At 36.9% G+C, this 72089-nt stretch overlaps 2 protein-coding genes across 3 annotated transcripts; both read left to right on the top strand.

The window, feature by feature from the left end:
- The first annotated feature begins 22168 nt into the window (after positions 1–22168).
- Positions 22169–45671, top strand: LOC115715990 (uncharacterized). 2 transcript variants are annotated; one of them, XM_030644676.2, is made up of 8 exons: positions 22169–22460; positions 22548–22659; positions 22774–22964; positions 23067–23161; positions 23272–23679; positions 25376–25484; positions 44430–45075; positions 45257–45671. In XM_030644676.2, the coding sequence occupies exons 1-8, from the start codon at positions 22326–22328 to the stop codon at positions 45376–45378; spliced, it is 1818 nt and encodes a 605-aa protein (XP_030500536.2). In that variant the 5' UTR covers positions 22169–22325; the 3' UTR covers positions 45379–45671. The 2 variants fall into 2 exon arrangements, with proteins under 2 accessions (XP_030500536.2, XP_030500537.2); XM_030644677.2 differs by lacking the exon at positions 22169–22460 and having other exon boundaries at positions 22791–22964.
- LOC133037865 (uncharacterized) lies at positions 26327–30674 on the top strand. The gene is made up of 2 exons (XM_061115590.1): positions 26327–29947; positions 30258–30674. The coding sequence occupies exons 1-2, from the start codon at positions 28972–28974 to the stop codon at positions 30284–30286; spliced, it is 1005 nt and encodes a 334-aa protein (XP_060971573.1). The 5' UTR covers positions 26327–28971; the 3' UTR covers positions 30287–30674.
- Positions 45672–72089: the final 26418 nt, after the last annotated feature.

Genomic DNA, 72089 nt, shown 5'->3' with positions numbered 1-72089 from the left:
AGGGTCCCGGGCAGGTAGCTAGTATGATTCAGATTTCACCTCAGTTAGCAGAGGACATGGTCAGATATAGCATCGAGTTTGTTGTAGGCAAGCTTCATAAATTGACGCTACAGTGTCCCACAGTGGGATGCTATTGTTCAAAACTAGGGTTTGTGTTCCTAATAGTGTGGAACTCAGGAATGAAATTCTCGAAGAGGCTCATACCACTCCATACTCTCTGCATCCTGGCACCACCAAGATGTATCAAGATCTTAAACTTTACTTCTGGTGGAGCGGAATGAAGAAGAATGTGGTAGAATTCGTATCGAGATGCCTATCCTGTCAGCAAATTAAGGCTGAACATCAGAGACTGGCAGGGTTGTTATAGCCTTTAACCGTACCTGAGTGGAAATGAGAGGATATCACGATGGACTTTGTGGTTGGATTACCTAGAACCATGGGTTTATTTGATTCTATTTGGGTTGTGGTAGAAGTCTGCACATTTTCTACCAGTTAAAACAACCTTTTCAGTGGATCAGTACGCAGATTTATACGTCAAGGAAATAGTAAGACTGCATGGTGTACCAAAATCCATAGTTTCGGATAGAGATTCGAAGTTTACCTCTAAGTTTTGGCAAAGTTTCCAACGGGCTATGGGTACCAAACTGAAGTTCAGTACAGCTTTCCATCCTCAGATAGATGGACAGTCCGAAAGGAAGATTTAGATATTGGAAGATATGTTACGAGCCTGTGTTATAGATTTTGAGGGTTCCTAGAGTAAGTACCTACCGCTAATAGAATTCTCGTACAATAACAGTTATCAGAGTACGATAGAGATGCCTCCCTATGAACTGTTATATGGAAGGAAGTGTAGATCTCCCATCTACTGGGATGAGACAGGGGAGAAGAAATACCTGGGTCCAGAATTAGTACAACGGACCAATGAGGCAATTGAGAAAATTAAAGCTAGAATGCTTGCCTCTCAGAGCAGGCAAAAGAGTTATGCAGATCCGAAACGCAGAGATGTTGAGTTCCAAGTAGGGGATCACGTGTTTTTACGAGTATCTCCAATCAAGGGGATCAAGCGTTTTGGGAAAAGAGGCAAGTTATGACCTAGATTTACAGGACCTTTGGAGATTCTCGAGAAGGTTGGACAAGTGGCATATCGGTTAGCTTTGCCTCCAACTCTTTCAGCAGTTCACAACGTATTTCATGTCTCTATGTTGAGAAAATACGTTTCAGACCCTGCTCATATACTTGGCTATGAAAATCTTGAGCTGCAGCCAGACATGTCATATGAAGAACAACAAGTGTAGATCCTTGACGGAAAGGATAAAGTCCTTCGGAATAAGACCATAGATTTGGTCAAAGTACTCTAGAGGAATAGCAAGGTGGAGGAAGCCACCTGGGAGTTAGAATCTGACATGAGAACCCAATATCCAGAGTTATTAAGGTTAGATTTCGAGGACGAAATCCTTTTAATGGGGGGATGGTTGTAATGACCGCTTAGCTTAAATTTGGAAAATAGCAGATAATCAGGGTTTAATTATGGAAATTATTTATTAATTTTAAATTATTAATTTATGGTGATTTATTTGAATTCAGAATGCACTTAATATGTCATATATAGAAATTTCATAATTTTGCATATTCGGTGCCCGGTAACATTGGAACGTGGTGTTTGGCTATTAGAATCACATCTTAGTATTTTAGTGTAGCGGGGCAGTTTATTTGGTCATTGGGATTGGTCGGGATTTTAGAATTTCCCAAAATACGTTTAAGTGGCCTTTTATGTTTTATAATGTTAAAGGGGCAAAATGGTCATTTTGCCAAGTGTGTTTTGTCTTTTTGTGGGATGTATTAAATCAGATTTTTAATTGATGTTTAAGCTGAAATTAGTTGGTTAAAACCAATATTATCTCTATATTTGACAAAAAATAGAAAATTATCAAAAAATATCACATTTTCTCTCAACTCTCTCTCTCTCTCTCTCTCTCTCTCTCTCTCTCTCTCTCTCTCTCTCTCTCTCTCTCTCTCTCTCTCTCTCTCTCTCTCTCTCTCTCTCTCTCTCTCTCTCTCTCTCTCTCTCTCTCTCTCTCTCTCTCTCTCTCTCTCTCTCTCTCTCGAATCCACCTAGAGGCAGCTAGGGTTTGTCAATTTCTTCTTCATTCCAAGATTAATTCAGCAAGGAGTTGGTAGTTTCAAGCTTTAGGTAGGCTTCTAGTAACTCCTTCATAGTTTTCTTGAGTTTGAAGTTAGGAATTTTGCCTGATTTTTATGAATTGAGGTAGGTAGCTGTTGTTTGTGTTTGGGTTTGTTTTCAGAAGCTTATTTATGTTTGGATATGTTGATTTGAGCATGTTTTAGTAGTTGTTGATTAGTTTAACCAAGTTTTGAGTTTAGAACTCAAACTTGGAGCTTTAATGGTGGTTTGTGTTTCTGAGCATGTTAGTTGGTTTTGTTGCTTGGAATATGTTCTTTATGGTCTTTATAGCAGGTCTGGAAGTTATTGTGGTGTTTGGAGTTGATTTGGTTGAAATATGGAATTTTTGGTCATTCCTGCACTGAACCGGAATTACGGTTCAGAGGGGCCTGTAGGAACCGGAATTCCGGTTGGTCCCCAAGAAACCCCACAAAACCGAAATTCTAGTTGGGGAACCGGTCTACTGGTTGGGGCAGATTTGGGAACCCTAGTTTTTCCCATTTTTGAGATATTTAGGGTATTGCCATGATATTTATCGATAGGAAAACTTTTAGTTTAAAGTTTAAGTCCTCGGAAAGTGATTTAGCGTGTCACTTACCAGTGTTGTGATTGATGTGATTTAGGAGCCTGTAATTCGCCGAGCAGTTGTTCCACTCAGGTTGGTCGACACACCTGAATTCGGAATCAAGGTAAGATTAGTATAATATTTTGCATATGTTTATACATGTTTAGCGTGCATGTTAGTTGTCTTCAGAATAGGCAAATCTATAGCCCTCAGATTAGCATATCAGGGTATCGGTGAGGTGTACATAGAGATGCACCGAGATGCCAACAGATATATGCTAGGCTATCAGATAGTATGAATTAATTGCTACCACATCACTATGATTAGAGTACTGAGTATAGGTTGGATTCGCGGTTAGTCATACTTTATCAAGATCGATCCTGATTCAGTTAGGGTTATGGTTAGGTGTATGGACGCCTGATTATAACCCGGGATATTAGTATGTTTATTATGTTATGCTTTTCTTACTGAGTCTGTCGACTCACAGTGCTATAGCTATGTGTAGGTAAGGGCAAAGCTAAAGTTGAGAAGTCGTGAGAGCGAGCAGATGAAGATTGTACATGTCGGGGCGGTTAGGCCTGGAGCGTACGATTCTCGGGACATCAGGGCTTTTGTTGTTTTGTCGCTAGGCGACCAGTATTTTGTAAATGTGTAGTAAACTTTTATAACTGCATTTTGTAAACGAGATCCCGAAAGTTTATAAAAGTTATATGTTATGTTTTAATTAAATAAGCAAAATTTTAAATTATTCACGTTTTCCTATAACCTCGTTGATTAGCAATGAGCTGCACAGTACGTTAAAAATCACGCTAACACGCCTATGCTACTTAGGGTGTTACAGTCACGGTACCTTGTAGTAGTGGGAGGGTTTCAAGGAATTCACCCTGTTATGACTTGGAAGACACTTGTGATGAAAATCCATTGCTACTTTAAACAAGTAATGGATTTTCAGAATAAGAAACTAAGAAGCAAAGCCAAGAGAACTATGGTTAAAACCATTCATATGGAACAACCAAAGTTTTCTATTACAAGGACAAAAAAGGAAATTTCGTTAGTAAGTCTATTCAATGGACTTAACAAAACTTCTTGTTCCTAGTATTAAAGGTTTTAGTTTATCTAAACCTATGGCTTGTGGTATGCCAGGTAATTTACTTACTCTAGTGCAAGCAACTTACTTTAGTAAGATGCTGAAGCATTTTTTTTTTCTAGTGGCTAAATCTATAGAAGCTTCTCGACTACTAGATATAGATTTTATTTATCTAATGAAAAGTTTCAACTATTCTAGAAAAGATAAAGGCCAATGAAAGAATTCCTTAGGATCAACAGTGAGAGGTCTCAGATATGCTTTAGTATGCATTAGACCAGACACCTGTTGTTGAGTGGGAGTAATGAGTAGGTATCAGATTAATCCAGGAAAGAAACATTGGAAGACAATCAAGTGAATCTTAAGATCAAGAAGAAGAACTATATGTTAGTCGATAAGGGTGTATTTATTGGAATATTTATTTTACCCGAGATCTACTCACAAGTATGTTGTTTAAACACCCTAAATATGAACTTTCTAAAACGATAAATTAAACACATATAAAGTTAAGAAAACCTTACATTGATGCAGCGGAATTAATGTCTCCTTCCACTCAGATCTCTAACCCTTGTATCCTTTCTGTAGCAGAGTATAATCAAGATCTGAGCCCGAATGTCCTTCTTCTTCAAGTTTGATCCTTCACAGTCTTCCAATCTATGATTGAGTTACTGCTTGCTGTGTGTGGGCACTTACTCTTTCACTAGGGTCGAAATAGATGAAGGAGAAAAGAGGAGAGAGGGTTTCGGCCAGGTATAGAAAGTGGGGAAGGCTCAGTTTTTCTAAAGAGAGAAATTTCTGTCAGATTACTAATGAAAGCATGTTATGTGACTGGGCCATCACTTTCTATTTATAGGCAACTACTAGGTTTAGGTTAGGAATTATTTGGCATTAAAATAATGAAAATATTAAATTGAAATCCCACATTAAGTGGCCGGCCATGGTGTTATAATGGGCCTCACTTGATTTTGCAGTTTTATCAAATTTTATCTCTATTTTCTCAAAAACGCCAATTTTCCAATTCTAACCTTTTAAATGCCAAAACTAATTATTTAATAACTAAAATAGATTATTAAATAATATTGTCATTTAATTTAATTATTAATTAGACATATAAAGTCATTTGATAAATAAATAAACCTAGAAACTCTTTTCTTTACAATTTCACCCCTGCTTAGTGAAAATTCATAAAATTAGACATAGTCTAACTTTAGAATTATAATTGATCAATCACGAATCAATTAATGAGTCTTACAAGCAGAATGTTCTCAACTAGAATGGGGACCATGGATCTATATGCTGAGCTTCCAATGAGTGAACCAAATTTACCAAGTAAATTCCTACTTATTAATTTTTCGTTGAATCCACTCTTAGAACTTAGAATTGCACTCTCAGACTTATATAGAGCGTATTGAATGTTCCACGATATCAATATGCTATCTCATTTAACCATTGTTATAATCTTATTGTGATTTAAAGATCCTCTATATAGATGATCTACATCGAGATGGGATTTCTTTACCGTTCTCACCCCTCAATGTATTTTGCCCCTTAAAACACTTAGCTACCTGTAAATGGTGTTTAGTGATCTAATAATTAGTCAGTTAAACAAGAGCTCATCCATTTACTTCTATTTGCTAAGCTCGAAGGGAATCATCACTTGACTTCTATACACCAGTAGAAGCTATAGATTCCATATTTATGTTCAGCACTCCCACTCAATCATACTATCATGTTCCCAAAATATACGTATCACCCTGACCCAAAAGTAGGCTTAACTAATAAATCAAAGAACATGAATAGCACTCCTGAGTTGAGCCCAAGCATATCAGGATTTAGATTCTTTTAATCTTAAGATCAACTACTGATATTGACTTGGAAAGATATGTATAACGGTAAGTTTGTAATATCTTAACTTAGTTGCAATATCGGTCCAGTCCAATGTATACTCCATACATTCGAAACTAGTATACTTTACTAATGTCCTGGAAAGAACATAACACTTACTCCAAGTGTAAGTACACATCATCGCTGATTATCACATTAGTGTAAATCCAATAACACTGATGAAACAGGGACCAAGTCTTTTGATTCATATGATCACAATCACATTCCACTGTGTTGACGATACTGTAATTGTGAATAAACATATGATCTGGATTTAACTGATTCTGTGTGTAAATGTAATAAACATATTTAAACCATTAGCATGTAAATTTCATGCAAACATCAATCACTTCAAATTTCTTATATTGATAACTAATCAGATTGTAAAGAGTTTTATTTAGGGCATAAAACCCAACAAACTCCCACTTGCACTAATATAAAACAAACTGTGCAAATAGGTCAATCTGATGTCTTGATCTTCAGATCAAGTGTAGTATATTTGAATCCACCCAAACTTCTGGAAACTAGTTCATAAATACACTTATGAAACATCCTTTACTATATGCTTTACTCATTAAGGGACATTGAAATCTTTACTGTTTTAAAAGTACATCTGAATAAACAGAAGACATATCTCTCATATTTTAAAATATGTAATTGAGATAATACAGTGTAGACTTTTCTTTAGTGATATAACTTTCTGGTATTTTCGAATAGACCAAGTTACAATTCTTCTCTGGTAGAGCTTGAATTATTATTCAATAATTCCTCCACCCCCAAAGTAAGCACCATCTCATAGAAATTTCGAAATTAGATGGTGAGATACAAGGACAACTGATACACAGTTCCTTAATATCTAACATATAGATCACTTTCATAAATCCTTCTTGAATATCTTCTAATGTTCCTTATTTGATTACATCTCAGATAGCTCCCACTAAATAGCAGATGTCTGGTTAAATAATACTTTTAACCTCTGATTGTTTAGAGAGTTACCTAGTTGTGACTTTTGTATTAGTCTGAAACTTTAAGTTAAGACTAAGTCATCAACATAGCAGACTAGTATTTGAAGTGAAAAATACATGCCAGAGATAAAGTAATCAAAATTAAGATACCATAAAATTTAATGAGAATTAAGAATTCTAGATCCAAGTCATTCGAATGGACTGAACTAGAGTTCTTTATCTTATTCTCATAATTCTGATAAGCTATTCCTATCCATGTGAATGGTTAGATTTGCTTTTCAGTAGTGTTCTTAAGTACCTATCACAATTATCAACCTAATGAAGATGGGTATAGAATTTTAAAATTCTCCCACTCAATTAAGGTAGTGTGAAACTTTAACAAAGAACTTTCAAAGGTATCCAACTTTTACTTACAACAGTAAAAATGAAATGGAACATACAATCAAGATCAAGAATTTATATTGACAATAGCTGACTCATTATATTACTTCCATGTTTAAAGAAGATATGTGTTACATAGGGAATTGTGGAATGGACTCCACCCCTAAGAATATACATATAGGGTACTATGGATAACCTCCACCCCTAAGTATATAGAGATTATGATCCACCCCTAAAGGTTGTAAAGATCATGGTTCTCTTAGTGTGATAGAGTTTATGTGGAGTTGAATACTATCCAGAGTTCATTAGATATAAAAGATCGTTGAACTGCATAGTTTTCTTAACTTTTCTCCACCCCTATCAGATCAAAAGATCCTTTTATTAAACAAATTCTTAATAATTGTATGAGAATTACAATTATTAATAAACATAGAAATAATTTCTAGTGTTTATTTAATATAACTATATAAAGAGTTGTAAATATTATAGAATTTGTATCAATAATAAAAACACTTACACATACAAACATATAAATATAATGTGGTAATAGTTGATGAAGATAAAATAAATGAAGCTCAATCTCATAAATTGCAATGGTGTTTTCGAAAATAAAGAAACTTTATTAATAATAATAAAAAAAGTATTGCAACAATATGAGAAAAACATGGATAAATATCCCTAACTAAAATTTGAAATCCAAATTTTCTTTAAACTAAAACAATTAATTCAAAAAATAAATTGAAGAGCTTCATCTTCATCTGGACGATTTTACCCTTGGTCCAGCTTGCTGATCCAACTCATCTGAGTTCAAGTAGCTTGGCCTATAAGAAGAAGAAAACAAATAAACAAAGTTAGTCTAGAATCATAAATCCAATTGGATAACAATTCACTAAACTCTTAAAGTTTATAAATGGAAATACCTTGTTTCTTTGCAAGAATTTTAGGGCATTGGGATTTCCAATGACCTTTCTCATTGCAGTAGAAACACTTTCCTTTTAGTGTAGCATCACCAGAAGGAACAGCCTTTTATTCTTTATAGCTTTTGTTCGCTTCTTGGTGTTCTTCCACTTCTTCTTCGATTTGGGCTTTGAAGCAGAGGCAACATTTGCTTCAGGTTTTATCGTCCCATTACTATTCCCAGGATTATGAGGTTTACTCCCTTTCTTCTTGGGTCCTCAAATCAAATTTTCATAAGTTTGAAGGTCATTGACTAATTCATGGAAGTCAATTTCCTTCTTATTCATGACATAATTTGATGTGTATGGTAGAAATGCTGGAGTCAGGCTATTCAAGATAAGACTTACTTGAGTAGCACTATCCATTTCAGCACCATGATCCTGGGCTTCTTGGAAATAACTTGACATGAGGAGAACATGGTCACGCACGTTTTGATGAGGTTCCATCCGTGCATTAATGTACTTCTTAGTCGCGTCAAAGCGTGACTGAAGTGATGCCTTACCGAATAGCTCATTTAACTTCGTCATAACTTCAAGACCTTCTCGGTTTTAGAAAACCGAGTTTTGAGGGTGTCAACCATGCTAGAAAGCATAAAGTATAGAGCTTTGTCATTTGCTTTCTGCCAACGCTCATACTTTTCTTTCACAGCTTTGGAAGCATTGTCCCCACGCACTTCAGGTGACGGCTCAGTTAAAACAAACAAGGCACTTTCTCCTATGAGAGCAATATTAATGTTCTCATTCCACTTATTAAAGTTAGATCCATTCAGCTTGTTTTCAGTCAACAGTGATAACATGGGATTCATTTTGATAATACAAGATACTACAAAATAATAGAAATCAACAAATAGAAATTAATAATGGTTTAACACAAAATCAATTCAGAAATTATAAGCACATAGCAAGTAGGAATGATATGAGAAAATACTTAAAAATTCAATCCTAAATAATTTCCAAGGTTTTTCAACAAACTGATATCAGTGTCCCGTTTAGGCGAGAGTCAAAGCTACCATCCATTGAATAGAGTTGTCAGCTCATCTAAAATGTTAAACATTCTAGCAACCTTTTATTCGATCAAGATTGGAATCCAGCGTTGTCCCGTTTAGGCGAGAGTCAAGGCTATTCTATCTCATGAGCTTCTACCATTGTTTCACAATTTGCAAGTCAAATATGGTCGCCACCATTAGGGTGATCTATACCATATAAAACACTTACAAACCACTTATCATGCGAGATTAAACGGTGCGAAATTGCTAATGAACGTTCCTCCATTAGGGAGGATTACTCACTAAAACAAACGCGGTGTAAAACCCACAATGGAGATCGAATATCTTAATAATAATAAAGCTCATTCTTTAAAATGTATTTTCTTTATTATTCTAATAAATAAATTCTCATTAAATTCAAAATTAAGAATTAAAATTCAAAAATAAGAATTTAATATAATATTTATAAAATTATACTTAGATGGTGATTGAAATAAAATAAATTATTTTCATCTTAGTAATAATCTTAAATATAAATATTAAGGAAATTAATTTAAGTTGAATTAAATTAAATAATTAGCAACTTAAAAATTTCATTTGAGAATATATTTATTGAGTTCGAAAATTTAAAGTATATAAAAATATACAATTTTCGAAAATAATAAAAATAGAAAAGAAATACTTCAAGCAAAAATATCACCTATCTAGATTTTCTTTTGACTAATTAATTCAATTTCTAATATTATATATATATATTTTAAATTAATCAATTAAATGAAAAAATCATTGATTGTAGTTGGTCCAAGAATTAATTAAAATAAGTTATTAATTTACAACTCAATCTATTTTTCAAAATAAAAAATTCGAAAATATTGCATAAATAAAATGCAATTTTTGAAATTGATTAAGAAAATAAAGAAAAATATATATATTGAAAATTATTTAAATTTAAGTTGAAAAATTAAATTTCAACTTAAAAATAATTTTCTATTTAATTAAGTGTCATGAAAAATCAATAAATATTTAAGTATCATGATGAAAATCAACTTAGATATTTAGATTTTTCAAGTTAATTAAATGTATTAAATTCAAGAAATAATAATTAAGTGTAGAGAAGGCTTAATTATTTATTTCTAATTTAATACTAGGAAAAATATACTTAATAAAATTGTACCAAAATTAATTATTTAAATAATTAATTTCACAAAGTATAATATTTTCCTATTTAAATATTAGAAATAATAAGTAGTCTAGAAATTACTATCTAGAAAATATCTTATTTGACTAAGTATCTTTTCAAAAATTTGAAAAATATCTAATTTAAGTTATATAGAAAAAATCTAAAACTTAAATAATTTCAAATTTAGATTTAATTAAATATCAAATATTAAGTTGTAACCACTTAATTTGAAGATATCTTTTTAAGTTAATATTCGAAAAGATATTAACCTAAAAAATATCTAAAATATTTCATTTTAAGTTAATATTCGAAAATATATTAACTTAAAAAATATCTTAAGAATCTTTAATAACTAATGCCTAGGATTCCTCAACTTGATTTAAAATTTAAATAAAATATTCAAATTTAAGTTAGATAAGAAAAATCAGTTGATACAACTAATTTATAACTTAAATAGGAATATTTAATTAAATAAGCTCCAGAAAGAATCTTAGTTAGTTAAAATTCTATATTTAATTAAATACAAGAAAAATACAAATAGTTTGTCTAGAAATAATATCTAAACTAAAAGTATTTTTCTTAAAATTAACTTTAAAATATTAAAATGAAAATGAATTTTCATATATTTTAAAAGTTAATTATGTTGCTAATTCAATTCTATTAGGTCAAACTAATATAATTAACCTAGTACAATTATTCAAATCAGGCAAATGGGCCTTCACAATTGGGGTAGTTCATGTGAGGGGGTGCTGGGTTCAGTATGTCGTACCCACTTCTATGGCTCCCAACTCTCACACAAGGCCCAAAAGAGAGGAATTTAACCTTAAAATAAATAACTGTTATTAATTGAATAGGTCTAATAACTAGATGGACCTAAATAAAATCTATCATGGTGTGACATTTTATTTAGCAACAACCTATATGCATCTATATAGTAAAATAAACACATAGGCTCACACAGGTACACACTTGGATGGATCCTATCATGTTGCTAGGTCATACACAGATGAAAGAAGATTGTAAAATTTACCTGTTACAAATTATTAACTTGACCAAGGGAGCCATCAGATCATTAGATCTGGCAAAAAGTAACCATGGCTATTTGCAATCAAGTAATAATAGGTTTTGAAAACTTACACACAAGCTAAAACCACATACTCCTGCAACAAGGTTAGCTGGATAGTTGGAAGTAGGATTTATTTAATTTTAAATAAATAGATTTCGAAATTAATAATTAAATAAAAAAAAATAATTAAAAAAATTAATTTTCGAAAATAAAAAAAAATAAATATTTATTTTCGAAATAAAAAAAAATATTAATTTAAATTTCGAAATTATTTAAAAAAATATTTAAAATTAAACCTACTATTTTGAAAAATTAGGTTTCAACTAACCTAAATATCATTTCAAAATTTTCTAACTACTTTAAAATTAAATGTTATTTTATAAATAAAAATTAAATAAAAATTAGAAAAGACAAAATAAAATATCTTTTTCAAATTTTAAATTTAATTTAAATAGATAAAATAACAAAATTTAAAAGTTAGCAAAATATCTTACATCTATTTAAAATTACATGATTATAATTATCTTATTTTAAATTTAAATAAGGTCAAAATATTTAAAAAAATATATTAATTTTAAAATAGTTAAAATCTGACCTTAAATTTAAAAATAAGATAAGATATAATCAAATTTAAAAATAAGATAGATTATTAAGCAAAAAGATAGATATTTACTAATTTCAAATTCAAATTACACTAATATCTTCAATTAAATTTAAAAAATATTAAATTAATTCACAATGATAATTATAATTGAATTAGGAATAGTAAATCTATTAATACAAAACTACACAAAAAATCAGAAGTTAATTCCATGAAAAAGCATGAAAAAACGAAGAAAAACGAAAAAATTGTGAGTTGTACGGACAGTTTTCGCGATCGCAGGAAAATTTCAGCACAACTCCGATTTTGTCGAATCTTCAAAAAATCATAACTAATTCAAATTAAATCGAAATTGAGTTCTGTAAAAAAGTAACTTGCTTAATTTTTTCCATACTATCCAATAAAAATAATTCCAGAAACAGAATCGCAATTATATTTCACAAAAATTTACAAACATCAATCAATCATCAAATAACACTCAATACAACATGATACCATCCAAAAACAAACAAACAATCGTTTTAAAGTCCAAATTTCTTGTAAGTAAATCAATTACCATGGCTCTGAGGCCAGTTATTGGAATATTTATTTTACCCGGATCTTAGATCTACTCACAAGTATGTTGTTTAAACACCCTAAATATGAACTTTCTAAAACGATAAATTAAACACATATAAAGTTAAGAAAACCTTACATTGATGCAGCGGAATTAATGTCTCCTTCCACTCAGATCTCTAACCCTTGTATCCTTTCTGTAGCAGAGTATAATTAAGATCTGAGCCCGAATGTCCTTCTTCTTCAAGTTTGATCCTTCACAGTCTTCCAATCTATGATTGAGTTACTACTTGCTGTGTGTGGGCACTTACTCTTTCACTAGGGTCGAAATAGATGAAGGAGAAAAGAGGAGAGAGGGTTTCGGCCAGGTATAGAAAGTGGGGACGGCTCAGTTTTTCTGAAGAGAGAAATTTCTGTCAGATTACTAATGAAAGCATGTTATGTGACTGAGCCATCACTTTCTATTTATAGGCAACTACTAGGTTTAGGTTAGGAATTATTTGGCATTAAAATAATGAAAATATTAATTTGAAATCCCACATTAAGTGGTCGGCCATGGTGTTATAATGGGCCTCACTTGATTTTGCAGTTTTATCAAATTTTATCTCTATTTTCTCAAAAACGCCAATTTTCCAATTCTAACCTTTTAAATGCCAAAACTAATTATTTAATAACTAAAATAGATTATTAAATAATATTGTCATTTAATTTAATTATTAATTAGACATATAAAGTCCATTAATAAATAAATAAACCTAGAAACTCTTTTCTTTACAATTTCACCCCTGCTTAGTGAAAATTCATAAAATTAGACATAGTCTAACTTTAGAATTATAATTGATCAATCACGAATCAATTAATGAGTCTTACAAGCAGAATGTTCTCAAGTAGAATGGGGACCATGGATCTATATGCTGAGCTTCCAATAAGTGAACCAAATTTACCAAGTAAATTCCTACTTATTAATTCTTCGTTGAATCCACTCTTAGAACTTAGAATTGCACTCTCAGACTTATATAGAGCATATTGTATGTTCCACGATATCAATATGCTATCTCATTTAACCATTGTTATAATATTATTGTGATTTAAAGATCCTCTATATAGATGATCTACATCGAGATGGGATTTCTTTACCGTTCTCACCCCTCAATGTATTTTGCCCCTTAAAACACTTAGCTACCTGTAAATGGTGTTTAGTGATCTAATAATTAGTCAGTTAAACAAGAGCTCATCCATTTACTTCTATTTGCTAAGCTCGAAGGGAATCATCACTTGACTTCTATACACCAGTAGAAGCTATAGATTCCATATTTATGTTCAGCACTCCCACTCAATCATACTATCATGTTCCCAAAATATACGTATCACCCTGACCCAAAAGTAGGCTTAACTAATAAATCAAAGAACATGAATAGCACTCCTGAGTTGAGCCCAAGCATATCAGGATTTAGATTCTTTTAATCTTAAGATCAACTATTGATATTGACTTGGAAAGATATGTATAACGGTAAGTTTGTAATATCTTAACTTAGTTGCAATATCGGTCCAGTCCAATGTATACTCCATACATTCGAAACTAGTATACTTTACTAATGTCCTGGAAAGAACATAACACTTACTCCAAGTGTAAGTACACATCATCGCTGATTATCACATTAGTGTAAATCCAATAACACTGATGAAATAGGGACCAAGTCTTTTGATTCATATGATCACAATCACATTCCACTGTGTTGACGATACTATAATTGTGAATAAACATATGATCTGGATTTAACTGATTCTGTGTGTAAATGTAATAAACATATTTAAACCATTAGCATGTAATTTTCATGCAAACATCAATCACTTCAAATTTCTTATATTGATAACTAATCAGATTGTAAAGAGTTTTATTTAGGGCATAAAACCCAACAGTATTTAATACTCTTAGACTACACCAAATCAGATTTCTAGGCTTGCCTTAGTGCTAGAAAGTCTGATGATGAGATGGTGATTACTTTGGGGGTGGAGTAGTGATTTTTGAGAAGTGTAAAAACCTATCTGAAGTCTCTAAGTCTACCAGAAGACTGAATGTTAAAGTTGCAGGAAAGATACTTATTCAGTCTAAGGAAAGTTCTATACATTTTTTGGCATTGTTCCAACATTTATTAACTACTAGTGTTACATCCTGACTAACGCACAAGTAGTTGCCAAAAAGTAAAGAATCCAGTATCCCTAGAGGAGTAGACATACAGAGAGGAATTTCACAATATCAAGGATTTTGTGATTAAGGAAATGTAATGGTGGAGGAAAGGTTTTATTGAATACAACCTGTTAGATCCTATTACGGAGAGAATACTACATACTACACTTGATTTGGATATCAAGGTGTTGAGATTATTTGAAATGCACTTTTTGTTTTATATTAGTGCAAGTGGGAGTTTGTTGGGTTTTGTGCCCTAAATAAAACCCATTTCAATATAATCAGATTTACTAATTAATAAAAATCAGAAATCGCATTCTATGTTGCATGGTACACATGATTTATTTCATGATTCTATTTAATGTATAAATTCTATTTAGTCCAGAACATATGTATTTGTTCGTGATTATAGTGTTGTCAGCACAGTGGAATATAATCATGATTATATGTTCAAAATTTTAATTCCCTGATTTGTCAATTCACTGGATTTAGACTGGCATGATAATCAGCGATAGGTATACTTACACCTTGGATAAGTGTTATGTCCTTTCCAGGGCATTGGCAAAGTTTACTAGTATCAGATGTATGGAGTATACATTGGAAGGAACCGATATTGAACTTGGATTAGATATGATAAATTTACCGTAATATCTATTCAATTCAATATCACCTAGTTGATACTAGATTAGATGATCTTAATCCTAACATGGCTAGGTTCGATCTCAAGAGTGTTATTTGTGTTCTTTGATTTTTTAGTTAAGCCTACTTTTTGGTCTAAGTGATATGTACATTTTGGGAACATGGTAGTATAATGGAGTGGGAGCGCTAATCATAGATATGAAATCTATAGCTTCTATCCGGACATAGAAGTGAAACGATGATTTCCTTCGAGCTAGGCTAAATAAAGATAAATGATAGAGCACTCATTTTAGTGATTATATTAGTTCACTAAAATATCATTTATAGGTGGCCAAGTGTTTTAAGGATAAAATACATCGAAAGGGTGTAACGGTAATTTTGTCCCTATGCATGTAGATCATCTATAGAGGATCATTGATTATTGGGATTATAACAATGGATAATTAATAGCGTATCTATATCGTGGAACATATAGAGCGTTCTATGTAATTGAGAGTGCAATTCCAAGTTCTATGGTGGATGCAATGAGGAATTAATAAGTTAGTGAATTTACTTGGCAAATTCTATATATGCTTATTGGAACCTCGGTTATATAGGCCCATCGTCCCTATACTAGTTGAGACAAACTGCTTGTAAGACTTAGTTAATTAAATTTTAGTTAATCAATTATAATTCTGAAATTAGACTATGCCTAGTTTATGAATTTTTCACTAAGATATGGTTTGATTGTGAAGAAATAGTGTTTTGGGGTTTATTTGTTGATTAAGAGATTTTATGGAGTCTGATTAATAAATGTTATACTTGACAATTTTATTTGATAGTTATTTTAATTATTAAATGAATAGTTTTGGCATTTATAGGGTTGAAGTTGCAAAAAGTGGTATTTATGAAAAATAGGTAAAATAGTAGGGAAAAATGACAAAACCCAAACTTGTGTGAGGCCCATTAAGTGGCCGGCCATCAAGTGGTATTTTACCCTATTTTATCATTTTTTTTATTCCTAATAATTCAACCCTAACCCTATTGAAGATAGTATAAAAGGAAGGTTATGGTCTCATTATCCAACTAATGCCTCCAAAGCTGAAAAACCTAGTTTTCTCTCTAGGTTGATGCGACGTCTTCCTTTTTGTCTTCTTCAATTCGAAACACCATAGCCTCTTCTTCACAAACCAAAATTCGGCCATTAGTGATTGAGTACATGCCCACACATAACAAGTTGGTCCTCAATCGTAGTGTGTAAGACTGTGAAGAATCCAAACACAAGGAAGGAGTTTCGGGCTCAGATCTTGGTGATACTCTACTACAGAATGGATACAAGGGTTAGAGATCTGAACGAAAGGAGTCATTTAATTCTATAGCAACCACTGTAAGGTTTCTCATACCTTTTATGTGTTTAAATTACATAGTTTTAGAAATTAATATTTAGGATGTTAAATAACATACATGGTAGTGAATCTAGATCTTGGTAAAATATAATCCAACAATATTCTTTAAGAAGAGTTAACCTCATAGAGTTAGAGCACAATGTAAAGGAGTTAACTGCCGATGGATGTGTTATGCTTCCAAAATTGATGATAGCCCCACTTTTGTCATCAAAAGTTATGAAAAAGTACACAAGTGTTGTAGATCTAATAGTAACAGATTTGCAACTACTCAATGGTTGAGTGAAAAATACAGGGAAGAGTTCAAGGTCAATGAAAATTTGGGTGTCTCGTCATTTCAAAAGAAGGTTAACAAGGATCATGTGCTTGAAATATCTAGGAATAAGGCATATAGAGCTCGACTTCTTGCAACAAAAGTCATTGAAGGGAGCTATGAGGAACAATATGCTGCTCTTTGGGACTATGCGGAAGAAATCAAATACACTAATAAGGGATCAACAATGGAATTCTTGACAGAAAATGTTGAGAATGGGGTTCCACGGTTCAAGAGGATATATTTGTGCTACTCTGGGTTAAGAGAGGGTTTTAATGAGGGTTGCAGGCCTGTTATTGGTTTGGATGATTGTCATATAAAAGGTGTACATCCAGGTCAGCTTTTGACAGTAATTGGAGTAGATGGGAACAACCAAATGTTTCCAGTTGCATTTGCCGTGGTGGAAATAGAGAACAAAGATTCATGGAGTTGGTTTCTAAATCTATTGAGGGTAGATTTGAAAATTGAGAACTCCAACCATTGGACTTTTATCACGAACAAGTAAAAAGGATTGGAGCAATCTTTGAAGGGTATGTGGGATGAAGGGGTACCCGAAGCCGAACATCGTCATTGTGCTAGGCATTTGGAGAAAATTTTTATCAAGGTATTCAAGGATAAAACTCTAAAAGACCTCTTGTGGAAGGCTGCTAGAGAACCAACTATTCGAAGGTTTGAGGTTGCAATGGAGGAGATTAAAAAGATCAGTAACGAGGCTTATGAGTGGTTGATTGTTGCAGGTCCAAGTCATTGGTCTAAATCACACTTTAGGACTCACCCTAAATGTGATATACTCCTGAATAATATGTGTGAGGGTTTTAATGGGACACGATCAATACTTGCAGCTAGAGAAAGACCAATATTGTCTATGCTAGAGCGAATAAGGATGTACTTGATGCAAAGGATGACCAAACATAGACAATCTGTGCTCATGTGGGATTCTAACATTTCACCAAAAGCAGTACAAATTATTGAAAAGAACAAAGAGGAAGCTGGATCCCATTTGCCCACCAAATCAGGAGAATTGATTTACTAAATCCATAACATGTATGGAAATATTTACTCTGTTGATTTAAGGTCATGGGTTTGTTCATGTAGGCGATGGGAGCTTACCGGGATCCCATGTAGCCATACTGTGGCTGCAATTTGGCACAATAAACAGGATCCAGAGCTGTATGTGAGTAAGTGGTACAAAAAAGAATATTATATGAAAGCTTACTCTTACCAGATTTTCCCAATTCGGAATCAAGATGAGTGTCAAGATTTGAATGAAAAATCCAGTTCATAAGAAGCAGCCAGGAAGGCCAAAGAAAAGTAGAAAACTTGAACTTCAAGAACTTGTTTTGGGCAAGAAATTGAAGAGAAAATATGTGATAATTAAGTGTTCGGGTTGTGGTGGCAAGGGGCACAATTTAAGGACATGTGGCAGCAATAAGACAACTTCTGTGAGTAATTCTATACTATTCTCTAACTACTGCAACTATTATTTGGTTATAATCTTTATCTTGTCTTTAATTAGCTACTATCTATTGTGTATTGCTACTGCTACTGTTGTGTATTTTTGTGTGTATTGCTACTGCAACAAGACAGCTTTTGTGTGTATTGCTACTGCTACTATTGTGTATTTTTGTATATGATGTGAATGCATTTTGAAGGTGGGTTTGTCACTGTCTTTTTACTATTATTTACCTAATATTTTTGTAATTTTTTTTTCTCTTTTAATTTCCCATGGTTTGTTTTGCTTGGCGACAGAGAGTGCTTTTATTGTGTGTAATTTACTGCTACTATCTACTGCTACTACTACTATGCTACTATCTAATGTAATTTATTGTGTGTATTGTGTAATTTATTCTCTAACTACTGCTACTATCTACTTAAACAAACCAACTGGATATTAGATATTAAGCAGTTGAATTGTGCAATTTATTGTGTGTATTGCTATTGCTACTATCTACTGCTACTTTTTTTTTTGGTGTCAAATTCTCCTACAGATTTTATTCTATCAATAGTTAGTTTAGTTTAGTTGTTGAATTTGATAATTGCAGAAGTGTTACATGTTTTAAAGGACTTTTGTTTTTATGATTATGTGTAGGCAAAGAAAACTCAACCAAAGGATCTTGGTACTTATGGGAGAAACAACAATCCTCTGTCTCAAGCTTCAGTTAGCTCTTCAGCCCAAAGAGAACTGTACAAGATAGAAATGAACAATTATAGGTACCATACATTAAAAATTAATCCAATTATAAATATGTACAAAATTTGAGATGCTTTTAATTATATTTTATGTATTTGTAGAGTAGAGTAGCTATGAATGGGTGCTTAAGAATGAATAGATAGGGCAAAGTGGGTGCTCAAGAAGTATGCATCATTTTGTATACAGAGATTATGCATTATTTTGAATCTCTTTTGATGAATTTGTACAAATTCATATAACTAGCAAAGATTGAACACTAAGATAAAGTAGTTAAAGCCAAGTGGATGCTCAAGATTTTAGGCATCATTTTGAATATGAGCAGGGCTTATGCATATTTTGATATATTTTGATGAATTTGTATAAATTCACATATGTTGGAACAGTAATAGTTAATATATAAATCTCTTTTGATAAATTTGGATCTTTTTTTGGTGAATTTGTATAAATTCACATATGTAGCAACGAAAACAGTTTATATATGGATCTATATATGGATTGTCAATTCATGCAACACACTATTTTGTTTGAGCTATAACCAGTAAGCATAAGAGATCTCTTATTGAACTTTGAATTTTCATTATCATAATTCTACTATTACACCATCTACTGCTCAACATTAAAAGAGTTAGAACAATAATAATCCAAACTGCTTATATTTATAGGGTTCGAGTATTGGCATGACAACTTGGCCGAGCTGTTATGTTAGTTGGTTCAGCTGATGTGACTTTAGTTAAAATAGTTAGAGAATTGGCTTATATATATGTATACAAACAAGAAAAATGAACCATAACTTTGCACAATGGAAATCACATTAATTAGTGGTAGAATCAAATGGTCCTTCTTCTTTCAATAACTTTGCTTCATTATCAGCTCAAGACCTTAAAAGTAGAGATTAACCGCGAGTGATGAGGATCAGAAATTTAAGGAAAGAAAAGTAGTTGCGAAGCATGCAAATATGCAACCAAAAATGCTATCATTATCTGCAGAAAAATGAACCATACAAGCTATCATGTTAGTATAATTCAGATCAACTTCTTGTTCTCAGTTTTGTTTCTTTAATATTTGAATTTTGTAGAGACAACCTCAAGAATACTTTCAAGGGGCTTCTTCAACTAATATGATTTTTGAAAGAACATCATTAATAATTGAATTCATGCACATTTTATTATACTTTTCTCCATAAGTACTAAGTTAATATTTCTTAATTCAGTTTCATATCAAAAATGAAGATTAAGAAAGCATATGTAAACATGAACATGTATATAGTGCAAATTAATGGCATTATAATCAAAAGATTAATTCATTATCTTCTATAAATTATGGAAGTTAAATACATGAGTTTAATGTGAGGTCAATATGAAAAAAATCAAAGTCAATCTCACTTTGGTGAAACCTAGGAGTGTTGTACACACAACACAACATGACACAACCTTAAGCAGAAAAGGAATGATAGAGAAGAGAAAAGAGTGATACCTATATTTTACACAACTATTCAAACTGAACTCCATTTGTTAAACACTTGTGCAGCTACATTGCCAATTTACACTATTTCTTATACTGTTAAATTGTGCATCTACATTTGTTAAACACTAAATAACATATACAATAGAAAAGATAATATTCTAACACAAACACATACAGCAAATTTTGACATTTTTCAATAGCTTAATTATTCTAGCAACTTCTTCATCTCTTCCTTGAATCTTAAGCTCTAACTGTTCAACATTGGCCTCAATTTCCCCCAACCTTCTAAACAAGCCGCTCAAATCATTTCTACTTCTTCGTCCACTTGCCTCTATCCACATAATGAAATTACATCCTCGATCCAATTTATTCTGCCAAAAAAAAAAAACAATAACAATTAATAAAGTATAACAAGCATCTTTAGTTTGATTATTGTTATTCAAAGAAATTGTTGCTGATATTTTCAGCTGGTTAGGTTTCAAGGCATGTTATAGTTTCACATTCAAGCACATTGCTCTCACCCTAATCAAGCAAGCACAAAATATGAGCTAATCTAGTCTCCCTTTCTCCTAAATGAGCAACCATCAGTGAGTCTAACGAGCACCTATAAGCTGGCACAACACAACCTGCCCATTCCCACACATCACCACAGTTTGTGAGTGGCTAAAAACAGTCTGCCAATTCCCACACCACCACAGCAATGTTCTTCAGTAGTGTTCTGCAGGTGCTGGTGTTGATGTATTATTAAAGTGATTAATGAAAATTAATTTTAAAAAAAACTCACAAATTTATTTATCTATTTTGTTGAAAACCAAGTAATCTTTTTTAATTCATGGATTTGAAGGATAAATTTTAGAAATAGTTGAAACCTTGAATATCAATATTGGAAAATAAATAAAAAAAAAAAACTCTAACCTTGTAATTTGGGCAGCCATAGAACTTTCTGTTTAGATTATCAACAGTTCTTGACGTGCGGATTACAGATTCAAACCCACAACCACAGATGGGTCTACTCCATTGAATCTCTTCCTTATACCTTCTACCACTATTGACTGAGTTGCTAGAGTGCGAAATTCTTTGGTTTCATAAGAAAAATGATGGAGAATGGAGGAAAGGGCACACCGATTGGTATAGAATCAGAGAGAAGAAGAAATAGAATGACAGAGAAGAAGAAAGAGAATGAGGGAGAAGAAGACCCAAAAATATGGCGGTGGAAGTGGGGGAATTTTGTCGTCTTCTCGTGGTGGTGGGGATGTTTTGCTCGTGGGTGGTGGAGAAAATTGGTTTGAAAACCCTAAACTGAACCTAAAAAAAAAAAAATTACACGTGTCAAATTGCGTGGACTGCATAATAGGAGCCATGTCAACACTCCGTCATTAAAATGAACGGAAGATCGAATACCACAAATTTAACATTATCAAAAGTTTAGGGGGAATTTTTAACGTCAAAAATAGTTCAGGAGACACGATCTGGTAATTGTCAAAGTTCGGGTAAAAAATTACAAATTAACATAAAAACTTTGTTAAAAAAAAATAAATTAAAAAAAAAAACGAAAAGGACATGGATGTAATTTGGGCTTATAATTTCCAGAAGCTTGCATTGCCGTCTCCATCTAGAAAATCCCTAGAGGCTAAGACAGGGAGCAAATGAAAGCAGTGTGACGTAGGTATAACAAAGGCATTTCTTTAGGTATTTACTCATTGTTTCATTCTCAATAGAATCTAAGTTTAGTTGAAAGTAAATATGTTTAAGAAGTCCATGGAGCTGAAGTCACACCAGAGGTTATCTGGTGCTGACAGGAAAAAGCTTAAGAGGACCATCAAGGACAGGTTTCCTGCTGCTTCCGATCCCGATATGGATTCGTTACTGCCTCCTAAGGTAAGGGATTAAAAAAAAAAGAAAACACCTTTTGTTGTTGTTGTTCTTGTTGCTTTTTATCGAAAATAGTATTTTACCAAATTGTAGGTAGAGATTACAGTCGACAAATTCCAAAATCGAGTTATTGTTTATGGGGTAGAAGGTGGGCTTCCTATGTTTTTCGATGTTGATGGTAGAGGTACCGAAGTTTTCCCAACTGGTAAGCCACTATTCGCCATATTTATTTTGTTAATTTCGGTGGATAAGTATATGTATATATAGATATAGATATATTTTTTTTGACATTCATATCTTATATTAAAAATAATGGCAGTTTATGCCCTGTGGAAGGTTCCAAATCTGTTGCCTAGTTTCTTGCTGAAGGGGGGTGAGGTGTCTCGTTATGTGATTGGTGGGGCGGATCTCATGTTTCCCGGTATTAGCATTCCTCCTGAAGGATTGCCGACCTTTTCAGCTGGTGAAATATGGGCAGTAAAAGTTCCTGGCAACCCTGCTCCAATCGCAGTAAGCCTAATTATGTTTGTGCGAATATATATTGCTTTAAGTTCAAACTGGTTTCTGAGCTTCGATTAAGATTTTCTTTTCTTCTTGGGACTTTATTTCAAGGTTGGGAGTACCACAATGAGCAGCACCGAAGCATTAAAAGCCGGTTTGCGAGGAAAGGCATTGAAAATTACTCACTATTATCGTGATTTACTCTGGCAAGTATTTTGGGTGTCTTTCTTTCCTATTATATCTATTGAAAATGAGTATTGGAAAAACTGGCTTACTTCATTGCTTTCATTGACTTTCTGATGGTACCTTTTGGTAGGGAATCAGTAGAAGGCCACTATGTGCCCAATGCAGGATTTCTTGAGGATGTTGTGTTTGAGGATCCTGCCTCATCTTCATTGTGTCAGACATCAAATTCATATGATGATGACACGGCCAATTCTTTTCATAATCAATGGGATGGAATAAATGATGAAGAAGTGAGAGACTCTGTTGATGCTGCTGATGATCAATCTGTACCTGATGCTGTAAAGAAAACAGCTGAACAAGAGATAATGTTAAGTTTGGCCAATGTGAAGGTAACAGATAATGTTTCTGGTGATGAGTCAATTGCAGAGGACCAACATCCTTTGTCCGTGGAGGATATGGACATGCTTTTGGACAAGTGTCTTTTGCAAGCGTTGCATACAACCGTAAAAGACTTGCCCATGCCGGGAAGCACCCTATGGTAAGATTAACATCATCCTAGGCTTCTATTCTATGTCTTTATCTTTAAGAGTCTTAAATTAGATATTTATGTAACATTTTTGTTATGTATTTTCTTATAAATAAATAGGTATTTTGCCTCATGAACTGTCACTAATAAGATTATACCCCTTGAATTATTAAAGTTGTTAAAAATGCCACTCAACTTTAACCAATAGTATTAGGACTTTTGTTACAATTTTTTTTTTTTTAATTTTACATTAAGCACCTGATGTGGCATGACACGGTGGACACATTTTACTGTACAAACTGATGTGTACAGTACATCTATGTCATTGATTATGTGTCAAAAAAAATAAAAATATTAATTGAAATCAAAGAATCTTTTTTAAAATAATAAAATAAAAGGAATTAAATGAATAAGAAACTAAAACATTTAAAAAGTTAAAATGAAATTAAAAAAAAAAAGAAAAGAAGAATATTTGAACGGTCTCGTTTGTATACCGCATAAATGATAAGGGAAAAATGTAGAGCAATGAGGACGAAAAGAAAGACTTTTCAAAGCAAACATGGGCTAAAGATAAGATTCTTTCGTACGTCTAGGGAGCAAAACTCTATAAGGGTCAGTTTTTTTTGGCCAATTTGAATAGACCTTATAATATTTGCAACAATTTGAATAGTTTAGAGAATTTTTGGCCAAAAAAAAGAACGTCTAGGGAGCAAAACTCTATAAGGGTCAGTTTTTTTTTTTTGCTAAACAAAAAAATTTATTCCAAGAACAAAAACTCAAAGCTTGTTAACAACAAAGAGTGTTAACTCCCAAAGATGAGGACAACTAGAAAATTAGACAGTCTAACTGAATTCTTTACTCTAGAAATCCAAGAAATAATTCAACCAAACAGTCTAAACCAGCAAATAAGGACAAAGACAAAGCAGCCAGCTCCCACAGTGGCTACCTCTGCGCAGCAAAAGCCTCTCAAGGCTGCCTACAATCCGAAAAGAAAGCAAGATTCACCCACTCAGATTGAATGGCCAAATAAATCGCTAAGATACCTGCCTGAAATTTAACTTCTAGTGTAGACAAAACATGAAAACACCAGTCTTAAGTTGAATCAATCAACTCGATTCATAGTTCAGGGGAAACATTCTTATTTATTTTATTTAGCTTTGCTTAGGTGAAAAATTTATTTTTGGAAAAACATGCCACACTAGCAACTTAAAAACTGAATTTGATAAAAGTTAACATAATACTACTTTAAAAGTAACATTTAAAGTTGGAAAGCATTTTTAACGCCGATAATAATTCAATGGCACGATGGCAGGGGGCAAAGAATCTATTGTTCTTTTCTAACTTTGTCACTTAGGTGGCGTTTGGTTGAAGGTAATAAAATAGAATGGAAAGGAAACAATTTTTATTCCATTCCTTTCTTTGGTTATATATTAAAGTATTGGAATTTCATTCCATTGGAATGACTTTTCCACTATTTTGTTGGAATGACTATTCCATTTTGAAATGGAAAGAAAGAGCATTCTAATGCATGATGAGAAAAAATTTAATAATTTTTTTTTTATCAATTTTGATATGCATTTTAAATTTTATTCCATTCCATTCATATTCCTATTCTCATTCACATTCCTATTCCTATGTTTTTATTCTTGCCAATCGAAAGCTACCTTAGTTCTCCAACAATTGATTATGATTTTTGTTTGGTTGTTAGGTCAAACCATGTATTACCATGTCGACCCTCGGGCATCACCCTAGACATCAAGAAATCATCACATAAGAAACTTTCAAAATGGTTACTAGCTAAATCTTCTGGAGGATTGGTATGTACTAATTTTCTTATTTCAAGACTCGAATAGAAATTGTTTGAGATTTTAACTCTTTTTGTATATATATGTTTTTCAAATATCGATCTTGCAATTTGATGAAATAAATACATGAAAGGATGGATGAAAACATCACTATAAGTAATAAGGCCTTACATAAATTGGAGTTCCTTCCTTCGTTAAGTATGATTCAATTTAATGACCCGAAGAAGGAGGTAATTTGGTTGGTGTTTAAAGTGTCTTTGAAATCCTTAAAGGCCTCGAGGAACTTGGGTATTTGGGTCGAGCTTGTTTATGAAGTTGTCGCTTGATTCAATTCTTATAGGAACTTAGATATGAAAATGGCTATTCAGCCGTGCATATTGGTACTCAAATTTTATTAAATACAAAGAAATAGAGATAGAAGGGGAAATTTGGGGATACCTTAAGCCTCCCTAAGAATTCTAATGAATTCCCACCCACTGGTGTAATGATAGGCCACCAATTCGATTCATTTATGCTAGAAGGAATCGTAAGTAATGAGAGGATTTGGGTTTGAGTTTCTGGTAATGAAATAATATTATGATATTATTCATTTGTTTTGTTTTTGTTTCGAGTGATTTTCTATTTTTATTTAAAATTTATTTCGGGATAGTTATGAGGGATTAAAGGAGACGAAAATTATGTCTTGAATTATTGTGATTAAGCTTATGCTTGGGGGAGGTACTAAGTCTCTTGAATAACCTGGGAGTTTTTGTTACTTTTTTGCTATGTTAATAAAACTTCCCTCATAATTCCTATTAATTTCCTTGGTTGGGACAGATACACTACTGGTGTGTATCAAAGCAATGACTTGGATGGAAATTCGAATGGATACAATGGAAGAAAAGGTGATTGCTAGTATTCGAGCAATATGTCAGGAATTATAGAAACTACCTGTGATTGAAAAAGGGTTGCCTGCCTTGGTGAGTCGTCCCGAACAGTTCATGCGTCTTCAGGAATGTCGACTAACACTTGTTGTTGGATGGTCGGGAGCAACTATTGGCGACTGGAAAGACGCTGATTATGGGGGAAGAACCACGATTGATGCCTGGGTACAAGGGGATTGAGATGGAAGACAACAACAATTGTTTTGGCGGTTATCAACCAGAGGGGACATCAGACGTAGGCAAATTGAACTCTACTTTCGATGGTGACAACCCGAATGGGTGGATTCTCAAGACTAAGATATTTTTCTATCCATCCTATGACTGATGCTAAAAGTTTAGAAATTGCTGTAATGAGTCTTGTGGAAGAAGCGCTGATCTGGTTTCTGTAGGAAAATCGTTGGGGACCTTTTTGGATGTGGACTGTATTGAAGGGTAGATGATACATCGATTCCGTCTTCCTCCATCGGGATCTATGTATAGTTAGTGACTTCTAGGCATCAACTCAAGAAGGATCTGTGGGAGATTATCGCTAAAATTTGGAGCTTTTGGCTTCATTGCTGGAGGGAATCATCGAACCAGTTATGGAGTGGAGTCTACTTTCATAAATGGGCTCCAAACTGAAACAAGACATGACATTATTGTCCTTGGGCCATTACTTGAGCAAGACATGGAATTAGCCCAAAGGATCAAAACAGAAATTGGGCCCAACGTGTAGAGACAAATTGTAACTTAGGTTAGCTAAGTGCAACTTCTGCAAATCCAGCCTAGAAAATTTATTTCCCTCGAACAATTTCATCCAAAGAAGACTCAAGGTACCGTCAATTTTTTAGAGACAAAGCTCCAATAGAAATGTGCCAAATGTCTGTGTTATGAGTGTGATGAGAAATATTCACCGAGACACTGATGTAAAAAGAAAGAATTACAAGTGTTATTGTTACAAGATGCATTTGAAAGTGAGGAAGAATTCCATGGAGAGTGTAGAAGATGCGAAGCTACAGGAACCAAAGCACCAAGACCCATCATCCAATGAAGTTTACTGTGGGTAACATAGCAGTGCGCTTGCAAGGAGACCCAACATTGCACAAGACCTGAGTATCACTTAAGGCCATGACGCGACTGATTAAACACGAGGGTCAAGCAATGATTATTGAGTTGGGGGAGATTGCAAAACCAGAAGAAGACCAGGAAGCTCTTGCTGCAATTTCTAGAGTACTCCAAGAAGGCAATCGCGTGTTTGAGATGCCTATGGAGTTACCACCCATACGGGGCAGTGAGCTATTGTCTTACGTGAAGGTTCATCCCTAATAAGCGTTTGATTTTATAGGTATTCACAAAGTGCAGAAAGATGCACTTCAGCAGTTAGTTAAAGGGATGTTGGTGGCAAGGATCATCAAACCCCTTGTGAGTCCTTTCTATAGTCCTGTTTTGTTGGTTTGCAAGAAGGATTGAAGTTGGCGGTTTTGTGTGGACTATCAGGCCTTGAACTGGAAGACAATTCCAGATAAGTTTCTAATTCCGGTTATTGACGAACTTTAGGATGAGCTCCATGGGGCAATTATTTCTTCAAAGCTCGATCTCAAATCCAGCTATCATCAAATTCAGGTTCAACCAGAAGATGTGCCCAAAACAGTGTTTAGGACCCATGGACTTTATGAATTTCTTATAATGCCTTTTGGTTTAGCCAGTGCTCCAGCCACATTCTAGCCACATTCTAGGCAACGATGAATGAGGTATTTTGCCTATATTTGTGTTGGCTTGTTATGGTATTTTTTGATGATTGTATACAACTGTAGCTTGGACGACCATGTTTGTCATCTTTCCATTGTTTTGGGTTTATCGTCTGATAAGAACCGAGTACTAAATCACTCAAACCAGTAGCAAATAGCACAAACAACAACAATAGTAGCAGTATTACAGTAGCAAAATAATAGCCAATCAGTAGTGTTAGAGAATTAGCTGTATATTAGGTGTAAAAGAATTAGGGTAACTTGTATTTAGTAGTTTTCTTTTTTGTTGGTAGTTTCCTATTTCCTAGTCTCCTAGCTTTGTATATAAATATGTACTATTCTATGAAATAAACAGATAATTCGATTCACTATTTTCTACATGGTATCAGAGCATTGTGATTCAAAATTCGAAATTCGAAATTAGGGTTCTGAAAAAAAAAAAAAATAAAATAAAATAAAAATTAGGGTTTGAGTTTAGGGTTGTTTTTTCGAAAACCCTATTTGGAGTGACCATTTTTTCTCACCGCCCACATAGGAAGACTGCCCAGCCGCCGGACTGCAAAACCCAAAAGTCCGGCGTCCAGATTCACCGCGCGTGGGGCCCACGCGCCGTCGTCCGCCGCTGCCAACCGTCCCACGCGCCGGCGCGTGAGGGCGCGTCCGGCGTCTTCTCCGGTGTCGGTCGACGCCCGTCCCACTCCTGCTCCTTTCTCGTCCTCCTTGCTTCGGTTTTCGGCGGTTCTTCGCATTTTGTGGTTTGATACTTTTGTCTTCTTTGTGTTTGGGTATCTATTCCTTTGAGTTTGTTCTCTTCCTTTTTTCTGTCAATTTTTTTTTGGTTTCGAGATTATGGCAGAGATAAAATCAGATTCGAAGTCAATCGTTGTTTCTGATGTGGTTCCCGTGATGTCTAAAATCACGGACCATAAGTTGATTGGTTCGAATTATTTGGAATGGAGTAAGACGATTCGACTGTATTTGAGGAGTATTGACAAAGATGATCACTTGACTGACGATCCTCCTGAAGAAACAAACGATTCAAGGAAAATATGGCTCCGTGAGGATGCTCGCTTGTTCCTTCAAATTCGAAATTCTATCGATAATGAGGTAATTAGTTTGATTAATCATTGTGAATTGGTTAAAGAACTAATGGGTTACTTGGAGTTTTTGTATTCTGGCAAAGACAACATCTCTCGCATATATGATGTTTGCAAAGCTTTTTATCGCGCGGAAAAACAAGATAAGTCTCTTATGAATTATTTTATGGCTTTCAAGAAAACATATGAAGAACTTAATGTGCTATTACCCTTTAGTCCTGATGTAAAAGTTCAACAGCGCCAACGAGAACAGATGGCTATTATGAGTTTTCTTGCAGGACTCTCATCTGAATTTGACTCTGCAAAGTCACAAGTTCTCTCTGGTTCTGATGTCTCCTCTTTACAAGATGTGTTTACTCGTGTTCTTCGCACAGAGACTACCTCTTCAACTCCTCTTAATAGCGCCTTGGTGAGTCGTAATAATTCTGCACCAGAAAGAAACTCTACTCCAAGTGGATTTAAAGGAGGTAATTCACAAGGACCTGATAACCGCACACCAAATTCTGGGAGCATCATGTGCAATTATTGTAAGAAACCAGGCCACACCAAGTTTGAGTGTAGGAAGTTACAATTTAAGAATCGACAACAACACTCTGCCAATATTGCAAGCACTAGTGATGCATCTGACAAATCGGTCCTTATTTCTGCTGATGAATTTGCCAAGTTCTCAAGGTATCAGGAAACACTTAAGTCTTCATCTTCTTCTGTCACTGCGATTGCTGATTCAGGTAACTCTAATGCATGCCTTCTTTCCAAATCCTCGAAATGGGTCATTGATTCCGTGCCACAGATCATATGACAGGTAATTCCCGTCTCTTTTCCACTTTTCAGTCTCACAGTCCCACTTCTGTTGTCACCTTAGCTGATGGGTCAACAGCGTCTGTTCTTGGATCTGGCACTATTATTCCTACACCTATGCTATCTTTATCATCAGTCTTACATTTACCTGATTTGTCCTTTAATTTGCTTTCTGTTAGTCAACTCACTCGTAATCTAAATTGTTGCATCTCATTCTTTCCTGATCATTGTTTGTTTCAGGATCTTATGACGAAGAAGATTATTGGTAAAGGACATGAATCTGGTGGCTTGTATGTTCTTGACCCACTTCCGCCAACCTCTATTGCTTGTTCGAGTGTTGCTTCCGCTTTTGAGGCTCATTGTCGTTTAGGTCATCCATCCCTTCCTTTGCTCAAGAAACTGTGTCCCCAATATAGTAGTTTATCTTCGTTAGAATGTGAGTCATGTCAGTTTGCCAAACATCATCGTGTTAGTTTGAGTCCACGTGTCAATAAACGTGCGAGTGTTCCTTTTGAGTTAGTTCATTCTGATGTTTGGGGTCCTTCTCCTATTTTGTCTCAACCTGGATTCAGGTATTTTGTTACTTTTGTGGATGATTATTCTCGTTTAACTTGGTTATATTTAATGAAAAATCGTTCTGAGTTGTTTTCTATATTCTGTGCTTTTTGTGCTGAGATTCAAACTCAATTTAATGTATCTATTCGTACTTTGAGAAGTGATAATGCCAAAGAGTACATGTCTGCTCAATTTCAATCTTATATGACCTCTAATGGCATGCTTCATTAAACTTCTTGTGTTGATACGGCACCTCAGAATGGTGTTGCAGAACGTAAAAACAGACATCTTCTTGAAACTGCACGTGCTCTCTTGTTTCAAATGAAAGTCCCTAAACCTTTTTGGGCCGATGCAGTTTCCACGGCATGCTTTCTTATTAATCGCATGCCCTCTTCTGTTCTTAATGGTGAAATTCCATTTAAAATTCTTTTTCCTAATAAGTCATTATTTCCAGTTGCTCCGCGAGTATTTGGTAGTGTTTGTTTTGCTCGCGATGTCCGTCCATCTGTCACCAAATTAGACCTTAAGGCACTAAAGTGTGTCTTTCTTGGTTATTCTCGTCTTCAGAAAGGGTATAGGTATTACTGTCCTGATCTCAACAAATATCTTGTTTCTATTGATGTTACTTTTATAGAAAATACACCTTATTTTTCATCTTCCACTACTTCTACTAGTCAGGGGGAGGATGATGATTTGTTGGTTTATTCTGTCACATCCTATGCGCCTGCTCCATGTTCTGACGGGTCTCTTGTTCCTTCACCTGCCTCGGTCGTCACCCCCACAATGTCTACACCTCCACCACCTCTACCACCTCCACCACTCCCTCGGCCTCCTATAGTGTACACCAGGCGCCCCCCTCCTCCACCTCCTGTTTCATGTCCTGCACCTGCATCTTCGTCATCAGATCTGGACATCTCAGATGATCTTCCCATTGCACTACGTAAAGGTAAACGTCAGTGTACTTTTCCTATTACTTCTTTTGTGTCTTATAATCATCTCTCCTCTTCTTCTTGTTCTTTTATTGCTTCTCTTGATTCTATCACTATTCCTAAAACTGTTCGAGAAGCGATGTCTCATCCTGGTTGGCTTGCTGCAATGATAGAAGAGATGAATGCTTTGGTTGCGAATGGTACTTGGGTCTTGGTTGATTTACCTTCCGGAAAACAGGCCATCGGGTGTAAATGGGTGTTCACGGTTAAATTCAATCCAGACGGCACAGTTGCTCGCTTAAAGGCCCGTCTTGTTGCCAAGGGTTATGCTCAAACCTATGGAGTGGACTATTGTGATACTTTTTCTCCTGTTGCTAAACTCACATCTGTTCGACTGTTCATTTCCATGGCAGCTACTCATCATTGGCCTTTGCATCAGCTTGATATTAAAAATGCTTTTCTTCATGGAGATCTTGAGAAAGAAGTATATATGGAGCAACCTCCTGGGTTTGTTGCTCAGGGGGAGTTAGGGCGAGTTTGTCATTTTCGCAAATCTTTATATGGATTGAAACAAAGCCCTCGTGCTTGGTTTGGTAAATTTAGTCAGGCTGTTGAGAAGTTTGGTTTGTTGAAAAGTAAGTCAGATCATTCTGTGTTTTATAAAAGATCAACTGTTGGTATCATTTTGTTAGTGGTGTATGTTGATGACATCGTTATTACTGGAAATGATACTGAAGGCATCTCATCCCTTAAGTCTTTCATTCACACCCAGTTTAACACGAAAGATTTAGGGGAACTCAAGTATTTCTTGGGGATTGAAGTTATTCGGAGTAAACAAGGTATTTTTCTGTCTCAAAGAAAGTATGTACTTGATTTGCTAACTGAGACAGGGAAATTGGGATCAAAACCTTGCAATGCTCCAATGAATCCAGCTGTGCATCTTACACGTGATGGGAAACCATTTGAAGATCCTGAGAAATATCGCAGGTTAGTTGGAAAGTTGAATTATTTAACTGTGACTCGTCCAGATATTGCATTTCCAGTTAGTGTTATCAGTCAGTTCATGTCTTCCCCAACAATTCATCATTGGGCAGCATTAGAACAAATTTTATGTTACTTAAAAGGAGCACCAGGACGAGGTATAGTTTACAAGGATCATGGACATACCCAGATTGAGTGTTTTTCTGATGCAGTTGGGCGAAGTGCTCCAAGGTAGATAGACGATCCACTTCAGGATATTGTGTATTTGTTGGGGGCAATCTGGTCTCTTGGAAGAGTAAGAAACAAAATGTTGTATCTAGATCCAGTGCTGAATCAGAATATAGAGCTATGGCCCAGTCCGTGTGTGAGGTAATATGGATTTATCAGCTTTTGACTGAATTCGGGTTTAAGACTTCTATTCCAGCAAAATTATGGTGTGATAATCAAGCTGCTCTTCATATTGCCTCGAATCCCGTATTCCACGAGCGAACTAAGCACATTGAGATCGATTGTCATTTTGTTCGTGAGAAAATTCAACAAGGTCTGATCTCCACAGGATATGTGAAAACCGGAGAACAACTAGGAGATATTTTTACAAAAGCTTTGAATGGGGTGCGGATTGACTATCTTTGTAACAAGCTGGGCATGATTAACATCTATGCTCCAGCTTGAGGGGGAGTGTTAGAGAATTAGCTGTATATTAGGTGTAAAAGAATTAGGGTAACTTGTATTTAGTAGTTTTCTTTTTTGTTGGTAGTTTCCTATTTCCTAGTCTCCTAGCTTTGTATATAAATATGTACTATTCTATGAAATAAACAGATAATTCGATTCACTATTTTCTACAAGTAAAAAGTATGTATTGAATATATGAGAAAACCAAGTACAATTGATGGGAGCCCTTAGACTACTTTGATGCAAAGAGTTTTACTCAATACATTGCATATCCTCACTTTCTAAACTCACTTATTTATAGGATCCTATTCCACTTAAAAGCTATCGTCACCACAATGACTTAACTACCCTTTTAATTAATTCTGGGGTCTAACATTACTGGTTGCCCGAATTTCAGCTTGTCCTCAAGGTGAAGGACAATAGCGCAACTCGTATCCGTTGTTAAATTGCACCAAGTGGTAGAACAAGACAAAGTGAGTGAGCTTCTTACCTGGTCATGATCGCTGCATCAAGATATACACCTCTCAACAAGCCGACTTCTATTGAAAAACTAGTTAAGCAATATCACTTGACCTCCTTTCATCAACGGTTGTGTGGTCCAATGGAAACTTCGCAAGAGGTGAAACTTGCCCTTTGTTCACCAACAGCAAGCCAAACAACATGAAGAATGTACTTGTGGATCATTGGAACCCTTCCAATAAGATATTCTAATGTTTAAACAAACGCAAATGAGCCTTGAGGCGTTTTTTTTTGGTAAGGCGAGGCGTATGAGGCGTGAGCCTCAAAAATTAATGGAATCAGTACTTTTAGAGCACCTAAGAATGAATAAACTGTCACATAAATTTCAAACATACTATAAAATATCTCATAAAAATAATAACCATTAAACGTCTCATAAAGTTCAAACTTATCGAAAGATATGTTTCATAAAACTCAAACTAAAATAAAGATAATTATGTTTTTAGAATTAGAATTCTAAATTCTACTATCCTAGAACACATTTGAAGGAAGCAAGCAACAAGTTTCTTTTTTCTCTGTTGGTTGAAGAAATAAGCAGCTGCATAGCTGTGAAGAAGAGAGGGAGATAGTAAGAAGATAGAATTAGGATTTTTATTTTTAAGTTTTATTTGGGCTTAAAAATTTCATTGGGTTTTCTTATTAATGTTTATAGGGCTTTTTAAAGGTTTTTAGGTTTTTTAAGTTGGGTAGCAGAAAAACAAATTTAAAATTATAATTTGGGCCTTTTTTTTTGGGGCTCAAATAGCCCATTTCACTTTCAAAATTTGAGGCTTACGCCTCTTACGCCTCAACACCTCACGCCTCGATTCAGCGCCTCACCCATTAAGGCGTACGCCTCTCTTCTCCTTAGCAAGGCGCACGCCTTGGTACAATCTTTAAACGCCTCAACTTGAGGCGCGCCTCAAAAATGCCTTTTTAAACATTGAGATATTCTTTCTATTTTGTTACATGACCAAAACAACAGATGCTAGTTCAGAGCATGAAACTCGAGGGAACAATTTGGAATGACCATAAGAAATGGTATATAGAAGAATTAATTCTTGAGTAAAAAGGACCCATGTTTATAATATACTGTTTTAGAGCATGCCTATGGAATAATATCACGAATCACACCAATTGAAGCTAAATGCCCATGTTCCATTCCCTATGTAGTCATGTCTACGCACGAATGTGAAAAACAAATATGCTGAATTTCCAAGAAGAATTATTGGAGTTTGACCACTTAATAAACTCTCCTAAAATCATTAATTTTCCCTTTATCAAAAAACCCAACAACACCCAAACTCTGTGCAATGATAGTGAAGCAGAAAAAATACCAACCCTAAAGTGAACAGTGAGCTCGCTATAGTGAGCTTCTGTGCTTGTTCTCTCCCGCCATGAACATTCCACCCACAGAGTTGAGGCATTTCCTTTTGCAATAATACGTTGGATTTTGTCATCAGTACTCAAGCCATATTCCTCGTATTCTTTTCTTGAACGGTGTAACCGACATCGCTTCCAAGGGTATCTCTCTCAAGGCGAAACCTCAAAACATCAGACAATTATGGGGTTTCTTTGGACTTACAAGTTATTACTGTAAATTTGTGAAAGATTACAGTGAGATGGCTTAGCCTTTGACAAAGCATTCAAAGAAAGACAAATTTGGATGGAATGACGTAGCTACTTTTGTGTTTGAAGCTCATAATCAAGCTATGATTATTGTAACACCCTAACTAACATAGGCGTATTACGTGATTTTTAAACATGCTGTGCAGCTCGTTGCTAATCAACAAGGTTTATGGAAAACGTGATTAATTAAAATTTTTGCTTTTTAATTAAACTTATAAAATAACATTACAAAAGACTCGGGATCCCGATTACAAAATCATTTACAAAAGAGTTAACTGTTTATACAAAATAATTGTCGCCTAGCGACTAGTTACAAAAATAGCCTTGCTGTCCCGAGGATCGTACGCTCCAGGCTTAACTGCCCCGACATGTACAATCTTCATAAGCTCGTTCACGGTCCATCAGCTTTAGCCTTGCCTTCACCTACACATAAACGTAGATCTGTGAGTCGACAGACTCAGTAAGAAAATCATAATAATATTCATACATAATCCCGATCATGATCAGACGCCCATACCCCTGATCATAACCCTAACTGCCGTGTCCAACACGATACTGAGTCCCCCTAACTGCCGTGTCCAACACGGTACTGAGTTCTGAACGTTCATAGGGACGGTACTATTGACAAGTAACAGCCTGATCGGTCGAACCGGTCATACTCCGGCTGCTGGTCATACTCCAGCCTGTACCGACGTGCTACAATATCCGCCTGATCGGTCGAACCGGTCATACTCCGGCTGCTGGTCATACTCCAACCTGTACCGACGGGATACGTCAATAGTACGGAACCACCAACCTAAGTGTCAGCCTGATCGGTCGAACCGGTCATACTCCGACTGCTGGTCATACTCCAGCCTGTACCGACGTGACAGGGTTGGATGGCTCGAAGCCAACATACATAACTAATGTAATCTAACAGGCTTCCTACATGCACGCTAAACATGTAATCTACATATGCATACTGTTATACTAATCTTACCTGGATTCCGAATTCAGGTGTGCCGGTCAACCTGACTGGAACTTATCTGCGCGGCGGATTACAGGCTCCTAAACCATAAAAATCACAACACTATAAGAGGCACGCTAAATCACTTCCCGGGGACTTAAACTAGGAACTAAAAGTTTCCCTATCGATAAAAAGCATGACAATACCCCCAAAAACATAAAAACGAGAAAAACTAGGGTCCCTGAATTTTCCCCAACCGGTAGACCGGTTGCCCAACCGGAATTCCGGTTCTGGGAAATTCAGAACCCCATCCGGAATTCCGGATGCACAACCGGAATTCCGGTTCCTCTCAGGCAGCAAACTCAAAATTTCATATCTTGCTCAAATCAACTCCAAATCAATTCAAACCTTCCAGACCTACTCCATATAACCCCTAGAACATTTCTAAGGCAACAAAACTACCCAGATTGCACATAATCAAAAATCACCATTGAAGCTTAAGCTTTGAGTTTTAAACTCAAACTTGAGCAAACCTAGCTAACATGCAATCAAACCAGCTTGAATCTACTAAATCATGCATAATAAAGCCTCTGAAAACAACTACAAACATCCACAACATCACAGCAACAGATTATAACCAACTCTCTTTGAAATCCATAGTTTTAGCATAAAAATTCATAACTTTGCTCAACTTAACTATCATGCTTCACAACATCTCAAATTAACTCAAATAAACAAACTTTAAACCTCAGAAATCAACAACAAACACAGCAGCAACAACCTCAAAAATCATGCATGCATTACACTAAATTCATCAAAATTCAACAATTTTAAAAAAAAGAAAGGAAGAGGAGCTAACCTAGCTTGAAGAATACTTAGATTGGAAGAGAAATGGCTTGAAAATCGAAGGAAGAATCCAGCTCCTTGCACACACACACCCAGCCGAGAGAGAGAGGAAAAGAGAGAGTGGTTTTTGGAAATTTTTTTCTATTTTTGACTAAGTGTTGATTTTTTTGAAAAAAGAATTAAAAGCTACTTAACATATATCAATTCCATTTTAGCCAACACTTAACTAAATAAACATTTATTTTCAATTAATAAAATCACTAAAAGACAAAATATCATTGGGGCAAAAAGGTCATTTTGCCCCTCCACTCAAAAATAACATAAATAACACTAAAGGGGTATTTTTGGGAAATTCTAAATTCCCGACCATTCCCGACATTCCCAATGTCTAATAAACCGTCCCAAACTACTAACATACTAAGTTGTGATTTCTACTGAGCCAAACACCGAGTTCCAAAATACCGGGCACCGGAATGCAAAATTATGCAAACTACTACATGACATAAAAATGCATCTCTGAATTCAATAATAACAGTATAATAAATTATTTAAATAGCTATAAATAATTTCATAATTAAACGTGATTAACTGCTAATTTCCAAATTAAACTAAGCGGTCTTTACAATTATGGTTCCTATGCTTACTCTTCTTGATTTTGAAAGGCCATTTGCGATGGTAACACGTGCATCTTGGTATGGTATGGGGGCTGTGTTGATGCAAAAGCAAAGGCCTATGGCTTTTTACGCACAAGTTAGACTGAAGCCGATCTATGAAAAAGAATTAATGGCTATAGTTTTTGTTACTTAGAAATGGTGGCCTTATTAGGGAGGAGATTTGTGGTGCGTACGGATAACAAAAGTTTAAAATTTCTATAGGAGCAGAACGTATTGTCACTTTGGAGTACTAGAGGTGGATGGTTAAATTGATGGGGTGCAATTTTGAAATTCAGTACAAGCCAGGGGCTGGAAATAGAGTGGCAGATGCGTTATCACGGGTCAATTAACCTTGGAACTTAAAAATTTGCTAGTGTCCCAAGGAATTGATTGGAGTGTTGTGCAACAAGAAATCGAACAAGATGTCTCTCTCTAATATTGTTTCTGCTTTGCAAAAAGGACTCAACGGGCAGTAGGTTACACACTAGATCATGGATAGTTGTTATTGTTAGGCGAAGATAAAACATTCAAGAGAATTGAATCTGATTTTTATTGGGTGGGCATGAGAAAAAGGGTGGAGGATTGGGTGCGAGAGTGTGATGTTTGTTAAAGAAATAAGTTTCTGATTGTGTCCCTAGTAAGTTGCTACAACCTATAGGCCTTGCAAACATTGGTTTGGGAAGATTTGACTATGGACTTCATTGAGGGTCTTCCTAGGTCTCAAGGGATGGATATCATCTTAGTGGTTGTTGATAAGTTAAGTATAGGTCTCAAGGGATGGATACCATCTTAGTGGTTGTTGATAAGTTAAGTATGTTCATTTCATTCCTTTAAAGCATCCTTTTATTGCTCGTTCAGTGGTTGAAGTTTTCTTGAAGGAAGTGGTTCGACTTCATGGGATTCCATGATCAATCATCTCCGATAGGGACAAGGTTTTCATGAGCCATTTTTGGCTGGAGCTTTTCAAGCTCCAAGGAACAGAGCTCTGTCATAGTACCGCTTATCACCCTCAGACGTGAAAAACCACGATCTTGGGGAAGGGGGGGATGGTTGGCTTGGGCTGAATATTGGTACAATACATCATTTCATACAACTTGAAAACACGCTCCCTTCAAGATTTTATATGGTAGCGATCCTCTGATAAGATATAAGAAGGGTTCTACACTGCTATCTACAGTGGATGAGATGTTAGAAGGGAGAAATGTGCAATTAGATGATCTTAACATGCATTTGCTTCGAGCCCAACAAAAGATGAAAGAATCTGCAAACGAGAACTGGCGTGATGACCAATTTGCCATTGGAGAGAAGATATTTGTGAAACTGAAACCTTATTGTCAGAAATCCCTAGTTGTTTGAAGAAATGAGAAGCTTTCTTCACGCTATTATCGGGCTGGAGAAGTTGCCTACAAGCTGTCACTACTTTTTGCTACCTCTATACACCCAGTTTTCCATGTCTTGCAGTTTCGTCGGGTTCATAGAAGTGTTCATTCTATACCAGTGCTGCTGCCACAATTGAGTCCTAATCTGGAATTGATGGTTGAACCGACCGAATTGTTGGGTCATGCTTAGCCCAATGGGAAGGGTGATTTGGAGGTGTTGATCAACTGGAAGGATTTACCGTTGTTTGAAGCTATATGGGAGAATTATCACAACATGCGACATCAGTTTCTTCAATTCCACCTTGAGGACAAGGTGAAAGTTTGGGCGGCGAGCAATGATAAGCCACCAATTCGATTCACTTATACTAGAAGGAATTGTAAGTAATGAGTGGATTTGAGGTTGAGTTGGTTTTAAGAACTAAATAATATTATGATATTCATTTATTTTGTTTTTGTTTTGAGTGACTTTCTATTTCTATTTTGATTTATTTTGGGAAAGTTATGAGGGATTAAAGGAGAGGAAAGAGAAGGGAAAATTATGTCTTGAATTATTGTCATTAAGCTTATGCTTGGGGGAGGTACCAGGTTTCTTGAATAACCAGGGAGTTTTTGTTACTTTTCTGCTCTGTTAATAAAACTTCCCTCATATTTCCTAGTAATTTCTTTGGCTGGAACAGATACACTTCTGGTGTGTATTAGCATGATAGACTTAAGATACGTTTTACTTATACTAGGAGGGGTAAGTGTCTTTAGCAGCTGATATGAGTGGGAGGCGTGTTTTGGTCATTTCTTTGTATAGGGTGAACTGCTTTTGTTGAGCTGAGTGTGTTGTTTGTTGATTATGCAAGAATTTGAGTCTATACTCTGCATCACTGATCTGAAGGAACCCATACTGTTGCTTTTAGTTTCCATTCAATAATAGCTCACTACTTCTTCATCTGTTTACTGTTTCATTAAAATTCAGGTGCTGGTGAAAGATTATCGTAATTGGTGTTGTAGTTTTGCTGTTGGTTTCTATTCTATCGAGCAGGATATTATCCAATTCCACTAGCATGCCCGACCCCTCAACTCTATAATTCTCATCGTCAGCTTTAAGAAAAACCATAGGCTTGCCCAAGAATGGGTCTCCTCTCAAAGTAATTGACTCTTCTCCTAATTGGAATTTCTTGATTTGTATTTTCCAATTAGTTATGTCAATCTCAAGAGTGGCAAGCTATTGAATCTTTGGCATCGCATTTGAGTGGCCTAATCCCAATGGGCAATGGTGAGAAATCTCCACTTACTTGAGACCATAAAGTTGTAGAACTACACCCCTACAAATGCTTTTTGCCTTAGCCGAGTCACTTGGCCCCATAGTCTCCTGTAAAATTCAGTCTTTAACACGGGCAGCAACAATTTGTTAACCAAATCTATTGACAAGAAATGGGTTACTTGCTGGTCTTCGACTTATGTAACAATTGTTGCTGGTCTTTGACTTATGTAACAATTGTTTTAGGTGTTGTTAGCCTAATGACTGAATTTAATGACACGTTTCAAGTTCAACTTTATTCTCTTGTTCTTGGTTAATCTCAGCTGCTTCTTCATCCTCATCTTCATCACGAGTTACCAATACATTAAACTTCTTTCTCTCCAACTTGTTTCCATAATATCGCTTTCTATCACATGATAGCAAATACCCTGATTCTTCTTTTCTTCTATCTCCAAATTAGCCAACCAATTATATTACGTAGGAAATTTTCTAGCTAAGTTCCGTCCCTTGGAGAGGACTTACTTTCTTACAAACTGGTTAGTTGTTGGGTGTAGCTTGCTGTATTCTTGGTATAGCTGTAAAAGGACAAGTTGTTTCCAATCTTTTGAGCTAATTCCATGACATTTGGCAGCAGCGATATTATGATCTGTTGATCTGAAATTAATTATTTCCGATCTTTTGATCTGTTGTTGTTGACTATTAGAGTTTCTTGGCTTTTTTTCTCTTGATGTGAGAACGTAAGTCAGTAGCGTGCAGGAATGCCCCATTGCAAACTTAGCTTATTATTAACTTACTAGATCCACCAACTAAAAATAAAAATTTTACTTAAAAACAAATGGTCTCCTTGCTCTTCTTAAAAATCTTCCTGACGAGATGACTAAAAAGGTTATTTTCTTTCTAGAAGACTAAAACATCGCACATTAAGACACTGTGGCTGCCTTCTCAAAGTCAATTTTACTTGTCACCCGTTTGCTCTGAAGGTGTTTAAACTTAATTACTTTGTTGACAACTAGACTAACATGCAAAATTTGTCTACCTTACCCACTAGAAAAGTTTGGCTAATTAGGAATTTTATCCCTCAATTTTTGATATGTACCAAATCTTGCTCTCCGAATTTTTTAGTCCATTAAAAATTCTCCTCGAACTATTATGATTAGTGAATTGAATTTTATCTAATTTTACTAACGGAAGCTTTACATGGATGAATGTTCAGAGGGCACGAATTGGTCCATGTCAAAGTTTGGAGGCATGATTTGGTAGATATCAAAGCTTGTGGGGCGCAATTTAGTGCATGGACAATTGTCGCGTTAGTAAAATTGAACGGAATTTGACAGAAGTCATTGAATCCAATAATCTCAATAATTCAGAGAACTTTTAACGACTAAAAGTTTGGACACAAAAATCATAATTAGTTGTCTCGCCTAAAACTTCCTGGACTCTTGTTGAGAACCTTAGATATTATATTGAATAAGTTATTAATCTAGCTGATAGGCCACTTCTTGAATCAATCTTTTATCGAAATAAATGTCTCGTATTTACTTAACTTTCAAAAAACCTATGAAAGCAAAGTTGCTCTGTACCTATGGGAAGCAGTGCATATAAATTATGGATTCCATTGTTGACTATTGCTGGTGACTCTCCTCATCAAAAGCTTTTTCAAAGATTTTCAACTTTATTTAAGGGGGCAAGCAAGCACCACAAGAAAACGATTGAGAAAACTCAGATCTATAAGTTCCTGGATGGTCTCAATGTTGAGTTTGATGAGGTGGGGGGAGGGGTTATTGCAAGGCAGCCCCTGCCTCCAATTGGTGAAGTATTCGCTGAAGTCAGAAGAGAGGAGAGTCAAATGAGTGTTATGTTGGGAAAGAAGACACATACATCTGTTGTTGAAAGTTCAGCGCTCGCCACCATGAAAGTAGCATATAACAGGAACACCCCATTCGTGTAGAAAACTTATGAGAAGTCATTTGTTTGATGTGATTTCTATAACAAACCTTGTCATACTTGAGAGACCCGTTGGAGAATCCATGGCAAACCAGCAAATTGGAAAAGCAAGGTAGAGAGAGGAAAGGCAGGCCGAACCCCTTCTGCACATGAAGCTGAGTCCAGCCTCTTCACTAAGGAGCAGATGAATCAGCTTCATGCATTGCTGAACACTACCTCGTCCTCATTTAGTATTCCTATTGCTTCTATTGCACATGCAGGTAACAAAGTATTAGAAATAAATGCTCTAAATTGTTACAAAAATCATTTACTCCATGGATAATAGATTCTGGAGCTTCAAACCATACGGAAAATTCTAATTTTTTTTTTGAATCTTACATGTTCAGGAGATCAAAAAGTTAAAATAGTCGATGGTAATTTCACATTCATTGTAGGGAAAAGTTTAATTAAAATTTGGGGATAGATCTTAAATCTTTCCTCCATGTTCCTAAACTTACTCGCAATCTCTTGTCTCTCAGCAAATTATCTAGAGATTCTAATTGTTCTGTAGTTTTCTATGAATCCCACTTTGTTTTCATTGCCAGAGTTCGGGGAAGACGATTGGTAGTGCTAGAATGATTAATGGACTATTATTTCGAAGATAAGGCTTCTGAAAATAAAATTTCTCAAGGATTTAGTAGCATTAGTTCTCTTTTTGTTTATGATCAAATAATGGTTTGGCATTATAAATTAGGCCATTCTAGTTTTTCTTATTTAAAATATTTATTTCCAGCACTATTTAAATAGTTGAATCCTTTGTCTTTTCAATGTGAAAATTGTTTATTGGCCAAAAGCCAATGTAAATCTTATGTTAAATCTTCTTATCATCCTTCAAAACTGTTTTATTTGTTTCATAGTGATGTCCGGGGACCTTCTAAGGTTTCCACTAATTTTGAAGAAAAAAAAGGTTTGTTACTTTTATAGACGACCATACTCGTCTTTGTTGGGTTTATTTAATGAGGGAAAATTCGAGGTTGATTTTCAAGGTCAAAATACATCTCAATTACATTGTCCCATAGCTCCTTTGCTGTGGGATAGCACATATAATTGGAGCTAATCTCTTCTTCCATAGAGTTAACAAAAGCCAAGCCATCACCATAGAATTTTCAGCATCCCAAATTTCAGTTTCTGCTGGAGCCTTCTTTTCACTAATTAAATATCCCATTTTTCTTCGACCTTTTATATACATCTTCATTGATTGATACTATCTCAGAAAGTTTTCTCAATTGAAGCAAATGGTAGTGATACAGAGTGAGACTCGGTAGATTTGTTAGAAAGTACGGTGGAATTGGTTTGGATGGGGTTGTTTTTGGTTGTACCTGACTCGAAGTCTGACATGGTGCGATTAGGGCAGAGGTGTTATTAGGTTTGAGTACAATTTCTTTTTCTTTATTTTTGGCTCTGATACAAAGGCTACAGATTTAGGGTAAAGTTTTTTCTGTTATTTTATTTCTACTACACAGCAGTGTATATAACATGTACAATAATCCCTATAGAGTAAAACAAATCAAATAATAAAGACACAATAAACCCCTAAACTAATTCCCTAAAATTATGGCAATTATTCGTTCAAGCCAATCTGAAATGTGTTGAGAGAGACATATATTCATTCCCTCAAACACCTGAAAAAAGAGCTTCAACTGACTTATAAAGTGTTTTATAGATTGGTAGGACTTATAAAGTGTTTTATATATTCCCTCAAACACCTGAAAAAAGAGCTTCAACTGACTTATAAAGTGTTTTATAGATTGGTAGGACTTCGTTTTCAATATCTTGAACTGCCACATTGGGGAATATATTCAAATTGCCCATTTATTTTTATTTTATATTTAAAAGAGAGGAAATAAAAACTATTTTCCTCTTTATAGGAGAGCGCACAATGAGAAACACATTAAATTTTCTTTAGGTTTTTTGGGTGGAGCATAAATGAGAAACCAATTGCATTTTCTTGCACTGGAGACTTGAGGCTGACAACCTTGTAGCACAATGCTATTGAGTACAAGTCAAAATTTTTTTGGTTTAGATACTTTGAAAAATAATTGGAATCAATGGTTCTTATGTGTGCTTCATAATGATATAAATACATGTACAGATCACAGTAAAAGAAGACAAGTATAAGAAAGAGGCTGTTTTGTTATCCGTCAATCACAATCATCCAGATTACACATCCTTTAAGCCGGATAAACAGAAAGTAGAGAAAAGTGAGCAGACCACCGAACAATCTCCAAATGAAAGTCATTCCAATAAAATTCTTGAAGTTGCAGAGATCTATAAATCAAGTGTTCATGTAAATCCCATATATGCTGCTGTTGGAGCTGATAAGGGACAGCTTTACAGTGCTTCTGAAGCTATTGCTGTTGTTCAGAAATATGTTGATAATGAAAAACTTGTGAAGCCAACAAACAAGTCCATTGTTGTTTTGGATGCAATATTATGCGATGCACTATTCAAAGGAGCCATGAAAAAAGGTTCGACATACCCAACAGAAATCCATAAGAAAGATCTAGGACCGGCATTCATAAATCGGATGCAAGCTCATCACGTTGTGACTAGGGGGAATGAGTCGGTTGTTCGTAAAGGTGGTTTAAAAGCAATACAGATATTGACAGAACGAAGGCAAGGTAACAAGAAGGTGACAAAACTCTCCGGGATGGAAACATTTTTGATGGATGCTGAGTCTTTGGCTTCTGAGCTGCAGAAAAAGTTTGCTTGTAGTACATCAGTGACAGAACTACCAGGTATAGTGCTTCATAGGCCTTCATGATCATCTACACTTTCTTTCTGGTTTTGTCAGGAACTAGGAAGGTGCAGAGCTAATAGTTTGCATATTTTCTTGACTTTTCTTATTCTTTGCAGTTTACTTATTTTTCATATCTTCCATAAAGTTTAGCTGAGATAACAATGTTCACCTTGTTTCAGGTAAGAAAGGACACGAGGTCCTGGTTCAAGGTGGTGTGATTGATGACCTGGCAAAACATTTGATTGAGCAATATGGGATTCCAAAGAGATACATCGAAGTTCTGGATAAGACACGGAAATGAGAGGCTAAAAGGTGGTGTTCTCATCTTTATGGAATGTTATTTTTGTGAATTTAAGGCCACTTGGTAATAGTTTGATTTATGGTGAAATCGGTGAAACTCAACACTTATGCTTAGAAGTGTTATCTGTCAACTTGCAAATTTTTTTTTTCTTTCAATGCAATCATTGTTAGGTGTTGAGGATGGCATATTCTACTTCTCAAATATGAGAGCTGAGGATTTGTTGAGTACATAATCTTGCCTTGCATGTACTTGAATCTTTTTCAACATACAGTAAAATGTACATTCTTTTCTGATTTGTATCCTTTTCTTTCCTCCATTTGCTGCATGTACATATCTTTATCTAGTTAATGTTGGGATCAAACTAATTGTATTATTATATAGAGAATACAATTTAATAGACTTAGATAGTGAACCCAACCTGTTCTAATTTTGTCACTTGGGTTCCCAATCTCTATAATTTTGCAATCGAATCTCCATCCTCGATACATGGTAGCAGCAGTTAGTCCTTTTGATTAATTTTGTCTATTTGTGATATAAATACGCATATGCATTGCACATTTTCTCAGAAAAGAAATAATAATGCTCGAAATTGTTAGGTCCCTTCTCTGCTCATTCCCAACGAAGTCGAAGTATGTTAATTCCTTCGTCCTGTAACTAGTTTGGTAGACTGTTAATAACATACATATATAAATACTAGTTTGGAGAAGCACGTGCGCCCATTTGAGAAGCAACATCTTCTCTCAATATAGTTTTCAGGTGCAACATTTTTGTTCTTGTAGCCTATCGGTCCATGTTCTAGTAACCCAAAGTTAATTGCACTTTTGTATATGAATTTACAAGCAGCTTCTTTTAAGCATAAAACAAATGTGATGATTCTTGAGCATGACAACCAGCCCCCATTGCCACATAGCATTTAACATATTCTCTAATCTTCACAACTTTTGCTCCTGTTTCATCATGCGATTGAGATTCTCTTGTCTAGAATGAACACAAAATACAAATGAAAATGAAGATCAAGACAGATCCAATATGCAAATGAAGATCAAGTCCTAAAACCATAGAGATTAGTATTCAATCCCCTAATTAACCACAACTATAACCGAGAAATTGGTAACCTGTAAAATAAATTTGGGACTAACCGAGAAATTGGTAACCTATAAAATAAATTTGGGACTTGAGAGAATTAATAAACAAACAATAGCAATAGGACAATCGTGATATCAAAACCAAAAAATATCCACCAACCTAGATGAGATCTATAGAGAGATTCAAATAGTATTTTAGTTAGGGAAATTTACATACATTACTAACTTTTTCTAATTTATTATATTTCTACTGTGACACGCGGATTGTAACATTTTTACTGTTTTTTTTTATTCGGCAGTTACTGCCTTGTTTCAAATCTTATATATTATTTGTGGCTTACACGTGTCTTCACCGAGTTTTGTCACTTCATTTTTTGATTTTTTTTTTCAAAAAAGCTTTGATTAACGTCTGGGTGTCACTATTTGTGACAGTGTTCTTCTTTTTGGGGTTTTAATTTATTTTAAAATTATTTTTAAATATTTCAAAAAAGTATTGATTTGCCATGGGGTGTCAATTTGCGACAGTATGCTTCTTTTTGGAGTTTAAATTTATTTTTAAATGTTAAATAATCATTACTAAAATCTCACTCTCCCATGTTTCCTATTCATCTTCTTCTAATATCCATTTTTTTAAGCGTTTATACATCTGTGGGTGGTTTATTTTTTATTTCAAATTTTTTCAGTTATTCCATCTTCAGATTATTTCCCTCTTCATTTCCCCCCACATTTTCATTCTTATTCTTCTATAAATATTACTTCCCCTTATTCACAATGACTGTTACCCAATCATCATCCTCCCTGTTGCTAAATAGCCCCCAAAATAACCCCCAAAAAATAAATTTCAAGCAACAATGGGTAAGAAGAATTTGAAAGATAATCCTCCTAGCCCTACTTGTCTAGTTGCTGCTAAAAGGAAACTAGGTGCTGGAACTTCGAAGAATACTCGAGCAAAACGCCCTCGACTTGTGGTGGAGAACTCCGACTTTGATTTTGAGTTGGAGCTAGAGTTTGTAAAGTCTCCCAAATCTGATAAGGTATTTTCGTATTGATCTTGTGTTGTTTTAGGGTTTTTTTCAAGTTGAAGTTTCCTATTTCTCTCTCTCTCTCTTTTTTTTTTTTTTGCATGTTTTTTTTTGTTAGTCCTATTTTATAGTTTTCTGTTTGTTTGACTCTGTGTCTTGTTGTTGTTTTGGTTTTATTTTGTTAGTTTTAGGGAAAGGGTAAATACCAAGTGGAGATTGTTCAATCAACTGATATGTTTGAAGACATAATTGGGAAAAGGGTTGTTGAGGTGTGTCATTTCATTATTTTAGTTTTAGTGTTTTTTTATGCTTGTTTTTTATGTTCTTTATTTTTTTTTTGTGTTGTTTTAGTATTTGTTGACCGAGGTTTTCGGCAACTAATAAAATATTATAAAGTTATAGAGCTGTAAGAAAATTAGAGAAGGATTTTTACGTGGTTGGGGCGTTAATGAGCCTTAGTCCACGAGTCTTTGTTATTTATGGATGTATTTAATACAGAGAATGTATTTGGGGAGTGTTTCACTCTTATAAATACAGAGAATGTTCTTGGTGAGTATTTACTCTACTAGCTCTTATGCAGCCCAAGATTCTCGATCCCATTTAATGAGCTTTGAGGGAGTATTTATAGTGTTTTTGGTGGGGTGATCCCCAGAATTATCCTTACAAATGTATCTGTAAGTATCCATAAAGTTGGGCATTCCCAATGAATATACCATGGGTAATGCATGGTCAAATCCCTAGGTGCTGTAGGGTTTTTATGTGGAATGTCCTTATTGTCTTTTGACTGATGTGACTCTTCACAGTGTAGCCGTCGCTAGACTTAAATGATCATTACTTTGTAGCTGCTGGTTGGAGGTTGTGCCGTCAGACTTTATTGCGTGTAGCAGTCCCAACACGCTTCCTCCCATGCGGCATTAAATGCAACTTGATTGCTCAGGAGAAACCTGACACGTCACGGAGATGCCTTAACGTTACTTTGAGCTTCCGGGAGCATATGGGGTTCCATATGCCTTCTCCGGGAGCTACGTCCTGGAAGCTACCTTACAGCATAAAGACTTAGCAAATATTCTGGATTGTACATTGCTTGATCCACGTGTCCTTATTCGGTTGGTCCACGTATATTGGGAAAAATCAGGGGCAACATTTACCCCCCAAGCCTTGCTTATTTGAAAAAATAAGACAAGGCTTGCTCAAGTGCTTCCGGTTGACTCCTTGGTTTCTTGACACGAGCTTTGAGCGCGTGAGGGTGTATTTAATGATGGCCTTTAATGCAGCGATTCACTTTTTGCAGAGGTCGATTCGTTTCACGCCCATTGATTTATACGGCGCATTAATGGTGTCAGACGGATACTCAAACGTTTCCACCGCCTTTATTGCAAACCAATCTGGTTCGTTGGTTTCTGAGAATTCAAATCGTGCGCCTCCCCCACCGTTCGATTGGTAGGTGATGACGCCTGTTCCTCATGCAGCTTTGCCTATAAAAGCCACCACCTTTCCTTCATTTCGGTTACTTCCCATTTCTTGCCAACTTTGCTCAAATTTCCCAGAGAGAAAAATTCTCAGACCCAGAAAAACACCTTTAAACACTTTGCAGTTTTCTCCAGTTCTTCTTCGTTTGTTACTGTTAGTCCTTCTTATCTTCATTCGATTCACAGTAGGACCCCCAGTCTCAACACTTTATTGTAAGTTCTTTGCACCCTTTGCTTCATTATTAATATGCATGGCATGATGTTACTTATCTGTTTGTTCTTTTCTGGGTTTGTACTCGAAATTTCTGGGAATGCAAATGTTTATATCCTTCATATAATCTGTTTGAGTTTACTGCTCTAGTGATAGGATTACTGTTGTCACGCATTTGTTGTTATTTTTTGTAGAAGACCATACGTTCTTCGTATAATGGTCGCTTAGGGCATAAGATAGACTGTTTTCTTTCTATTTTTTGCCTTTTCTTTTTCTTTAGTGCGCAATACCGTCTTCTGTGAATTTATTGCACCCGACTCTTGTCCAGGGAATCCTCCTAGAGTTTCCTGTATGACGGAGTGTACGGAGGGGCCTCTTTCCAGCGGTTAGGGGACCCCCATTCCCTTTTTCTTGGTTTAGGGTTTGGTATGGGGCCTAACTGCTGGAATCTTAATTCTTTTTACAGAATCGAAAAATGTCTGCTTCTGGCTCAAAATCATCTAAGAAGAGCGGTAAACGCCTGGCTACCCTCGAGGAGGTCTCGCTGGGTCCTGTTGCCCAGGAGGGGTACAAGTCTCGGGCGACCGGATGGGAGGCGGCCGAGCTTCACTCCACTCTAACCTGTCCCCATCAGTTGGAGAACATCGTGGAGGTAGCTGGAATCAAGCCTTCCACATCAGGGACCTACCATCGGCCACCTCGCGACGCGGAGACGCCCAATCATAACTACGGCGGCTTTGGGGCCTGGAGCCGGACGCATTTGATGGCCGGGGACATGCTTCCTCTTCAAGATTATTTTGTTAATTTCTTAGTTTTTGTCGGCCTTGCGCCATATCAACTTATTCCCCAAGCATACCGCCTGCTTTCAGGCTTATTTATTTTTTATTCCGCCCGGGGATGGGGCTCTCCCCGCCCGGCAGAAATATTGTATTTTTACGAACTTGTTTCCGTCCCCAAGAAGGGGGACAAACTTAAGGATAGTTTTTACGGGTTCCGGGCCCACCCTGCCAATGAAGGGGTGGTCCCGTACAACAGGCAAACTCATGTTAAGGAGTATCGCCATCGTTTTTTCTTCTCCTCTGGATTCCGGGCAGTGGACCATCCGGAGCTCGTCACTGAGTGGGTGAGGATTCCCCCTTATGAACGGACTGCACCTACTCAGGTCTTTCTTCGGAGAGCCCAGGCCTTTGCCTCTTATGACCGGGCTAATCTTGACGTCGGGGCCTGGTCACTACGGAGAACTGCAGGAAGGAAAAACTCATCCTTCCGCACCAATCCGTGGAGGACTCTAACCTTTCCCGGGTTATCTGTCCCAACGTGAGTACGCCGGTCGCGGAGAAGACCTTCCAGGATGAGATCATCGCCACTGCCGAGAAGAAGTACCAGGAGTATCTCTACCGGAAGACTCAGGAGAAGGCATACTCTAAGGCCCAGGCGGCTTCCGGGAGGTCACTTCAAGTGGGGAGCCCGGTTGAGAGAAGGAGCCAGGCGATCGCCGGGAAGCCCCTTCATATTGGGGACTCAGCGGAGAGAAGGGCTCCCAGGCCACAGCCTTCAGCTCAGGAGCCGAACACTGGGGCTCCTGGTGCCAGCACTTCCGGCTCCGGTGGTAAGTCTCCTTTAGCAGTTCATTATGTCCTTTCTGTTGGCGAGTATGCCAGTCTTAGGCCTGTAGGGTTCGACGAGCGTCTTTATAGGTTTAGGATGCCCTCGACCCGGTGGGGAGACCATTTGAAGGAGTTTTATTTTTCCAACTTAGGAGATTTCCTAGGTCGGTCTCGGATGGGTTCTGGTCCTCCAGAGCCTGTTCCCTTAGGCCCTTCAGCTTATATTACATCCAGCTGGTTCCGGATTTCGGACAGCTATCTCGGAGATGATGCTGCCAGCATCAAAATTCTGAACTTTGCTAGGGCCGAATTAGAGAGTCGGGGTAGGACTAGCTTGCTTGTCATATCTGAGTGTTGGTGGTTTCCCACGGATGTTCCAACACTTGCTTTCTTTCTTTTGTTGTAGCAGGTGCTTCCATGGACGCCATTTTGGCCGAACTTGCCGGGGTTCACACTCCTGAGGCTCCTCCTCCCTTTACTTCTTCCCCGATGGCCCCCCTCTAAAGATTTCTTCCAGTGCTCCTCCAGACACTATTGACTTAGTGGATGACGAGGAGGTGCTGCCGGGAGAAGGTCAAGAAAAGCAATGGGGCTTTTCTGAGGAAGTTGAAGAAGGTGCAGGAGGGCACCAGGCTCTTCCTGAGGAACCTGAAGAAGGTGAAGAAGAGCAAGAAATTGCTCTGATTCGCAAACGTAAAGGCAAAATGATTGCCCAGGAGGAGCCCAAGCGGCCTCGGAGAGCTGATACTTCGGCCCACGGTCTCGATGGTGGGGTCTCTCCCATGGAAGAACATACTGCCCCTCCCAATATTGTGCTGACTCCGGTTCCTGGAGATGAAGCGAGACAGGAGCTCCGGATAGCTAAACACAACTACGCCATGGACGAATACTCCCGGGGGTATGCTGAGGTGGAAACCCTTAGGAGGGTCTTGCGGGTTGAGATGCAAAACACTATCAACAACCCGGAATACCAATTTCCGTGGGACCTAAATTTGGACCCCTTGTCGGACTGGTTCGGTCGCTTCCTTGGGCCCACCTTAGCTCCCTTCGCTGCGGAGATGACTGGCGAGTTTGCGTCCCAGCTTACCCGGTGTGCACCTAAGCGGTTCGCTGCTTGTGCATCCTTGAACTCCATCTACCAAGTCCAGGATCTCAGCCACTCCCTCACTGTGGTAAGTGTTTTGTAGTTTGCTTTTCCCCTTATTGTTTTCTTTTTCGGGGATTCTTACTTATACTTGCATTATTTTTTAGCTTGCTGCTGAAGCCGGCCCTCTCTCCAAGAACATAATCAACCATGGCTTCGTCCTGTGTTATTTTGGGGACATGGACGAAGTTAGGAAGATTCTTCAGGATCTTACTGCTGAGAGGCGGCTTTATCAGGAGGCTGCTGAGCGCCGAGAGGCCGCTGCCAAAGCTAATGAGGAAGAGGCTAAGCGGAGGGAAGCCCAGGCGGAGGCGATGATCCGGGAGGAGGCCTTGCGGAGAGATAGGCTGGAGGCCAGGCACCAGGAGGAGCTGAGGGCGGAAGGCGAGGCCACTACAAAGGCTAGGCGGGAGCTTCGGGAGGCCAGGGAAGCCTTGGATGAGATGGCTGCCAAGGTGAGGTCCTTAGAGGAAACTCACCAGGAAAACTTAGAATCTAGGGCCACTTTGGCCGCGGAGCTGAAGGAGCTCAGGGACTTCAAGGAACAAGCCTCAAAGAAGGCAAAAAGAGCTGAGCTTCTTTCTCCCGTTTCCTGCAGCCGGTGCACCAAGCGTTTTGATGATGGCGTCTTTATGGCTTGGTCTACCAACGACCAGAACATCGAGCTTACTTTCTACCCCAAACCTGAGGAAATGATCGCCGAATTCCGGAGAAGAAGAAAAAGCTTGATGCCATGGTGGAGGCACGCATCGGACCTCGTCTCCCTCCACGCATCGATTAGGCCGCTCCGAGATTGACCCAGTACAACCAGGATTTCACCCACTTTTTTTTTCTTTATATATATTTGTTTATATACAGCTATTTTTTTTTATTTAAGACAATATTTATATAGCTGTTTTTATTTAAAGGGGAGACAATTTCTAAGGCCTGTCCCCGGGCCATTTGTATATATTTTGACCTGTCCTTTAGGGCTAGGATATTTATACGTGATCTTTTTTGATGCACATATTTTTCTTTTGGACCTGTCCTTTGGATCAGGATTTTTATACTTATGCTTTTTTATTTCTGTGCATACTCTTTTTGACCTGCCCTTTGGGTCAGGATATTTTACTTAGTTTGTTTTTTGTCTGTCCGTGCGGTATACCCTAGTACCCCCCTGAGTGGCATAGAAACTTTGTTTTTAAGGCACTCAGTTTTATTTAACATGTGGAGGCTGTATACATTTAGACGGTACAAACTCTTTAAACAAAGTCTAAGTTACATTCTTGGCTATTGGTAATATTTTCTGAGGTGATCGGCATTCCAGGCCCTTGGCACAATGGTTCCATCCATTCTTTTTAGTTTTAAGTGCCTGAGCCGATTTCATCCTCGATTTCATATGGTCCTTCCCAATTTGGCCCAAGTACCCCCACTCCGGGTTCTTGGGTGGCTGGGAAGACTCTTCTTAAGACCATATCCCCAATAACAAATTTTCTGTTTTTAACTTTAGAGTTAAAATACTTGGTCACCTTCTTTTGATAAGCTGCCATCCGTATTTGAGACTCGTCCCGGAGCTCTTCAACTTGATCCAAGGCTTCTTGAAGCAAAGCCTGATTCGTGACTGGATCGTAAGTCGTTCTCCTGTGGGACGGGAATGACGTTTCTACCGGGACCATCGCTTCACAACCGTGCGCCATTGAGAAGGGCAAGTGACCGGCCGTGGTTCTGGGGGTCGTTCGGTAGGCCCATAGCACTCTTGGCAACTCTTCAGGCCAGTTGTTTTTGCAGGCCAACAGTTTTATCTTTAGGGTGACCTTTAGGATTTTGTTGACTGCTTCCGCTTGACCGTTTGTTTGAGGTCTGGCCACCGCGGAGAAGCTTTTCACTACTCCGTGTTGGTTGCAGAAGTCAGTAAATTCCTCGCAATCGAATTGCTTTCCATTGTCAGAGACTATTTTGTGAGGCAAGCCATATCGACACACTATGTTTTTGATAACAAAGTCTAGTGCTTTTTTAGCAGTTATTGTCTTCATGGGTTCAGCCTCCGTCCATTTGGTGAAGTAGTCTACTGCTACTATTGCATACTTTACTCCTCCTTTTCCTGTTGGCTGGGACCCAATAAGATCTATTCCCCATACCGCGAAGGGCCAGGGACTAGTCATCAGGGTGATCTCATTTGGAGGAGCTCTTGGTATGTTCGCGAACCTTTGACACGAATCACACTTTTGGACGTAGTCTATACAATCTTTTTTCATTGTTGGCCAGAAGTATCCCTGTCTCAATATTTTCTTTGAGAGACTGGGTCCTCCCGTATGATCTCCACAGAACCCTTCGTGGACCTCTAGCATGATTTGTCTAGCTTCAGGGTCCGATACACACCTTAAATAAGGCATGCTGAGTCCTCTTCGGTAGAGAATTTGATCCATCATTACCTAACGATGAGCCTGATACTGAATCTTCCGAGACAGTGCCCTTTCTTGGGGCAACTCACCTTTTGTTATGTATTTTATGATGGGGACCATCCAGCTGGGTTCTTGCCCAACCGTTATTGTGGTCTCTTTAATTTTGATGCTTGGCTTTGTCAAGCGTTCCACTGGTACTACCCCCAACTCTTCGATTTCGCTATCTGAAGCTAACTTAGCCAGACAGTCCGCGTGAGCATTCTTTTCACGGGGGATTCTTTCTATTTTGTAGTCCGTGAACTCGTGGAGCAGCTCCCGGACTATTGATACGTACGCGGCCATTCGCTCGCCGCGTGTCTGGTATTCTCCTGATATCTGGTTTACGACCAGTTGGGAATCACTATTGACTTCCACTCTTTTGGCTCCTATAGCTTTTGCTAATTTCAGCCCTGCTATTAGGGCTTCATATTCGGCCTCATTGTTTGAAGCTGCGAAGTTGAACCGTAGGGCCGCACAGCTTGCGGTCCGGTTGGTGATATCATTGCCACTCCGGCTCCAGAACCATTTTCATTGGAGGCTCCGTCCACAAATACTCTCCATGTGGGGATTGGCGGTACCGGCATATTCGCGGTTGCCTCGGCTTCGTTGCATTCAGTAATGAAGTCCGCCAAGGCTTGGCCTTTTATAGAAATTCGGGGCATGTAGTGCAAGTCAAATTGACTTAGCTCCATTGCCCACTTGAGGAGCCTTCCGGATGCTTCAAGTTTTTGGAGGACCTGACGGAGCGGGTGGTTGGTCAGTATCTTGATCGGATGTGCTTGGAAGTATGGCCTCAATTTCCTTGAGGCCATCAGGAGGCAAAAGACCAGCTTTTCAATGATTGGGTACCTCGCTTCGGCTCCTATCATGAGCTTACTGACATAGTACACAGGATGCTGAGTTTTCTCTTCTTCCCGTACTAGGGCAGCACTGACCGCGTGTTCGGAGACAGCCAAATATAGAAATAGGTCTTCTCCGAGAACGGGTTTTGACAGGATAGGAGGCTTGGCCATGTGCTCTTTTAGTTTTTTGAATGCCTCCTCGCACTCGTCCGACCATTCAAACTTTTGACACTTCTTCAATATGTTGAAGAAGGGTATGCACTTGTCCGTGGACCGTGAGATGAAGCGGCTTAGGGCAGCTACCTTTCCGGTCAGGCTCTGCACATCTTTATGCTTTCTGGGGGATGGCATGCTCAGGAGGGCCTGGACTTTTTTCGGGTTTGCCTCAATCCCCTTTTGACTGACGATGAAACCCAGGAACTTTCCTGACTTGACCCCAAAGGTGCATTTCTTTGGGTTGAGCTTCATGCCGTATCTCTGGACTACCTCGAAACATTCCTCTAAATTGCTTGCATGGCTGTTGCATGCTTTGGACTTGACGAGCATGTCATCTACATAAACCTCCATATTTCGTCCCAAGAGGCCTTTGAACATCCGGTTGACCATTCTTTGGTAGGTGGCTCCGGCATTTTTCAGTCCGAAGGGCATGACTAGGTAACAGTATACCCCCTTATCGGTCCTGAAGCTAGTGCACTCTTGGTCTGCCATATGCATCTTTATTTGATTGTACCCAGCATAGGCGTCCATGAAGGATAGTAGTTTGAATCCAGAAGTGGCGTCTACCATCTGGTCGATCCTGGGCAGCGGGAAGCAGTCCTTCGGACAAGCTTTGTTTAGATCAGTGAAATCTATACAAACTCCCCAAGTCCCGTTCGGCTTGGGCACCAGGACCGGATTGGCTAGCCACTCCGGATAGTATACGTCGCGGATCATGTCGTTAGTCAAAAGTTTATCCACCTCTTTCTCCAGAGCCTCGACTTTCACCGAGTCGAGCGGGCGTCGCTTTTGCTGGACGGGCGGCATGTCCGGATTGACGTTGAGTATGTGGGTGATGATATGAGGGCTTATGCCAGTCATGTCTTCTTGGCGCCATGCAAAGATGTCGATGGCGCCCTTCAGTGTTTTTATTATTTTCTCTTTTTCCTCCGGATCTAGGTTCTTCCCCAGCCGGAGTACTTTGGTGGAGTCGAGGTCGCACATTGATAACCCCTCGACATCCTCCATTGGTTCCACAATTCTTTCGGACCCCACACGGGGGTCTAACTCATCTTCTTCAACCACTTCTGGCTCAACAGATTCCCAGACCATTAGTACGGGCAGGTGGGTTGCGACATTGTAACATTGTCTTGCTTCCCCCTGGTTTCCTCTCACCGTCCCGATCCCAGCTTCCTGGGTAGGGAACTTCAGGCACAGGTGCCGAATAGATGTGACTGCGCCAAAATCTACCAAGGCTGGTCGGCCGAGGATCGCGTTGTAAGCAGTTGGGCAGTCCACCACCACGAAAGTGCAGTATTTAAATGTGCTCTAGGGGTGTCCGGGCACAAGGTGACTGGGAGCCTTACTTTTCCCATTGGGATAAGTGTCGTCCCATTAAATCCTGTGAGTTGGGACCCACTGGGTGAGAGGTCTCGGTCCGTCAAGCCTATTGCGGTGAAGGCCTCCTTGAAGAGTAGGTTCACGGAACTTCCATTGTCAATTAAGACTCTGGCCACCACTTTATTTGCGATGGGGGTCTCTATGACCAATGGGTAATGATGAGGGAAGCGCACTGTCTTGGCGTCTTCTTCCGTGAACGTGATGGGTTGGTCCATCAGCGGGGGCCTTTGAGCTGGTAGTTGAGTAACCTCCCAAACCTCATTATGTTTCATGGCCCCTACGTACCGTTTGAGCTCCTTGCGAGTAGTTCCTTCGATATGGGGACCTCCGGAGATCATGGCTACCCTCCCGTTAGGTCTGGGTGGCAGACCGGGGATGTGCTGGGCGTCGCCCGCGGGAGCAGTTGGAGCTAACACTCCTGCTGTACTCCCCGGTGTTCCCTGAGGCACACCCACAGTCGCCTGGCCCGGATTAAGGTGAGGCAACCTATTTTTGATCCACTCATAGAGGTGGCCCAACCAGATTAAGTTTTCAATCTCTTCCTTGAGATTCTTGTATTCATTGGTGCTATGACCAATGTCGTTGTGGTACTCGCATCTTTTGCTCGGATCTCTCCGGGAGCTATCCTTGTGCAACGGTTGTGGTCTCCGGTAGTGTGTATTTTGCCTAGTGGCAAAGTATACACGTTCTTGGGAGTCCGACAGCTCCGTGTATTGAGTGTACTGGGGGGTGTACCCTCTTTTCTGGCGCTTCTCCCCCGTCCGGGTGCTGCCCTTGGAGGACCTTTTATTCCTCGAGCCACAGGAAGGGCACACGGTGCTAGGCTATGGGAGCGAATGCGAAGGAGTTTGCCCATTCATTCGGACGGGTTGCCGAAATGGGATGATGCGGCGCCAAGGCACGGCCACGACTATACCGGGGGTGGCAGAATTGTATGCCGCTTGTTTGTGGAGTTGCGGTCGGGCGGTGCACCCGAGGGCGATACTCGGGCATGTACCCCTGCTATCCGGTGGGATAGTATCCTCCATAAGCCACTATTTGGGCTTCTTCGAGGTTGATATATTTTTGGACTCTCTTCTCGGAAGTCCCGAAGGCTGCGGCTCCTTCGTCGTAGCTCATTCCAGAAAGGAGTCCCCGTACGGATGCCTGCTTGCAGAAGCGCAAGCTGTTGTCCGTCGTCAACTTTCTTGGTTTTCGAGGCTTCCTCTCAGAAACTCTTTATATAGTTCTTAAAGGTCTCGGTGGGCAGTTGCTTGGTATTAGTCAAGGCACTGACCTCCAGGTTGACCTTTCTTGCGGCGACAAACTGTCTCCGGAAGTTGGTCTGTAGCTTGTTCCAACAGCCCACGGAACCTGGTTCCAGCTTCTTGAACCATTCCTCCGCGGACCCACTTAGAGTAAGTGGGAAGCACAGGCATTTGGCGTCATTGCTGACTCTCATTACCGTCATGACACGGTTGAACCGTGATAAGTGGTCGCTAGGATCGGAGTTCCCGGTATAAGCTGCCATTTCGGGCATCTTGAAGTTCTTAGGGAGTTCCGCCTCCAGGATGTGCTTAGCACATGGCTCCTTGTCCTCGCTATCTGAGTCAGAGTCGTCCCCTTTCTGTCTTCAGGAGACTCGGGCAATGTCTTTTCGAAGTATGGCGAGTTCTGCCATAATTCCTTCATTTAACGTACCCGTGGAGACCGCGGGTCCGTATCTTTTTTGGTCAAGGTGATCCCGGAGATCACCTTGGTTCCCATTGATTTGATTTCTCAGATCAACGTGAGGACACCTCTGTCCTCTTCTTCCTCTACCCCGGGGCTCTTGGTGCACGAAAACGCTTTTTCGGTCCTCTCGATCCTGAGGGCCAAGGCTCCCTTTTCGGGGCTTGCCCCTCTGCGGACCTTTCCCTTTAGGGAAATCTGAGCAGACCTTTCGCGGATCCTGCGCCTTTTTCTTTCGCCCTGGGGTAGAGGTAGGGTTTTTTGTTTGGTTCCCTTCAGCAGGGTACCTTATAGGGCTAGGCTCCCTAGACTTCTGCTGCTGGGAACTAGGCGAGGACGCCTCTGGTTCCTTGCCAAGTCCAGCAGTCATTGCCTTAGGATGCACGTGAATGCCAGCCGCCTCCATGGCTTTTTACATGGCCAGCATTACTTCTTGCATTTTTTGGTTTTGTGCTTTCTGAGCTTCGATCTCGGCTTCGTGATCGATAGCTTTTTGTCTGAGAAGCACCAACTCCGAGTAACTACCTTCGTCGTAGGCATACTCATCGAGGTTTCCCTCGTAGTCATCATCTAGAATTCCTTCTTCTTCCTCGGAACCCTCAGCTGCTCTTGAGGCTACATCTTCCTCGTTTGGGTCTTGAGCGTCTTCTAGAGGGCGAGGCTGACGAGTACTTCTGGTCTCCACCATGTTTGTGAAGTCAAGTGTTCGTTTACAGTAGCTTTCTTCAGCTCTCAATGAAAGCACCAAAATGTTGACCGAGGTTTTCGGCAACTAATAAAATATTATAAAGTTATAGAGCTGTAAGAAAATTAGAGAAGGATTTTTACGTGGTTGGGGCGTTAATGAGCCTTAGTCCACGAGTCTTTGTTATTTATGGATGTATTTAATACAGAGAATGTATTTGGGGAGTGTTTCACTCTTATAAATACAGAGAATGTTCTTGGTGAGTATTTACTCTACTAGCTCTTATGCAGCCCAAGATTCTCGATCCCATTTAATGAGCTTTGAGGGGGTATTTATAGTGTTTTTGGTGGGGTGATCCCCAGAATTATCCTTACAAATGTATTTGTAAGTATTCATAAAGTTGGGCATTCCCAATGAATATACCATGGGTAATGCATGGTCAAATCCCTAGGTGCTGTAGGGTTTTTATGTGGAATGTCCTTATTGTCTTTTGACTGATGTGACTCTTCGCAGTGTAGCTGTCGCTAGACTTAAATGATCATTACTTTGTAGCTGTTGGTTGGAGGTTGTGCCGTCAGACTTTATTGCGTGTAGCAGTCCCAACACGCTTCCTCCCATGCGGCATTAAATGCGACTTGATTGCTCAGGAGAAACCTGACAGGTCACGGAGATGCCTTAACGTTACTTCGAGCTTCCGGGAGCATATGGGGTTCCATATGCCTTCTCCGGGAGCTACGTCCTGGAAGCTACCTTACAGCATAAAGACTTAGCAAATATTCTGGATTGTACATTGCTTGATCCACGTGTCCTTATTCGGTTGGTCCACGTATATTGGGAAAAATCAAGGGCAACAGTATTGTTTTCTTATTTTTTATAGGATTGGGAATCCAAGTACACCCGATCGGAATACTACCATTCCAGAGTATTTTTATGCTTGTTTTTTTATGTTCTTTATTTTTTTTTTGTTTTAGTAGTGTTTTCTTATATTTTTTTATAGGATTGAAAATCCAAGTACACCCGATTGGAATACTACCATTCTAGAGTTATAAACTCTGGTTATTACTCTGTTATTGAAGATATTAAAAAAATTCTTACTGAAACCCAATTAAATATATTTTCAAAAACTGTTTTGGAAGTTGTTTTTGATTGCGTAGTAGCTGTAAACTTTCTTCAGTGTTTCCTTGTCTTTGTATGCCTGACCTTTTTCAACTTCTAGGTGGTGTTTGTCTGTTATTAGCTTCGCGTTGTTGATGTCGATTTCTGGATCTAGTTTTTTACTGTTGTTTTTAAGTTTTTCTATCATTTTTTTAGCAACCAGCTTCGCATAGTCAACTATGTCGAATTTGTCGTTTTCAAATTCTCTTGTTTTTGACTCTCCTCCTTCTAATTGGTGTTCCAATGTGTATGACTCTGTTGTTGCTGTGTTGTTTTCAAGTATTGTTGTGTTGTTTTCGAGCATTGTCACATTCTCTTGAAATAATTATGTTCTTTTTCCCACTGTCCATTGCTCTTTATGAGAACTAGTATAGATTTCATGTCCTGTCATTTTTCACAATATTTCATTTACGTGGCCTTTTTTCATATTAAAACAACAGTAAAATAACACTACAAAACAGTAATTTGTTGTTGATTTAGTAATTTTTTCTCTTTGCCAGATTTTATGGTTTTTCCCTGGTGTTGCTATGATTCCGGTGTTGATTTGTCTGTCCCCAACCACGAAGGAGAGGTTCCGTTTGTGTTTTGTTACTGTTTACAGTATAAAAGTAAATATATTGGGCCTGGGCAGTATAAAAGAAATAACAATGGGCTTTGACAGTAAAAATGTAATGTTTGCCGTGTCCCAGTATTTTTGAAAATATTTGGTAAAAAAGCAGTATTTTTGTAAGTTTCCCTTTAGTTATTGGAGTTCATACGAGGAGAAAAAGAAAATGAGGAAATTACATTATATAATTACTTTTTATTTTTTTATTAATTTTTATCCTTTTTTTTATTATTTTTTAATTTATATTCAATTTTATAGGTCATATCGCATTAGAGACTCTAATTTTGATAGTACTATATAAAATTATATTTGGTACTTTGATTATAAAAGAGAGTATTTATCAATTAAAATTATTTTACAGTTATATTTAGTTAATGTATAATAAAAAGTGGTAGTTTTCAACTTGTCCAAAAAAAAAAAAATAAATAAATGTGATGCAGAGCCCAAAAGTGAGAATTTTGATAACATAAAACTATAATTTTTTTAAAGTAAATAGTCTTTTTTAAATATACTAAGAATATTTTCAATAGTGTACCATTTTACCAAATTGGTATGGAATTTTTACACCATTTTACTTCTTATTTTAATGCCTATGCACGTTCGTTATCTAGTAGTCTCCTTTTCTGCTATGCGGGATGAAAATTGGGATTGATGTTGAGGGCTTGAGAAATGACAGTTGGGTCAATCCTGACCATGTCTTCATGTGACCTAGAAGCAATCTCAAGATTTCTCTTAGAAATTTTATCAAAGCTAATTTTATTTCAAGTAACAAACCTTTGCGAATTTTGAGTTTCCTGGTCGGCATAACAGGGTTAATTTCAACTACTTTCAGCTCTTTGACCAATCTAACATTTGTATTTGGTTCCTCAAGGTGGGGATCCATATCTTCGTCCCCGCCTTGGGTGGATCCCTATGTTGTAATTTTCTTGCCTTTTCTCGAGCTTTGGTCTATTGTTTCTTCTTTTTTTTGCCTTATTTAAACTAAGGTTGTAGCATTCCTGTGGAGTCCTTTGATTTCCTTTTAGACAACCTACTCCATTTTTGGTTAGAAATTTGACGCACAAGTGGTAAATTGAGGTTACTTCTTTCTAATCATATAAGACTGGTTAGCCTAACATGACATTAAATGCAGAAGGTACATTAATTACCAAAAACTGTGCCATGATTGTATTGACATTTGGAACTTTCCCTACTGTGAGCAGAAGGGGAGTGTGTCCCAAAAGATCTATACTTTGGTTGGAGCAACTGTTGGAAATTATTTTACCAGGATCTTAGATTTACTCACAAGTATGTTGATTAACACCCTAAATATGAACTTCTAAAACGATTATAAAATAAACACATATAAAGTATGAGAAACCTTACATTGGGTGCAGCGGAATAAAATGTCTCCTTCTGTTTAGATCTCTAACCCTTGTATCCTTTTTGTCGCAGAGTATTATAAAGATCTGAACCTGGATCTCTTTCTCTTCTTTCTTTAGTGTTCAATCTCCTTCTTGTTGAATGTCTTTCTTCACGATCTTCCTCACTATGATTGAGGTATCACTTGCTGTGTGTGGGCACTACTCTATCACTAAGAGCTTCGAAATTATTCAAGGAAGAAGAGGGTATAGGTGGCGGCTAGATTAGAGAGAGAAGGCTCAGGTTTTTCTCTGAAGGAAACAAGATGTGAAAGTTAAGGTGTAAATTTCCTGAAGCCTTCACTATCTATTTATAGCATTCCACATAGGGTTAGGTTTGAATTATTTGGCATTAAAATAATGAAAATATCAGATGATAAAGCCTATAAAATTGGCCGGCCATGGCATTATGGATTTGGGCCACACTTTTTGCAATTTTGCAGTTTTATCATTTCTGCATCTCATTTTCTCAAAAACGCCAATTTTCAAATTCAACCATTTAAATGCCAATTCTAACTATTTAATAACTATAAATAATTATTAAATAATATTGTCATTTATCATATTTATTAATTGAACCATACAAAGTATCATAATTAACAAATATGCCTTAAAAACTCTTTCTTTACAATTTCGCCCTTACTTAGTGAAAAATTCACAAATAGACATAGTCTAATTTGAGAATTATAATTGATTAATCAAAACCAATTAAATGAGTCTTACAAGTAATATTGTCTCAACTAGTGGGGGGACAATGGGTCTATATAACCGAGCTTCCAATAAGCAGATCAAGAATTTATAACCTAAATTCACTGACTTATTAATTCTTCGTTGAATCCACGCATAGAACTTAGAATTGCACTCTCAGTATATAGAACGCTTATATGTTCCACCATATAGACACGTCATTAGTTATCCATTGTTATAATCCTGATTTGATCAATGATCCTCTATATGAATGATCTACACTGTAAAGGGATTGGATTACCGTAACACCCTACAATCTATTTTATCCTTAAAACACTTAACCCCGTATAAATGATATTTCAGCTATGTGAAATGAGTACTCCACCATTTATTTTCGTTTGGTCAAGCTCAAAGGAAATCATCCTTTACTCTCTATACGCCAGATAGAAGCTATAGATTCCATATTTATGTTAGCGCTCCTACTCAATTGCACTACCGTGTTCCCAAAATGTACGTATCACCCTGACCCAAAAGTAGGCTTAACTAACAAATTAAAGAACACGAATAACACTCTTGAGATTGAGCCTAATCATATCAGGATTTAGATCATTTGATCTAGGATCAACTAGGCGATATTGACTTGAATAGATATTACGGTAAGTTTGATAAATCTATGTCAAAGTTCAATATCGGTCCCTTCCGATGCATACTCCATGCACCCGACCTGAGCTCTACTTTAACCAATGCTCTGGAAAGAACATAGCACTTCTCCAAATGCAAGTAAACTCTGTTGTAGATTATCATATCAGTAAAACCCTGTGTCTGATAAATCTAGGAATCTTTATTCACATAGTCATGTTTACTTTCCAATGTGTTGACAACACAATAAACAGGATCAAGTATGTGAAAAGGGTTTCAGATGAATTTATAAATCAAATAGACAAGCAATTGATAAGATGAACCAAAACATACACAAATGAATGAAAAATACTTCTGTTTCTTTATTGATGTTGAATAAAATCGATTTCATTGAAATTGATTTTTATTTAGGGCATAAAACCCTACAAACTCCCACTTGCACTAATATAAAACTAATCTGTACATATCAATTAATCCTAAATTCTGACGGTGCTTTTCAAATGCAGTTACTGCCAAGACTTTGGTGAATGGATCTTCTAGGTTGTCTTCTGTGTCCACTTTCTAAACCAGTACATCCCCTCTTGCCACATATTCTCTGATGATGTGATACTTCCTTTCTATGTGTTTGCTTCTCTTGTGACTTCGAGGTTCCTTACTATTGGCTATTGCTCCATTATTATCACAAAGTAGGACCAGAGGCTTTTCCATTCCAGGCACGACACCGATATTGGTGAAGAACTTTCTTAGCCAAACAAGCTCTTTAGCAGCTTCTGTTGCAGCTATGTATTCTGCTTCCATCGTCGAGTCCGATATCGCAGTTTGTTTTGCACTTCTCCAAACCACTGCTCCACCCCCAAGAGTAAACACCATCCCAGATGTAGATTTCCTGTCTTCAAGACATGCCTGGAAATCTGAATCAGTATAGCCTATGGGATTTAAAGCACCACCCTTATAGACTAATACAAGATTTCTTGTACTCTTTAAGTATTTCAGAATATACTTAACTGCATTCCAATGTTCCTGTCCTGGATTAGACTGATACCTGCTCACGATTCCAACTGCATAGCAGATGTCAGGTCTAGTGCATAACATTGCATACATTAGACTTTCAACTGCAGAAGCATAAGGAATTTTCGCCATGTCCTCTATCTCTTGAGGATCAGTAGGAGACTATTCCTTAGATAGACGAATACCATATCTAGAAGGCATATTCGCCCCATTGGTGGTGTTCATGGAGAATCTCTCTAAAACTTTGTCAATATAGGTTGTTTGAGAGAGAGCAAAAGATCTGTTCTTCCGATTTCTGATAATCTGAATACCAAGAACATAGGCTGCCTCACCCAAATCTTTCATATCGAATTGAGTGTTAAGCCATTCCTTGATGTTAGTCATTTTCTTGATATTGTTTCCAATAATCAAAATGTCGTCAACATAAAAGACCAGGAATAATACTACTTGGTCTTCCTTGAGTTGGTAAACACAAGGTTCATCTTCATTCTGAAGAAAGTCGTAGGTCTTGATGATTTCATCAAACCTTTTGTTCCATGAGCGAGAAGCTTGCTTAAGTCCATAGATAGACTTATTTAATTTGCAAACTTTCTTTTCCTACCCTGGAAGAACATAGCCTTCTGGTTGCTCCATATAGATGGTTTCTTCAAGTACCCCATTAAGGAAGGCAGTCTTGACATCCATTTGCCAGATTTCATAATCGAAAGCAGCAGCTATGGAGAGAAGAATTCGGATGGATTGGAGCTTGGCAACAGGACTAAAAGTTTCCTCATAGTCCACACCTTCTCTTTGGGTATAACCCTTGGCTACAAGTCTAGATTTAAAAGTTTCGACTTCGCCTCCAGCGCCTCTTTTCTTCTTCTAAACCCACTTACATCCGATTGGATGATAGTCATCAGATGCGTCTACATATTCCCAGACTTTGTTCTTTTTCATGGAATCCTTTTCTGAATCCATGCCGGCTGACCATCATTTCCGTTGCGGACTAGCCATTGCTTGTTTATAGGTTAATGGGTCGTCATCAATACCGTCACCAACGACCATATTGATTTCACCATCCAAGCCATAACGAGCTGGTTTTGTTGAAACCCTCCCACTACGTTTAGGAGCGGTGATTTTCTGAATAGGAACTTTGGTAGTAGTTTTCTCAGTTGGTTCGACTGAGGGAGTGGGATTATCCTCTTCTTGAGTGGAAGAGGACGGAACATTGGAAGGAGTTATATCTGAAAGCATTTCCTCTAAAACAACTTTACTTTTCGGTTTGTTGTCTTTAATATAGTTTTCGTCAAGAAAAGTAGCATTTGTAGAAACAAACACTTTATTATCCTTGTGACTATAAAACAGTCCACCCCTAGTCTCTTTAGAATTTTCGACAAACATGCAAACTTCAGTTCGTGATTCAAGTTTGCCTTCTTTCTTTCTCAAGACATGAGCAGGGCACCCCTAAATTCTGTAGTGGCGTAAACTAGGTGTACGACCATTCTATAGTTCTACGGGTGTCTTAAGGACTGCTTTAGATGGAAAACATTTAAAATGTCATTTGCCATTTGTATATCATATCCCCAGAAGGACGTAGACAGAGTTGAATAACTCAGCATAGACCTAACCATTTCCAAAAGAGTGCGATTTCTTCTTTCTGCAACTCCATTTTGCTGTGGAGTGCCTGGGGCACTGTATTGGGATTCAATTCCAAGTTCAATTAAATGATCTTTGAACTACATATCCATATATTCTCCACCCCTATTAGTTCGCAAGATCTTTAATGTTTTACCTAATTGGTTTTGAGCCAAACCATGAAATTCTTGAAACTTTTCAAATGTTTCAGATTTCTTTTGCATTAGGTAAAGAAAACTATATCTAGAGTAATCGTCAATGAAAGTGACAAAATACTCACAACCACCTCGGGCTTTGACATTCAGGGGTCCGCAAACATCTGAATGCACTAACCCTAGGGGTTGTTTGGCACACTCTCCCTTTGGTGAGAAAGAACGTTTGGTCATTTTTCCTTCTAGGTAGGACTCGCATACTGGCAATTCACCTAAGACGATATTTTTCAATGGACCGTCTTTGGTTAGCCTTTTGAGTCTATCAAAGCCTATATGACCTAAACGTAAATGCCATAGATAAGTTTGATCATCATTATCAATCTCTTTTCTTTTGAGGTTTCTAGGTTTAGCTACATTGAAAAGTTCACTACTTAGTGAGATTTGTGTATTTGGTCTTAAAACATAAAGCCCTTGTTCCATGGAAGCAACACATATTTGAAAACCATTACGAGAAATTGAACAATAAGAACTCAAAAAATTCAATATATAAGATTGTGTTTGCAAACATGAGACACTAATCAAGTTTCTACTAAAGTTTGGAATAAATAAAACATTTTCCAAAATTAAAAATCTTTGTTGAAACTTGATGCGGGCTTTTCCTCTAGCTTTGACCGACACTAACTCGCCATTCCTAACTTTAAGCTTTAACTCTTCTGGAAGCAGATTTTCCCAAGTTTCAAGCAGCTGCAATGAAGAACATACATGGTTAGTAGACCCAGAATCAACAATCCAAGTGGATTTGTCGTTCTCTAAAACACATGATTCAAAGACAAAAGCATTACCTTCGTTTGAATTGTTTAGAAGTCGGGGACGTCGTTCTTCTTGATCTCCCTTTTCATTACAATTCGAACATAGAAGATTATGTTTGATAATTGTACTTGAAGAAGCAGCTTTGCTAGAGCTTTCATGCTTAATCCTTTTCCTCTGATTAAGATTTGCAAACCCAGGAGGTCCCATTGCAATCAGATTCTGTTCATGGGCTCGTAATTTTGCTTCGAGCTTGTCCATGTCGGAGGAGTTGAAATTGTTGATCATGTAAGAAACAACAAATTCATTATACTCCGGAGGAAGACTATTAAGAATGAATTGTACCCATGGTTCTCTTAATAAATCAATTCCTAGTAGATTTGCCTTTTGGAACTTCAGATTCATCATCAACAGGTGCGAGTTTATGCAACTACCAGGATGCATTTTCACACTATAGAGTTCTTTTGCTAAGATATTAACTAGGAGTGGATCGGGGTGAGGGTTATTCATATTGGCACTACAATACATCAATAAAACAGAAGTAAGGTTTTGGTTCAAATAAATTCATACATAATTCAGAAAATAACAAATAATCACATATGTTATAAAAATACTAAATCTAACATAGTTTATTTTCCAAGATTTTCAACAAACTGATACAGTATCCCGTTTAGGCGAGAGTCAAAGCATCATCCATTGAATAGAGTTGTCAATTCATCTAAAATGATAATCATTCTAGCAATCTTTTATTCGATCAAGATTGGAATTCAGCGTTGTCCCGTTTAGGCGAGAGTCAAGGCAATTCTATCTTATGAGCTTCCACCATTGTTTCATATTTTGTAAGTCAATTACAGTCGCCACCATTAGGGTGATCCATACCATATAAAACACTTACAAAGCTACTTATTTTTCGAGATTAAACGGTGCTAACTTGCTAATGAACGTTCCTCCATTAGGGAGAATTACTCACTAAAATAAAAGCTATGTAAAACCAACAATGGAGATCGAATGTCCCTTGATTAAAGCTCATTATTTTAAAATATGTATTTTATTTAATCATTTATTCCGTATTATAATAATAAAAAATTACAAATTAAAGTTGGTTTAAATAAAAAATCAACTTTAATTAAATTTCAATTATTATTTAAATTCGAAAATTAAATTCGAATATAATGGAACAAATTTGAAAAAATCTTGTTTAAGTTGTTTAGAAGAATCTAAAAAATCAACTTAAAAGTATCTTTCAAATTAGATTTAATTAAATATAAAATTAAGTTGTAACCACTTAATTTGAAAATATTCCATTTTAGGTTAATATTTGAAAAAATATCAACTTAAAAAAAATCTAAAGAATCTTAATAATCAATTCCTAAAATTCCTCAACTTAATTTTGAAATTTGGAATTCAAAAGATATTCAGATTTAAGTTGATTAGTTAGAGATAACTAATTTTCAACTTAAATAGGAATATTTAATGAAAAATTTAAATTAAGCTTCAGAAAGAATCTAGTTGGTTATAATTCTATATTTAATTAAATACAAGAAAATACATATAGTTTAGCTTAGAATATAATTCATTAAACTATCTTTTTCTTAAATTAATTCCAAAATAAATGAAATTAATTATGTTGCTAATCAATTTTATTAGGTTAAACTAATTTAATTAACCTAGTACAGTTATCCAAATCAGGCAAATGGGCCTTCACAATCGGGGTAGTTCATGTGACAGGGAGTTCGATTCAGTATGTCGTACCCACTTCTATGGCCCCCAACTCTCACACAAGGCCCAAAAGAGAGGAATTTAACCTTAAAATGAACAACTGTTATTAATTGAATAGGCCCAAAAACTAAATGGGCCTAAATAAAATCTATCAAAAACTATGATATTTTATTTAGCAACAACAACCTATATGCATCTATAACAAAATTAAACATATAGGCTCACACAGGCACACACTTGGATGGATCCTATGATGTTTATAGGTCATACATAGATGAAAAAAGATTGTAAAATTTACCTGTTACAAATTATTTACTTGACCTATTGACAATTGAACCATGGGTTAAAATCAGATCATTGGATCTGTCAACAAGTTAACCATGGCAATTTAGATCAAGCAATAATAGGTTTTATAAAACTTACAAACAAGCTAAAACACATACTCCTGCAACAAGATGAATTGGATAGTTGGATGTAGGAATTATTTAATTTTAAATAATAATTTTTGAAAATATTTAAATAATTAAAAAAAATTTAAAATTAAACCTACAATTTTTGAAAAATTAGGTTTCAACTAACCTAAATATCATTTCAAAATAATTGCTAACCACCTTTTAAATTTTTAAAGTTATTTTATAAATTAAATATAAAATAAAAAAATATTTATTTTTCAGATTTTATAATTTAATTTAAATAAAAATAACAAAAAAAAAATTTAAAAGTTAGCAAAATATCTTACTTCTATTTAAAATTACATGATTATAGTAATCTCATTTTAAATTTAAATAAGGTCAAATAATTTAAAAAATATTTAATATCTGACCTTTAAATTTAAAAAATAAGATAAAATAATTAAATTTAAAAATAAGATATAAAATCAAGCAATAAGATAGATTTTTACTTGTTTTTCAAATTCAAATTACAATAATATCTAAAATTAAATTTAAAAAATTCAAATTAATTTATTTCTGATATTAGATTTGAAAAATTGAAAAGTTAAAATCAAAATACAAAACTACACAAAAAATCGGAAGTTAATTCCATGAAATAGCATGAAAAAACGAAGAAAACGAAAAAATTGCGAGCTGTGCGGACAGTATGCATTGCATACTGTCCGCGCGCGGGCTAGGGAGGGCCTGACCGAGAAATGTCGGCGCGAAATCCTCAGTTTCAGACACGAATTCGTGTCCTAGCGCGTGCTGTCTGAGGGAAGCCCCTCATGCGCGCGCGTGGTTCAGTGACACCATCCCGATATTTTTTGAAACTTCAAAAAATCATAACTAATTCAAATAAAATTGAAATTGAGTTCTGTAGAAAAGTAAATTGCTTAATTTTTTCCATACTATCCAATAAAAATAATTCCAGAAACAGATATTCAATTATTTTTCACGAAAATTCACAAACACATCAATCAATCATCATACAACACAGAAAACAACATGATACCATTCAAAACACAAACAAATCGTTTTAAGTCCAAATTTCTTGCAAGCAAATCAATTACCATGGCTCTGAGGCCAGTTGTTGGAAATTATTTTACCAGGATCTTAGATCTACTCACAAGTATGTTGATTAACACTCTAAATATGAACTTCTAAAACGATTATAAAATAAACACATATAAAGTATGAGAAACCTTACATTGGGTGCAGCGGAATAAAATGTCTCCTTCCGTTCAGATCTCTAACCCTTGTATCCTTTCTGTCGCAGAGTATTATCAAGATCTGAACCTGGATCTCTTTCTCTCCTTTCTTTAGTGTTGAATCTCCTTCTTGTTGAATGTCTTTCTTCACGATCTTCCTCACTATGATTGAGGTATCCCTTGCTGTGTGTGGACACTACTCTATCACTAAGACGTTCGAAATTATTCAACGAAGAAGAGGGTATAGGTGGCGGCTAGATTAGAGAGAGAAGGCTCAGGTTTTTCTGTGAAGGAAATAAGATGTGAAAGTTAAGGTATAAATTTCCTGAAGCCTTCACTATCTATTTATAGCATTCCACATAGGGTTAGGTTTGAATTATTTGGAATTAAAATAATAAAAATATCAGATGATAAAGCCTATAAAAGTGGCCGGCCATGGCATTATGGATTTGGGCCTCACTTTTTGCAATTTTGCAGTTTTATCATTTCTGCATCTCATTTTCTCAAAAACGCCAATTTTCAAATTCAACCATTTAAATGCCAATTCTAACTATTTAATAACTATAAATAATTATTAAATAATATTGTCATTTATCATATTTATTAATTGAACCATACAAAGTATCATAATTAACAAATATGCCCTAAAAACTCTTTCTTTACAATTTCGCCCTTACTTAGTGAAAAATTCACAAATAGACATAGTCTAATTTGAGAATTATAATTGATTAATCAAAACCAATTAAATGAGTCTTACAATTAATATTGTCTCAACTAGTGGGGGGACCATGGGTCTATATAACCGAGCTTCCAATAAGCAGATCAAGAATTTATAACCTAAATTCACTGACTTATTAATTCTTCGTTGAATCCACGCATAGAACTTAGAATTGCACTCTCAGTATATAGAACGCTCTATATGTTCCACCATATAGACACGTCATTAGTTATCTATTGTTATAATCCTAATTTGATAAATAATCCTCTATATGAATGATCTACATTGTAAAGGGATTAGATTACCGTAACACCCTACAATGTATTTTATCCTTAAAACACTTAACCCCGTATAAATAATATTTCAGCTATGTGAAATGAGTACTCTACCATTTATTTTCGTTTGGTCAAGCTCGAAGGAAATCATCCTTTACTCTCTATACGCCAGATATAAGCTATAGATTCCATATTTATGTTAGCGCTCCTACTCAATTGCACTACCGTGTTCCCAAAATGTACGTATCACCCTGACCCAAAAGTAGGCTTAACTAACAAATTAAAGAACACGAATAACACTCTTGAGATTGAGCCTAATTATATCAGGATTTAGATCATTTGATCTAGGATCAACTAGGCGATATTGACTTGAATAGATATTACGGTAAGTTTGATAAATCTATGTCAAAGTTCAATATCGATCCCTTCCGATGCATACTCCATGCACCCGACCTGAGCTTTACTTTAACCAATGCTCTGGAAAGAACATAGCACTT

This window comes from Cannabis sativa, chromosome 5 (genome assembly GCF_029168945.1).
Source record: "Cannabis sativa cultivar Pink pepper isolate KNU-18-1 chromosome 5, ASM2916894v1, whole genome shotgun sequence".
NCBI lineage: Eukaryota > Viridiplantae > Streptophyta > Magnoliopsida > Rosales > Cannabaceae > Cannabis > Cannabis sativa.
Note: the sequence above shows the minus strand (reverse complement) of the source record. Positions and strands in the feature narration are given on the sequence as shown.

Bases quoted from the DNA above. Each gene is read 5' to 3' on its own strand.
- LOC115715990 (XM_030644676.2), top strand. From the start codon at position 22,326: ATGTTTAAGAAGTCCATGGAGCTGAAGTCACACCAGAGGTTATCTGGT. The intron at 22,660-22,773 runs GTAAGCCACTAT...AAATAATGGCAG, and splicing joins TACCGAAGTTTTCCCAACTG to TTTATGCCCTGTGGAAGGTT. The intron at 22,965-23,066 runs GTAAGCCTAATT...CTTTATTTCAAG, and splicing joins GCAACCCTGCTCCAATCGCA to GTTGGGAGTACCACAATGAG.
- LOC133037865 (XM_061115590.1), top strand. From the start codon at position 28,972: ATGGCAGAGATAAAATCAGATTCGAAGTCAATCGTTGTTTCTGATGTG. The intron at 29,948-30,257 runs GTAACTCTAATG...TGTTTGTTTCAG, and splicing joins CACTGCGATTGCTGATTCAG to GATCTTATGACGAAGAAGAT.